At 35.0% G+C, this 72,089-nt stretch overlaps 6 protein-coding genes across 6 annotated transcripts; 4 read left to right on the forward strand and 2 right to left on the reverse strand.

Moving 5' to 3' along the window:
• The first annotated feature begins 13,400 nt into the window (after positions 1 to 13,400).
• LOC133337323 (uncharacterized) lies at positions 13,401 to 18,446 on the forward strand. Its single transcript, XM_061545557.1, has 4 exons — positions 13,401 to 13,753; positions 13,830 to 14,370; positions 17,427 to 18,059; positions 18,105 to 18,446. Exons 1-4 carry the CDS (start codon positions 13,401 to 13,403, stop codon positions 18,444 to 18,446), a joined length of 1,869 nt encoding a protein of 622 aa, XP_061401541.1.
• Positions 18,447 to 18,877: 431 nt separating this feature from the next.
• Positions 18,878 to 22,258, reverse strand: LOC133337328 (CIMIP2 protein GA14893). Its single transcript, XM_061545562.1, has 4 exons — positions 22,218 to 22,258; positions 21,746 to 22,160; positions 21,524 to 21,689; positions 18,878 to 19,205 (listed from the first exon to the last, which is right to left on the reverse strand). The coding sequence occupies exons 1-4, from the start codon at positions 22,256 to 22,258 to the stop codon at positions 18,898 to 18,900; spliced, it is 930 nt and encodes a 309-aa protein (XP_061401546.1). The 3' UTR covers positions 18,878 to 18,897.
• A 7,649-nt stretch (positions 22,259 to 29,907) lies between these two features.
• LOC133337324 (uncharacterized) lies at positions 29,908 to 30,878 on the forward strand. The gene is made up of 2 exons (XM_061545558.1): positions 29,908 to 30,272; positions 30,323 to 30,878. The coding sequence occupies exons 1-2, from the start codon at positions 29,908 to 29,910 to the stop codon at positions 30,876 to 30,878; spliced, it is 921 nt and encodes a 306-aa protein (XP_061401542.1).
• Positions 30,879 to 31,298: 420 nt separating this feature from the next.
• On the forward strand, positions 31,299 to 32,843 carry LOC133337325 (uncharacterized). Its single transcript, XM_061545559.1, has 3 exons — positions 31,299 to 31,319; positions 31,467 to 32,381; positions 32,802 to 32,843. The coding sequence occupies exons 1-3, from the start codon at positions 31,299 to 31,301 to the stop codon at positions 32,841 to 32,843; spliced, it is 978 nt and encodes a 325-aa protein (XP_061401543.1).
• Positions 32,844 to 38,620: 5,777 nt separating this feature from the next.
• LOC133337326 (uncharacterized) lies at positions 38,621 to 43,418 on the forward strand. Its single transcript, XM_061545560.1, has 2 exons — positions 38,621 to 38,800; positions 42,327 to 43,418. The coding sequence occupies exons 1-2, from the start codon at positions 38,621 to 38,623 to the stop codon at positions 43,416 to 43,418; spliced, it is 1,272 nt and encodes a 423-aa protein (XP_061401544.1).
• Positions 43,419 to 52,920: 9,502 nt separating this feature from the next.
• LOC133337327 (uncharacterized) lies at positions 52,921 to 59,556 on the reverse strand (the record flags this gene model as incomplete). The annotated part of the gene is made up of 4 exons (XM_061545561.1): positions 52,921 to 53,931; positions 58,276 to 58,813; positions 58,881 to 59,236; positions 59,289 to 59,556. Coding segments are annotated over 4 exons (2,173 nt in total), but the record flags the coding sequence as incomplete, so codon positions are not given.
• Positions 59,557 to 72,089: the final 12,533 nt, after the last annotated feature.

The raw sequence follows: 72,089 nt of genomic DNA on the forward strand, positions 1-72,089 counted from the left end.
TTCCATATTCACCAGGAATACCGAATGAAGCTAAAACCGTCTTATAATGAATTATGCCAAATGGAATGGAATGCCAAATTACATCAATTTCTGTGGGCAAATGCGGAAAATCTGCCCAAAGATCCGGAATGTGGGAGGCACCATTATACATAGACATACATACAGTGTCGTGCAGAAGCGAATGTATGTTTGAGCTTTGAGCACTTATTACGTCAGAAAAATAAAAGACTAATCACTGCTAAGTAGTTTAACTAACTATTAGTACAATGTTAACCAGCTATTGATATTTATCCTATGTATGTTTCTTGCGTAGGTGTATGCTACCAGCCCTAGTTATTACGATGTAGGCTATACAATAGTTACTCACTTTTAGTAAAGCTGTTTACTAAAACACACTTACTGTAATACAAAAGTGTTTAATCCTATTTATTTGGCAGATTATAACTTTAATAACAAATTAATGAAAATCCGTAACTATAATAATAACAACATACTGAACAAGTAAATGTTTCCTATACCCAAGGTATTGTATTCCAGAAAAAACAGTGTGCCTTGTTCTTCTTTGATATTTAACTTTAATTAGAAGTAAAACTTTATCTGTTCCGTGTCAATGTTTAGCCATTGGCTAATTTTAAAGCTTAAACTTTTAAAACAAACAATGCCCACGAATGACGAATGGAAATGTGAAACCAACGGCCTGATGCAAGTTTAAAAGAAAAGACCAAACTAAAAATATGAGAAGTATACTAAAACAAAAGCTTAACAAGTACAACTTTTTTAATTCGCTTCATGTTTCTGTGACTATGGTGGGGACAATGAACACTTGCCAAAGACACGAGTGTGAGGAAATCCCTTTTTATTAAACCTTGAAATCCTCAAACGGGTGAACGAACTGACAGGACAATGACAATAACACGACACTGTTTGAAATGGAATATTACAAAATTTTATATTTTTTTATATTTCTTCTAAAAAATATGGATTAAAATTTAATACACTGATCGTAAAAAGTATGCATAACAGCAATAAGTAACCAGTAAGGAAAGTCCATAATATATTACCAGTAAGGAAAGTTCAAAGTCGGACCTGGCCGACTATATGATTCCCTTCACCACTTTAGGTACATACAAGAGATGCTTTATGTACTATATATTTTTGTTAGGATGGACATAGCATTTTTGAAGGACCATTGAAATGGAATCGGACGAAATTAAATGCGTACATTGATATTTGAATTAAATTAAAACGTTGTGCACTAATTCGTCCTAAGCGGACAAACTTTAGTTACTTGGACCATCATTTTGATGAAATTTAATGAAAATATATATGGAAGCTATATCTAAACCTGAAACGTCTTCAATCCTATACGCTATGCAATATTTCATGTAAAGCGAATAGACATAGGTTCCTCCATTAGCCTAAAATCGGCCAAAAATATATGAGGGAGCTATATCTACTTCTTAACCAATTTCAACAACAAAAGATCATGCCATTAGAACAGGGTCTATGGTGCACCATTTACATAAAATGGGACTAAAGTACATATGTGAGCAATATTTAAATCAACTTGCAGTAATTTCAATACGGTTGTCGTACTGTAGTAACTTCGACAATCGGACGAATATGGGGGGTTTGGTGCACCATTTACTAAAAATCGGACGGAACTATATATGGAAGCTATATCTAAATCTGAACCGATTCCAACAAATCTTCGCATACATCAATCTGGACATAATTCAGTACTCTGTGCAAAATTTTGTCTTAATCGGACCAATATTGGCAGTATGGTGCTCTACTTACCTAAAGTCGGTCGATAATATATACGGGAGCTATATCTAACTCTGAACCGGTTTCAACAATACTTAGCATATATCAATCTAGACTTAATTCAGTACTATGTGTTAAATTTTGTCTCAATTGGACCAATATTGGAAGTTAAGTGCACCATTTACATAAAATAGGACAAAACTATATATGGGAGTTATATCTAAATGTTGCATACATTAAATGTATTGTATATTAAGAAAATACAAATCAAGTCTTCTATTTTTGTTTTTTTTAGAAAAAAAAAATATATATATATTTATGATGGAATCAGTATTCACTTCATATTTATGCATAGACATAAGATCTAATGGAGAACGACGTGGGCTTTGTATTTGATTTTTGGTTGTAGTTACCGGTATTGTTATAAAAATTTGTAACAATATATTTATATTTGGAAATAGATTTTCGTAACATACTATAACCGCATCAAGTGGATTAGATAGCCAGGGACTACATAATTATCAACAAATCCACTTCAGTTTCTACATCCTGCTTAGAACTTCCAATATCTTTTTTATAAATTTGTATGATTTTTTTTAAATCTTTATATAAGAATTATAAAATTCTTGATACCACTACATTTGATAATGTTTTAACTAGTTTTTCACTTTCCAGAAATCTGGTCGAAAAATTTTTAATTAGTTCGGAGTTCGAACTCATTACATTTGACATGTAGTTTTGCGTACCAACCTTTCTTGGCACTGAAACTTCTACCCCAAAAATTTCGGCAATAATTTAAGCTTCCAAGCATATTTTGTGAAAGTCCTCGTCACTATTTTGTCGTATAGCATTTGATTTAATAATGACCTGCACTCCATTATAATTGCCTGACATGTTAGACGCGTCGTCATATATTGACCTTGATCTTTCAAAAATGTTGGATTCAAGCCCAACCTGATTATTGTGTTTATTATGACGGTCGATTATTCTTTTCCTGTTAATTGTTCTTCTTCCACGTATCACAGGAAACTTTATTTTACTTTGTTTTATATACCTTATCAAAAAATCTGACATATATAATATTTATCTGGATGAATTCTCCAATTATTTCTTTTAACTCGTTCTGTATTCTGGGACTCATGTATGTTGCATTTTTGGGTGTACTTTCCAACATTTTATCAAATTTACTTCATTCGGATTATCTACGTGTTACGACAGTATTCCGGAGTCGTTACTTCACCTCAAGGCGATTTTGTCTCTTCCACACAATTAAGTTGTCGTTTTCGTGGTCGGATAAATCTCGTCTTTTAATATAGTTGCAGGACCGCTAATTTGGATCATAAATGTGACCTGTGCTTTGTTTACAATTTAACATGGACAGACGGAAGGACACACATAAATCGACTCAGAAAGCAAATCTATGCATATTCCCAAAAGGAACCATATGTCTATCTTGTATGTAAGCAATACCAATATGTTGAACAACATATATCTCATTGGCAATATCCAACGTCGTAGGAGTAATATTTGTATTACTCCTATGTACCAAATGTCTACCTTAAAGATTACAAGTTCCGTCGTAATTTCGTAATTTTAAAGACTTACATCCCCATCTTCTATGAAGACTCTAAGTTCCTTGAGTTTGCCCTTCAAGTTGTTGATAATGAATCTCCAATCTTTACCTCATCTTTAGAGAATTCGTGGCCGATCGAACAAAAACCCTTAAGTAATATGTATCCTGAATTCTTATCGCAATTGTATAAACATACGAATATGACAATGCAACTTACATAGTTAGGGAACTGTTCATCTACCTCAGCGTACGCAATTGACTGCTCATCATGTTTAGTTTGCTGTTCCTGCTCTTCTTGTTGTTGTCGTAACAACTGTTCATCAATGTGATGGCGTATACGTAATTTAGTTTCCTCGAAACGTTTTGTGCCAAAAACAGAAAAACGTATTCACAAAAAAGTAAATAAATAATGGAAAAATACTTTAAAGTGGCATTGACTTCTACCCAAATAAATACAAATTGTATAATAGACAAATAAAAGAAATATCATTCATATATACCTTTCTCTCAGAAACTGTTGCATATATTTAGCGTTTGAAGTAAATGGCGTGGGTGTATGTTCGAAGATTTCTTTAATTTTTGATCTTTCCTATTCCAGGAACTCTTTTAAACGTTGTTCACATGGACATCATTCCTCATCGTGAATCATACTAACAAAATACCACCAAACAAAATATTAAAACAAAGTAACAACAAAGTAACAAAGTAAAGTAAAGGTACATAATGGCAAAAGTGATGATGGTGGAGAATTTTCACATAAGAGAATGAGACAATAAGAACCAGTAAGGAAAGTAGTAAAGTCGGACGGGGCCGACTATATGATACCCTTCACCACTATGGGTATATTAAACAGGACTATTAACATGAAATTGGATGAAATAAAATATGTGATATTTATCTATATGTGAATCTACCTAGATCTATCCATAAAGTATGTAAATCGACTTCAAACATATATAAATAGGTCATCCGTTGGGCTATGTCTGTACTTCTAGAAAACACAACTGCGTAATTCTATGCTCAATTTTGTAAGTTGTGCAAAATTTGATGTCAATCTGACTACATGAGGAGTTAGATGCCCAATTTACTTGAAATCGGGCGAAAGTATATATGGAAGCTCTATCCAAATATTAAGCGATTTCAAACAAGCATGTCACAGGTTAGGTTATAGTCATTTCAGAACATTTTGTTCCTATCAGCCTATTGGTTCCTTGGTGCGTCAATTACATAAAATCAATCTATAATAAAAGGGATCTATATCTAAATCTAGACCGATATTCACGAAACAAGGCAGATATCACTCTAGGCTCAATTCAGTACGTTATGCCAAATTTCGGGCAAATCGAAAGATATATGTGGACTTTGGTGCACCATTTACATGAAATCGAACGAAACTATATATGGGAGCTATATCTAAATCTGGACCGATTTGCACGAAACTTGGCAGACATCAATCTAGACTCAATTCAGTACGTAATGCTAAATTTCGTGCAAATCGCAAGATATATGTGGACTTTGGTGCACCATTTACATGAAATCGGACGAAACTATATATGGAAGCTATATCTAAATCTGGACCGATTTTCTGGAAACGTAACCCACATCATTCTACACCTAATTCAGTACGTTGCGCCAAATTTCGTGCAAATCGAAAAATATGTAGGGACTTTGGGCACCATTTACGTGAAATCGGACGAAACAATATATGGGAGCTATATCTAAATCTGGACCGATTTTCATGAAACTTGGCAGACATAATTCTAGACCTAAATGATTAGGCTGTACTAAATTTCCCGCAAATCGAAAGATATATAGGGACCGTTTACATTAAATCGGTTAAATATATATATGGGAGCTATATCTAAATCTGAACCGATTTTTCCTAATTTCAATAGGGTTCGTCCTTGGTCCGATTAAGTGACTTATGCCAAATTTCATCCAATTCGGATCATAAATGCGACCTGTACTTTGTTTACAATTTAACATGCACAGACAGACAGACAGACGGACGGACATGCATAAATCGACTTAGAAAGTGATTCTATGCATATTCTCAAAAGGAACCATGTGCCTATCTCGTTTCCTTTTGCCTGTTACAAACATATGCACAAAGACATAATACCCTGTACCACAGTGTGGTGAAGGGTATAAAAATTCTAATCCTTTTGGCAATGAAGGGAAAAATTAATTAAATGAAATCAGATACATTTACTGTATCCGATTTTTAGTAATTGGTGCACCAAACTCCCAATATTTGTCCGATTTTATAGACTGATGAAATCGGTTAGATTTTAGTAAATTTTTTGTAAATTGAACATCATACTGCCAATATTGGTCCGATTGAGTCAAAATTTTGCACAGAGTACTGAATTAGGTCCAGATTGATGTATGTTGAAATCGGTTCAGATTTAGATATGGCTCCCATATATAGTTTCGTCCGATTTTATGTAAATGGCGCACCAAATTTAGGTCTAGATTGATATATGTCAAGTTTTAAGATTTAGATATAGCTTCCATATATACTTTCGTACGATTTTTTGTAAATAGTGCACCAAACTCCCAATTTTGGTTTGATTGAGACAAAATTGTGCACATAGTATTGAATTAGGTGCATTGATGTATGCGAAGTTTTGTTGAAATCTGTACAGAATTAGATATAGCTTTCATATATAGTTTCGTCCGATTTTATGTAAATGGAGCACTATAAGGTCAACGTTTTCCGATTGACACAAAATTCTGCATACCGTATTGAAATTACTACAGGTTCAGGTTCAAATATCTATCAAACATCTTCATGCAGTTATGTTGGTCCCATTCCATTTCAATGGTCCTCCAAAGATGTCATGCCTATTTTATATTCCATATCTCTTGTATGTACCCAAAGTGGTGAATGGTATTATATAGTCGCCCCGACCGACTTTTGAACTATTTTTACTGGTTTTTATTTGAATTTGGCATTTCTTCTAAACGGGGGAAGTCAACTAGCTCATCCGGGTGTAGCTATTTGGTGAGGTTTATAATCCGGCGTGGTAATTCATCATACCTTTCCATACCCAAAAGTAAAACATCGCTCTTGGTGAGGTTTATAATCCGGCGTGATAATCCGCATACCTTAAGTGGAAATATTTTTATAAATCCAATTGAAAATGCATGGACTATAACGAAAAGTCGGGTAAGAAATAAACCCAAAATAACTGGAGGAAAAATTAGTGAAATATGGAATTCTATCACACCAAATGACTTCAATAATTATAAACTCGATGTATAATAGAATAAATATATTAATTACTGGAAAATGTTATGTCATTAAATGTTAAATTAAGTTTATTAATGTCGTACAAATATTTTATGTTCATAAATAAATACATTTATTTTTACCTATCATTTTTAAATATAAGAAAGTTATCTTTAAAATATATATTAACTTTGGACAATTGCAATATTTAAACATGTGATACGAACCTTAAATGATTAGGGAAGTAAATCTATCAAATAAGGCATGGATCGATTTAAAGCAAACACTACACACGCCATTCTGTTTACAGCACGGTGCATTGTGAAATTGTGTGTCAATCGGACAATCTTTGGGTCTTTATAAATTATAAAGATTGGCACATATTATTCTAGAACTAATTTTGTATGATATGCAAAATTTCATTGCATTTGGACAAATGTTGGTGTAGCAATTGCTACAATCGGAGAGAATATATATTCCATTCCATTTCAATAGGATTCGTCCTTGGGCCAAATAAATGAATTGTGCCAGTTTTCATAAATGCGATCGATGGGGCTATACCTAGATGTGTATATAATATGTTTTTGTAGTAAGATTTGTCTCCCAAAATATATACTTACTTTTTTATTTACTTTAAATTCGGTCGAAAAATGTGTCCAAAATCCAGAAAATACCACATATCACAGTTATATGGGGGCTATGCCTACACTTGGAATAAAGTATCAATTACGATAGATAATAACCAATAATATGGTTATGATTGATAATGCAGTGTGCGAAGTGAATGCAGCCCGAAAATCTTTTTACTACAAACAACGACAGCGAGTTGATGATCGATCGAAGATATTTTCAAACGTAGTAGATGAACCACATCATAGACCAAATGTACAAAACGTCACAATCATTATTATAAAGATTTATACAGTTTAAATAATGCTGCTCCTTAAAGAGAAAATTATGTCTTATTTTTTCCAGTCCATCCAAAATGTGTTGACTCATTTTTCAAAATATGTCAAGTTATAAGAATTTTATGACTGTATATGAAAACAATATAATTTGTGTCTTCCTGTGAATAATTATAAGGCGTTTGTGGTTATGTGGGTGACGATAGAAAGGCACATACCAACATAATAAATTTTTGTTTGTATGTGAAAATCTTTGTTTGTTATATGAAAAGAAAAATATAAAATATTATTACATAAACCATTAAAAAAAGTTGTTATGCTTTATTATGTGGGATGTTATTAGGAAGATGTTGGCGGTTTAAGGGAGATATGTTATAGGAGTCTTTCTTTTATTTAAGAATTTTAAATATGTAAAAAACAAGTAAAAAGGAGTCAGTTGTTGTTACCGGAGGGTTTATAATTTGCTTTATAAGAGGTGTGGCTATTGGATTTAATTTTGATCAATTATTATTATTTTTCAATTCGTTTCAAAATAATTTACTAACTTATAAGATATTGATCCTTGGTTAGAGACGTACTAGAAGAAGAGTTTCGACGGATCCCATCCTCGGTCTGGTAAAGATAATACGTTGTGCAAGATTTGGTTATAATCTGACATTCGCCTGATATTGAAATTATAAATATTGACAATTTTGACCATTTGTGGACTTGATATAGTCTTCGCAATGATAATAAGTTGTGTTTGGTTCAAATCGGACATGTCATTCGTATGATATTTTAAAGTTAATCTTTTGTACAATTTCAACCATTTTGTAGGTGGGGTACAAGAAGGAGTGGACCGATAATCCCCATCTTCATACTTGAACTATACCAGACGGCCAGCCTGACGGACGGACATTTGTAAATCGACTCCAAATGATCTGAAACGGTTTTGGTCCAAACAAACATGGGGTCTAAAACTAATATTTCGATGAGTCACATTTTTGCCATATGTGTATATATCCTTATTAGCCATAAGGCTGAAGTTTTTTGTATCTTTAATGCTCATGCATATTTTTGATAGTTCCAAATTGTTTTTTATTAATTTCTATTTCGAGATGAGCTACATGATTGAATTTGCAATGAAAAGAAAAGCCAGAGAGATACTACATTCCCACCATTATGCCACGCGTTTCGCCGTTGGTTAAGCGGCTCATCAAGCATATTGGACAATGTGGCTTATAAATGTCGTTACTTAATAAGTTGTATTTATGTTGAATATTGTTGCGAAATTGCATCTACGAATTAAATTCAACCTTGTCAAGTTGCGGACATTTGGCATCACACCAGAACATTCCTTTTCAGACCAGATTTTTCTTGTAGTGTGTGGAGGACACTGTCACACAGAACAACTTCTCTTTCATATTTTATTCAAATACAAATTTTTATACATTTTGCATTTTTTGACTTAGGCGTTTTTGTTTTTATAACGACAGAGGTAATTCACAGATTTTGGTTTTTTTTTTCTTTCTTCTCCCGGCTGCTACTGCTCATGAAATTTCACCTTCTGCCATCCCAATTTTGCACACCTTTTCGTTTCACCACTTCCTCCGAACAAAAATAAAAATCTGCAAGAATTTTAATATTAGATCGTCACTTTTAATCCACTTTTTTTCCTATCTTACATTTTTTTCTTTGTAAATTTTTTTTCACTGGTTTGGCTGTTCTTTAGTAACTAAAACTGTAAAAGCATTTTTTGGTTTTGTTTTGATTATCATCAAATGTCATACGGCCCCAAAAAATTTCCTCTTTAGAGTTGCCCCGTACTAGACCTAAGTACTGTACAAAAAAGTTAACAAATTGTGGCACCCGTACCCCACACATTATACCAAATTTCTAATTTTGTTTTTTTTTTCTGGGAAAAAATTGCCAAAAATATATTAGCACACCCAATGGTTCGAAACTAAAAATGTTGGCAACACAACGACAAACATTTTAAAATTTATAACTAATTAAATCAAACTTCCTTTTTGGAGAAACAAATAAATATTTTCAACTTAAAAACATCCTCTAGAATTTAGAGTCAATATATATTTAAATTCAATCCCAATTTTGTGAAAAGAATTATAGTCCCCATATTAAATGGGTAAGCATTTTATAAGTGTACAAAATTTACAAATTTTAAGTGAATAATAACCTAAAATTGTCTATCTATATTTGGTGTATGATCATCCTAATACGTAGTCACCCACAGTGTAGACTCCCATTTCATCATATTCTTTGAAAATATTATCCAAAAATTGCCAAAAACGAATGAAGTCAAAAAACGACAAGATATCACTAACCTACACCTGCATATAAATAAATTAGAGGTACACCAGCAGTTTGCTTCTGACCAAAGAATCCCGTGTATATGCACAGACATCAGTATACCCTCAATTTTTGGAATATATATAAAGCAACACAGAAGTAGCCGTGCAGATCTCATCTCGAGGACTCTTTCACATAACCTAGACGTACACGTGTTTGAAAAACACTTCTCCCATCCGTTTTAATGCCTTTATGTGTGAAAATCCATACCACCATTTTTATCAAAGGATTCATCACCTCCTGGCCAAATCATTATTATCGACTATACTCAGTCATTAAAAACAAAAAAAAAACGAGAAATTATCCCATATTCAAATCGCAGTTGCATCTGTTTAACGCCATACCAGAATATCATTAAAATATATACACTACCTTACATGCACCATATTACATATGAAATCAACAGAAGATTGAAGAAATTAAAACCTACAAATCCACATTGTATAATACTCTTCAACATCCCGAAATATTTGTGAATAAGCCCGCATCATGGCTAAAAACCCATAATATATCGATAAGTATTTGTCTGTTATAATTGCCCAATTTGATACATTATATTATCTTAAAAATTAAACATAATTCTCTTCAATATAAATCTTTATTATACATTTAAAAATTTCATCAGGCATGAATTAAAGTCCTATATAATATTAAATTTTTATTTATATTCAATTTTAAATTTTCATATATAATGTATCAAAGACAGCATCATCATAATTAAATTACTGACTAACATTTTTTTTTTCTCGGTGTAAGATCAATACAAGAAATTATATATCAATAGCAACAAAAACTACACAAATCATCATCATTACAACAACGATTGAGCAGCATACACATCGAATGGAGGCCTTCAGTACGATCGGAGTATGTTGGTAAGCTTTTTAGTTTTGTTTTTTTACTTCCATTCATAAATTACTTGTGTTGATCAAAGAGAATATGAAGAGAGATCATTTGTTATAAACTGTTATACTTTTTAAATATTGTCACCCCTCTTCGAGTAATTCTCCCCTCTCTTTTTCATTCATATGAACAAATCATCTCTCTCATATAAAATGCTGTAACGTATAGTTTCTATTGATACTGTAAAAAAAATCGTAATTTGTGCGCTCAGATACAATTGCTACACATTAACCCTTTGCGGGTTGGTGATATGAATGTTATTACTATAATTAGTGCATAATTTATAGTCTATTGAAATTATTAATATAATTTGGTATACATTAAGGTTCTCCTATATGAATACGAATTTGAATTTCTATATACATTAAAATGTATTTGAGATATTAAATTACATAAAATATTGAATTCTTCCAATTTTGATGAATACTATAAAATATGATTTGAATAAAAAAATTCAAAGATTTTAAAATGAATGCTTAAGTACTTTTCGAGACGTTTCTTACATAATGGATTAGGTACCTAATATTGGAGTGATGTGATTTAACAGAGGGGCCTTAAAAATAATTAAATATGCCTTTAAGACATTGGTTGGCGTGGGTTATGAGGCATGATTCTCATAACATCAGAGAATCCAAATATTTACTTTTTTTTCTACGTTTTAATGAGGTTATTTTCGATTTCCACTGTAACTTAAAATTTATTTGAATATAGGGGTATTTTTGTTAACACCATATATTTTCTGGACCATAATTTTTGAATTGATAAATAAAAAGGGAGTCTATATTAATTTTAGTAATGAGAACATGGCTTGTGTGGAGAAGGACGCGAACCCCGACATCCCGACTGCTGCTAAGGCTTCAATGGCTCCCGAAGTCCTATCTTTACACTGGTTCTATGATGCGTTAAAAGTATTTAAAAGACATTTGCATCTACAACAAACTTATTGGTTGTGTTCATTACACACATTGACACGTACCACCTATTCCTCGAATATAAGGCCGCATTCGACAGCCCTATCCGTTCAGAAGTGTTTAAAGCCATGTCTGCGTTCGGCATTCCTGCAAAATTAATACGGCCATGCAGGATAACTTTAAGTGGCACATGATCAGCTGTTAAAGTCGGAGCCCTTCAATACCGAACGAGGATTCAGACAAGGTGACAGTTTTTCGTGTGATCTTTTTAACATCCTGCTGGGAAAGGTCATACGAGACGCAAAGGTGAACAGAAATGGCACTCTGGACACCAAACAACTCATGTTAATCGCCTACGCCGATGACATCGATACAATTCGTCCCGGCCGAAATTTTATACCCTCCGCCATTATAACATTATGAACCGCCCTTTCATTAAAAGGGCGGTTCATAATCGAGATAGACCCATGGCTCCTTTTGAGAATATGCATAGAATCACTTTCTGAGTCAATTTATGCATGTCCGTCTGTCCGTCCGTCCATGTATTTTTGTTAACAAAGTACATGTCGCATTTATGACCCGGTCTGGATGAAATATGGCACAGGTCACTTAATTGGCCCAAGGACGAACTCTATTGAAATTTGAGAAAATCGGTCAACGTTTAGGCATAGTTCGCATATAAGGGTACCCCCCAATTTTGGGTATTTTGAGGTTCTTTAGCACGTTTTTTAACTGAATTCGCTGAAATTTGGTACTTTGAGTTCTTATTGGGTAGCAAATCTCTCCACTAAAAATTATAAATATGGGTCCATATTTTCGGATAGCTCCCATATAAGGGTACCTCCAATTTTGCGGTATTTTGGGTTTTTGATCGCATTTTCGACCGAATTCGCTGAAATTTGGTACTTTGAGTTCTTATTGGGTAGCAAATCTACCTACTAAAAATTATAAATATAGGTCCAGTTTTTCTGGTAGTCCCCATATAACGGTACTCCCAAATTTTTGGTATTTTGGGGGTTCTGATCGTATTTTTCGACCGAATTGACTGTAATTTAGTACGTTCTTATTAGATAGCAAATCTCTCCACTATAAATAATAAATATAGGTCCATTTTTCGGGTAGCCCCATATAAGGGTACCCCCCCCCCCCAATTTTCGGTATTTTGGGGTTCTTGAACGCGTTTTTCAACCAAATTCTTTGTAATTTGGGTTTTTGTAGTCGTATATGGTAACAAAGCTCCCTCCCAAAAATTATTAATATTCTAGATAGTTATATGCCAAGGTTTGTTGAAATCGGTTTAAATTTAGATATAGCTCCCATATATAGTTTCGTCCGATTTAAAGTAAATTGTGCACCAAACTCCCAATTTTGGTCCGATTGAAGCAAAATTTTGCACAGAGTACTGAATTAGGTCCCGACTGATGTATGCGAAATTTCTGTATCTACAGGATATTGTAAATATTAACATGTCTTGCATGTACCCATAGTGGTGAAGGGCATCATACAGTCGGCCCCGTCCGACTTTTGAACTTTCCTTACTGGTTTTTTTGGCAAATGGTGGTAGATGTCCCCAAGGAATTGTGTTTCTATCCATGGCATATACATTTATTGACAACTGCAGTTTTTGCATAAACACTATTATTTTAAAAATTCGTTTAAAAAGTTCTACAAATTGTTTTGTAATACTACATCGAAAGGTTAGTCAATCAATAGAATTCGTAACAAATAGAACGTAGGCGAACGGTATTTATTGTGCCATGTCGCCATTGGAAAAACTTATATTGAACAGCACTCAGTTTTCACCTTCTGTGATACCATTAATTTTATCCACTGTGTGGATGGTGAAATTTCATTTCGTATCGTCGATAACAATTGACAGTTATGCTTCCACCACACATAATCGTAATATGCACAACGATTTTATTGATTACGTCCTTAAGGATACAATGAATCCCTATGGAACTATTACCTACTTTGTGGAGGGTCAAATGCGCCCTAATGAAAAGTTCATATATCCAGCTAATCACCAGGAAGCCATGGAGAGATTTTTCAAATATTATGCCAATCGTCAGAGGTCGATATGGTTTGTGGATTGTCTAGAGTCGTATATGTGAGTATAAAAATCTATGTTAAGAAATTTTTTTCTTACAAACAATATGTTTTTTTTCTTCTTCTTTAATCTGTAGAAAATTTGAAAAAAATCTACTGGATATTCAACGCGATTTCCATCGTAATGGATTTTTCTTTTTTGTTTATACGGGCTCTGAGCCAGACCGCATGGCCACAATTCGCATTATATTTCGACGCCTTTTTCAGATGTATGTCGTCAATGCCAATGTCATGATGATGGTCAACGGAGATGCTTATGTCTACACTTATCATCCATATACCACACGAAAATGTAATTCGCCACAACCGCAGTTATTATTCACATTTCGTGGCATTGATTCGGATCCAAATTATACAATGACGTTGCATGTATTCAGCAGTAAGGTGGAAAATATGCACGGTTGCCCTCTGAGTGTTATGACCTCGACATATCCTCCATATGTATTTGTCGATAAAGACCCCTATACGGGGAAATTGAAAGCGCTGCGAGGTATTGACGGTTCTCTTATAACTTTAATGTCCGCAATAATGAATTTTACCATTGATGTTAAGAAACCCCCTTCGAAAGAAATGGGTAAGATTTTCCCGAATGGCACCGCTACTGGAATAGCGAATATGGTAAGTATTTAAAAATATTTTTGAAAATTAATATATCAATATATAATCAATATGGTAGTGTTGGCGGGTTATTTGGGATATCAATTGTATTTTGTTTTTGCAAAATAGCCAGGCTTAATCCCAGTTTGTTGTTTTTATAAAAAAACAACTATTTATGTAATGTAGTTGTCTGTAAATGCCTTGTTGACCACGAAGTCAGGCGCCAACGAAACGAACTTCTCATTGGGGTCGTATCGCTGGTAACGTAGAACTTCGAATTGTCACAAGAGACATTTGGGTTTGAAAGGTTTTTTGTAAAGAAGCTATTAATAGCTTCTGGGGAGAATATCCCAACAAAAACCTAAGGGAACTGATGAGGATCAGTGGCGAGATCCGAAACTATAGTCTTCCCTGCCTTACCCCTCGGCGGACAATGCCATACATTCCCCACTAATAAATAGTTGTTTTTTATAAAAACAACAAACTGGGATTAAGCCTGACTATTTTGCAAAAACAAAATATAATCAATATATATATATATTTGGAGACTTCGTCATTACCTCACTTTTGACCTTAGCGGTAGATATTTTTATGGTATTTAAATAATATGTATTAACATCCAACGATAACAATCTTTCCAAGTTCCTCATTTTGTAGAATCTAACTTCTAACTTCTTCTAAATTATAAATTTTTACATAATAAATGGCCATTCACATACAAGTTTATCAGACGATCGATATGAATCTGATTTATCCCTAAGTTTAATTTGTTTTTGAAAGGAACTTCAATTTATATATTTTTGCAAATTGAAATGGTGTAATAGATAACTTATTGTCACAAATATTTCCAGTAAATCCCTAAGGACTTTATACATTAACATCACCAACCAAGGGCTGAACGTTATGTCCAATATATCAAATTTTATTTGTTTCACCACTCTTTGATATACATAAAAAAACACGTGGCAAAAGACAGACTTATTTCAGATTTTCGTGACTCTTGATGTTTAACCAATAATTCTAACTTCAATTCTTCTTAATCAACTTACCAACTCTTTAAAATAATCCACGCCTTGTCTTGGACCTTGAAAACATATTCCTTAAAATAAACAATGCCTTGTGTTTGTCCTTGAAAAAATATTTAAAAAAAATATTTTTTCAAGGACAAAAGGACCTTGAAAAAATATTTTTTTTAAATAAAGAACGCCTTGTGTTGGTCCTTGAAAAAATATCTTTTTTAAAATAAAAACACGCCTTGTGTTGGTTCTTGAAAAAATATTTTTTTTAAAATTATGTTGGTCCTTGAAAAAATATTTTTTTTAAATAAACAACGCCTTGTGTTGGTCCTTGAAAAAATATTTTTAAAAAATCCACGCCTTGTGTTGGTCCTTGAAAAAATATTTTTTTAAAAAATCCACGCCTTGTGTTGGTCCTTGAAAAAATATTTTTTAAAATAATCCACGCCTTGTATTGGTCCTTGAAAAAATATTTTTAAAATAATCCACGCCTTGTGATGGTCCTTGAAAAAATATTTTTTAAAATAATCCACGCCTTGTGTTGGTCCTTAAAAAAATATTTTTTTAAAATAATCCACGCCTTGTGTTGGTCCTTGAAAAATAGTCTTTATAGAATCCACGCCTTATGTTGGTCCTTGAAAAATAGTCTTTATAGAATCCACGCCTTATGTTGGTCCTTGAAAAATAGTCTTTATAGAATCCACGCCTTATGTTGGTCCTTGAAAAATAGTCTTTATAGAATCCACGCCTTATGTTGGTCCTTGAAAAATAGTCTTTATAGAATCCACGCCTTATGTTGGTCCTTGAAAAATAGTCTTTATAGAATCCACGCCTTATGTTGGTCCTTGAAAAATAGTCTTTATAGAATCCACGCCTTATGTTGGTCCTTGAAAAATAGTCTTTATAGAATCCACGCCTTATGTTGGTCCTTGAAAAATAGTCTTTATAGAATCCACGCCTTAAAATAGTCTTTATAGAATCCACGCCTTATGTTGGTCCTTGAAAAATAGTCTTTATAGAATCCACGCCTTATGTTGGTCCTTGAAAAATAGTCTTTATAGAATCCACGCCTTATGTTGGTCCTTGAAAAATAGTCTTTATAAAATCCACGCCTTATGTTGGTCCTTGAAAAAATATTCTTTAGAAAAATCGACACCACGCCTTATGTTGGTCCTTGAAAAAATATTCTTTAAAAAATCCACGCCTTATGTTGGTCCTTGAAAAATAGTATATATAGAATCAACGCCTTATGTTGAATCTTATGTTGGTCCTTGAAAAATAGTCTTTATTGAATCCACGCCTTATGTTGGTCCTTGAAAAATAGTGTTTATAGAATCCACGCCTTATGTTGGTCCTTGAAAAATAGTGTTTATAGAATCCACGCCTTATGTTGGTCCTTGAAAAATAGTTTTTATAGAATCCACGCCTTATGTTGGTCCTTGAAAAATAGTCTTTATAGAATCCACGCCTTATGTTGGTCCTTGAAAAATAGTGTTTATAGAATCCACGCCTTATATTGGTCCTTGAAAAATAGTCTTTATAGAATCCACGCCTTATGTTGGTCCTTGAATAATAGTCTTTATAGAATCCACGCCTTATGTTGGTCCTTGAAAAATAGTCTTTATAGAAACCACGCCTTATGTTGGTCCTTGAAAAATAGACTTTATAGAATCCACGCCATATGTTGGTCCTTAAAAATATTTATAAAAATAATCCACGCCTTGTGTTGGACTGTGAAAAAAATATTCTTTAAAATAATCCACGCCTTGTATTGGTCCTTGAAAAAATAGTCTTTATAGAATCCAGGCCTTTTCTTGGTCCTTGAAAAATATTTTTTAAAAATTTAACTTTATGGCTCTGATAGTCTATGAAAAAATATTGCTTTTGTGATTATGGTTCAGACAGTCTATGAAGGTCATTACAAAATAAATCTTATGGTCATGACAGATCATGTAAAATATATATACGTTTTAAATCCCCACTTATGCCTGTGATGGTTTAGGAACAACATTTTATAAATTATATTCCATTTTATAAATTAATGCCATTCTTTTATTTCAGTTAATAAAACAAGAGGCCAATATTACTATATTCGGATTCATCTACAGTCCTGAACGTTCTGAAAAATTGCTACCAAGTGACAGTTATTTAACTCTAACTTTTGTCCTGGCCATGCCACTGGGTAGACCTATGACACCATTTGAACGACTCACAAAACCATTTCGTTACATTGTTTGGTCTTGCTTCAGTTCAAGTTTTCTCTTCGGCATTCTTTTTATATATTATATCAAATTCCTGGGGAGATCACGACTAATGCTATTCCTATATGGTCAAGGTAATCGTATACCCTTTACCAATCTGCTGAGCACCTTATTTGGAGGTGCAATATTCCGTCAAATGCCACAGAGAAATTTCGCCCGCTACATCCTGTGCATTTGGTTACTGCACACGTTCGTCTTGAGATTAGCATATTCCGGAGAACTGTTTCAAATTCTTCAAGATGGTAGTGGTAAAAATAATTTACAAACCTTAGAAGAAATTGCGGCTCAAAATTATACCATCTACACGTCGCATGTTATGGAAACTGTCATCAAATTCGCCTTGGCTCATGCCACTAAGCGACAGTATGATGAAGTAAATACACGTGATCGTTTACTGGAGATAATAAGTAAACCGGATAGCAGAGAAAAAATTGCTAATTGCCTCTTCGATTTAACTGTTAAATATTACATTTAAAAGCATCCAACGCGGAGAGTTCGAATTTTGAAGCAACCTATTTTGGCAACTCCGATAACTTTCTATATGCCACGTCATAGCTATTTGCGTTCGCGTACAAGCGGTATCATCCTACGTTTGGTTCAATCAGGACTGATACAACATTTTGTCAAATTTAATGTCTATGCCACATCACAAGAGAATGTACGGACAAGTGAATATCTGCCACTATCGTTAAATGTTTTAATTGGCCTCTATTGGGTATGTGGATTTTTGGCTTTTGTTTGTATTTTAATTTTTAGCTTAGAAATGTTGGCGAAAAAATGTCGCATTCTTCGGAAGATAATGGATTTTTTAAATTTATAAATTTTTTATAATTAATTAAAAATAAATAAATAATGAAAATATAAAATAGCTAGTTATTTTTTTCTTTCTTGAACCGATTTCAACGAAAGAAAAAAAAACTTTTTGGTGACTTTAAACATTGGTGAAAAAAAATTTTAAAGAATACTTTTATAGGGCTTATCATGAGGCGTGTTTTTTAAAAGAACAATTCTTTGACGAAAAAAAAATCTTGAGATTAAAAATTTTTAAGTTAGTAAAAAATCGACGAATATGTGTTTACACTTTATTTTATTATCATTCAAAACAAACATTCAATTAACATTGAATTTTAAAAAAGAACACACACACAATGTGATTTACGCACTTCCATCTCCTCCTCAGTTTTTTTCACGCAACAATAATTAAATACCATTAGCAATATCGTTATCGTCACATCTTCCAATTCACAGCAACACACACGCACTCGCTTCCATCAATCCTTGTGCAATTCCAACCAAGACTTAGCATTAACTGTTGCATTACCATATGTCCGACCGACAGCATAAGCCTCACCTGGCACATGCCCGGCATATTTGGGTATCATTCCAATTGTCCGATGATAGATGACAAATTGTCCCGCATTGGGACAGGCGTTGGCAATGCCCGTCAACTCCATGGGACACCATTCGGCACTCTGTCGGTGATGATAATTATTTGTAAACTCACAGAGGGCACTGTTGGTCAGACGTTTGTTGCTTTGGCCATAATGTGTCATTGTCATTGGTATGTGACCGGCGTAACCTGTGTGGGCAAGCAGGATAGATACAAAAACAGCAATAAATGAAGATGATTTTTAGGAAAATCAAAAACAATTTCAATATTGTGGAATTTTGGTTTAAAAGTAATATTGAATAAAAATTATGTGTGGTAATATGAAAAATTTTAGATGTATACAGCAAAGTCAAATTTTGAAGTATAAACCAAATTTTAAGAGTTTCCTATGTCTGGATTTATACATGCAACAAGCAACTCTGCTGCTGCTCTCTTCGATTCTCTTTTGAATTTCTTCCCCTTTGTCACTTTTTATACCTCTCACTTCTAAGAACCCAGACTATGTTATAGAAATCGAAAACACTGAATAAATTATGATAGTCCCAATTTAGATTAGGCGAGTTTACTTGCGGCAAGTCTTTGTTTGCGGGAGAGAGTGGCAAAGGGAATAGAAATGGAACAAAAAATTGCTCGTATCAACATATTTCTGGCAATTCGTTTTGCGTTTTTTGTTTGTAGTGTCAATAATTTGAAATCCAATCCAGAACATTTTCAAACATAAAAAACATGCACAAAATGTAAAAAAAAAAATTTGAAACCGAATTGCCTTGTATAGACGCATGAAAATCAGGACTTAGGAAGTACTGAAGTTCGCCGCGTTCGCACTTTTTATACTCTCTACTTGGTAGAGAGTATAAGATCTAAATGTATCCACAAACACATCCCATCATACATAATTCATTTTACAGCTTTAGTATGCTGGGTTTAGGCGTATATATTAGAATTTTGTCAAATTTTTATTGAGGCAAAATACTTTTTAAAGGCACTATATATGGTATCTCCACGAATTGATATTATGGTGTAGGGTATAAGAAAACCAGTAAGGAATGTAGTAAAATCGGACGGGGCCTATATGATAACCTTTACCACTTTTGCTATATTCAAGAAATACATCCTTACAGACCTTGCATTTTTGAAGGACCATTGAAATTAAATATGTGATCTGTGATCTGGGTAGAGCTGTGGCTCGGTGTGGAGTTGCATTACAACTGGGTGCCTGACCCATAGAAAGGCAGGAGTTTTAGATGGGCTCCGCTCCTCATCCATTGATCGATTGGTACCTGCATTTCGGTGTGGGGGCGTTGGTTGACGCTTTGTATTAACTGGTGTTTACAGCACCGTGGGGTAAGACCGCAAGTACTCTAAGCACCCCTGTCTATATGTGAACCGACTTAACCCAACGATCAATAACCGTGTATATTTGTATAAAGTATATATATTCTTGATCAGCGTAAAATTCTATGACGATTTATGCAGGTCTGTTGTAATCACTTTAACGTCTAAACGAATTGAGATAAATTGCCAAAATTTTGCAAAAAATTGTCTTTTGTCTACAGGCCCGAAGATGAGCTTTATCGGTCCACGTACCAAATGTCTCCACTAAAAATTATTAATATGAGTCCAATTTTTCGGGTAGCCCCCATATAATGGTTAACCCAGACCAATTTGAATACGTTGTGCGTAATGTTGTGCCGAATCGGACACACTTTAAATCTTTGGTGGACCATTTGCGAAAAATCGGACGAACGATATATATGGGAGCTATATCAAAATCTGAACTGATCTCAATAAAAGTTGGCGCAAGTTAGTCTGTCCTAACTTCAGTACGTTGTGCAAAATTTTATGGCATTAGGCCTAAATTTGACTCTTTGGTGGACCATTAGCTACAAATCGGATGAACATATATATGGGAGCTATATCTAAATCTGAACAGATAAACTTGGCACACTTTTGTCTATTCTAACTTCAGTACGTTGTGCAAAACTTCGTGGCATTAGGCCTAAATTTTACTCTTTGGAGGACAATTTGCGAAAAATCGGACGAACGATATATATGGGAGCTATATCTCAATCTGGTCCGATTTCAATAAAACTTGACACACGTTTGTCTATCCTAACTTCAGTACGTTGTGCTAAATTTCGTGTCAATCCGCTTAAATTTGACTCTCTGATGCAGCATTTGCTAAAATCGGACGAAAATATATATGGGAGCTATATCTAAATCTGAACCGATTGTTCCTAATTTCAATAGGGTTTGTCCCTGGGCCAAATAAATGATCTGTGCCAAATTTCATCTTATTCGGATAATAAATGCGACCTGCACTTTGTTTACAATTTAACATTGACAGACGGACAGCCGGACATGCATAAATCGTCTCAAAGGGAACCATGGGTATATTTCGTTTCCTTTTGACTGTTACAAACATATGCACGAAGTCATATTACCCTGTACCACAGTGTGGTAAAGGGTATAAATATAAAAATTTTTAAATGAAATGGATATCTTACCATTAATAATATATTTCTCTTCATCGCCATCTTCCATAAAATGCGGCACAGTAAACTTAGAATATTGCAATTTGTCTATTTTCAAATCCTTGCAATCCGCCATATTAACAGCTTGACCTTTTTGTAGTACAGGGACCAAGGGGGCTCGATATTTTGTTATGGGCATCTATTATATATTATACACTAAATACATGTCCATCTCATGGCAAATTTGTATCTCACCATTCTTTCCCTTAATTTCGCCTCGAACAAACCATTACCGCTTTCCAGCAGATCACAATGCTCGAGAGAACGTCTTTCACAACGCAAACGTTCTGCAAGGTGTTCATGTTCAGCAATGGCCTTTGTGGCAGCTATTAAATAACGCTGACCCGTTTTATTTTGTAGATTTGGTATAAACCCCTCATATCCGGGTATTATGGGTGGTTTATAAATCGAATCAAGAAATGTTGAACGATTTTTTAATACTTCTATTTCATTTGCTGAGGGTTCTTGTGTGACTTCTTTGGGCTTTGTCTGAGTCGATAATATCAATTCGGGTGCATGTTTTGCACATGGATCCAACAGCAGCTGATGACTTAATTTCGCAAAGGTTTTACCTTGCCGAAAACGATATTGGGGACAATGGCCAGTATAGCTGAGGAGAGGGAAAATAATTCAGATTTTTTTTAGTAATTCTAAAATAGCTATTTACCCCGGCATATAATGAGGTTCAGGAGTAATAACGGAGTCCATATATATAATTTTTTAATTATTTCACTTAAAATTTTGAAATTAAATTAAATACAATTAATTTATTTATTTATAGTTTTAAAATTTTGTGGCATTATTTGTCAAAAAATGTCAAAGCAGAAACGTAAACTGTAGTGTTAACATTTTTTTTCTAAGAATTGAGAATAGGTCTATTCCCGTACTACAAGAATCTATTATTTATACCATACACAACTATGCTGCCAGGGTATTATAGCTTTGTGCAGCCCCAAGAGTTTGTAATGCCGCGAAATATTGACCCTAGATCCACCTTCATGTATACCGATCGTTATATCTCTCGATCTGTCCATTATAATTTGTAAACACGATACATGTCACAGTTATGGAACAATCGTCACGATATTTTGCATGTTGGATGGGTTCGGACCAAAGAACACCTCATTGTGTTTAGTAATGATCCTTTAATATTAGGTTGGGCAAAAAAGAAATCCATAAATATACCCTACACAACTATGTTGACAGGGTATTATAGCTTTGTGTAGCCCCAAGAGTTTGTAACGCCGCGAAATATTAGTCCTAGACCCCCCTTTAAGTATACCGATCGTCATATCTCGACTAGCTGAGTCGATCTAGACATGTGTGTCCGTCCGTCCGTCTGTCCATTATAATTTGTAAACACGATACAGGCCACAGTTATTGACCAATATTCACGAAATTTTGAATGTAGGATGGGTTCTGGCCAATGAAGACCCATATTGTTTTTGGTAAAGATCGGTTAATATTCAGGGGATGAAATAGACCAAATACTAAATTTTTGTCGGTTTTTCTGGTCGATCCAGAGGCCGCAACTATGGCCCGAAAATCGTGAAATTTTACATGGAGAAGGGGATTGGGTCAAAGAATAAGCATGCCTGTTTTTATAAAGATCGGCAAATAATTAGCGGGCCAAATGGACCCAGACTTTTGTGTGAAAAATTACAAAATTTACTCCTGAAGGAAATAGACCCGAGAGGTTGATATTATATCCGAGAGGAGCGGTTGACCTTTAAATTGATACCAATTATATTGTGGTGCGTACTCGGATGTGGGAGTTACACTTAAATATTTACAGGTGCTTACGTATTCAGATATTATTTAGTAACCCATTACCACATTAGAGGTCGGAAATATAGCGCTGATCGCTTTGAAATTTTTCATGAGGATCCAGGTATGGTCAAGGATAATGCCTATAATTTTCGGTGACCCGAAAACTTAATTTTTTTGTGTTTTTTTTTTCGAGTCGATCTATAGGCCACAAGCTGAACATCGCAACACAAGGGAAGGGAATCTGGACAAATACTTAGAAGAGCTTTACTGAATATTAGTAATATTTGTTGGTTGGCCACTAGTCGGTCAAGAGGGTGCAAATATCGCGAAATATTACCATACCTCAGAATGTAGTGCCGCAGAAAGTTAGATTTTCGTGAAGTTGGTCGGCCCCGTCCGACTATACTGCTCCGCTCACTGGTTTTTATATGTTTCCTTCTATCGTTGTCCGGAAACAAGGCCTTCTTGAAATTTGTGCACAGGTTTGGGCCTCACTTCTCTAGTGTTGTTTTCCGATGGATTTCATTCCTACTTTGTGTTATCCTCATGTGTTGACACCTGGGTTGGTTATTTGAATGCAAGTGGTCTTCGGATGCATGTCATCTGCCGAGAATTGGTAGCCTTTTTACAAATTTTCGAAAATCACAATGAAAGTAGTTTCCTCCTCTAGCATCCGAATTCGGACACATCGCTTTGTAGTCGCGCACACTACGCCACCCCCGTTACAATGATACAATACCCTGTACCACAGCGTACTGTAGGATATAAAAATTGTCCCCAATGACTTGAAGTGTTCTTCGAACTCTTTTTCTTACAACCTTTGACATGACCCGTTCAAGTCTTTACAAAATAGTTAACAGTTTGCTCCTATTTTTCTTTAACATTCTTTACCTGCAGAGTTACAAGAATAAACCTACATGTATTTTTATATGCAATTTATAATATACACACCCCCTAACAAATGTTTTGATTAATTTCTTTAAGGGTAAGATAGCCGTAACATAGGTCAGGGTTAAACCAGTCAGTTTATTGAAGATAATTGTTTATAATTTAAAATTTCGTGACACTCTTGAAATAGAAATGAAAGTGTATTTTTTGTGTATGAAAGTGTATTTAAATTTCGCATTTCATATTTAGTCGTAAAATGAACCTCCGATGGAGCGGAACAAGCAAGACAAAATGTTTGAACAGCTGACAATTTTCGCAGAATAAATTGTATTGGACAATGACCCAATTCAGCTGTAGCCATGATTAAACGCAATAATATGAATATTGCTCATTTGTGGAGTAAATCAGTAAGGAGGACAATATTATTATATGTATGTTATACAATGTAATTACCAATTTATTTAGAAAAAATAAATCCTTTTTTGCATGGTATGCAGGTAGTAACTAACGCAGAAAACATCTAAATTTTTGACAGTATTCACGTTATTGGTGTAAAGGACATAAGTATAGCTTTCAAAAACTTAATAACGGGAGATCTTTTATACCAACCGTGTTTTAAATACCTATCGGACATTTCGTGTTTAGTATTAAAGCCAAACATCTTCAGTTTGTTCCACAAACACTGTGCAAAAAAATCAAGGGAGGGAGCCTACCAAAGTGACGAGAAGACGTCCAGTAGACTCGGACCAACTATGAAACATGAAAACTACAGCTTTGAGGTAGAAAGCGATTTTATATATCTTGGTACCACCATAAACAAAACTAATGACATCAGTTTTGAAATTCGGAGAAGAATAGTCTTGGGTAACAGATGCTACTATGATCTGAGTAAGTAATTCAAGAACAAGGCCACCTCTCGCCAGACCAAGCTTACATTCTACAAGCTCACACTTAAGCATGGCAGCACTTGAAATGTTTGAGTGAAAAATTCTTCGTTAGATCTACCGGCCGATTTGCATCGACATAGTCAGATGTATTGAAATGCAGGGAGCTATATCTAAATCTGAACCGATTTCAACGAAACTTTATTTATACAAAATTGCGTGCCAATCGAACAAACTTTGGGTCTTTTGTGCACAATTTACATAAAATCGGAAGAAAATATATAATCGGAACGAAATTCCTCGAAAGTTAACACACATTATTCTAAACTTAATTCAGCACGCTATGCCAAATTTCGTGCAAATCGAAGGATATGTAGGGACTTTGATGTACCATATAAATTAAATCGGACGAATATATATATATGGAAGCTATATCTAAATCTGAACCGATATTCACGAGACTTAACACACATCATTCCAGACTTAATTCAGTACGCTATGCTGAATTTCGTGCAAATCGAAAGATATATATTGACTTTACATTAAATCGGAGGAAAATATATGGGAGCTATATATAAATCTGAACCGATTTTCAGGAAACTTACCACACATCACTCTAGATTTTATTCAGCACGCTATGCCAAATTTCGTGCAAATCGTAAGATATATAGGAACTGCGCTGCATCATTTATATTAAGGGAACTTTTTACCAAAACCATGTTAAAAAATAAGGAAGATCTTCACCGATTGGCTTTATCTTAGTTCATACGAGAGCTATACACTCCCAGAGAAACGTTGCAAATTTTGGAACCGATTGGATTATTAGTTTTTGAGTTATCGTGCTCGTCATTCACAAAAACATGTTTAGAGAAAAACGCGTTTAAAGTTTGAGAAGCCCTTCAGCCGTCACTTGATGCTGACACAATAAATCGGATATATCTTCAACAGTTCTTGAGATTTTCACTTGAAATTTTGTAGAGACATTCTTTAATCAGCGTAGATTCGAATTATATCAACAAAAATTTTGACCCCGAGAATCATTTATATTAAATCGGGAAAAATATATATGGGAGCCTTGTCTAAATCTGAACCGATTTTCCAATTTCAATAGGGTTCATCCTTGGGCCAATTAAATAAGTATTGCCAAATTTCATCTAATGCGGATCATAAATGCGACCTGTACTTTGTTTACAATTTAACATGGACAGACAGACGGACTGACGGACGGACATGCATAAATCGACTTACAAAGTGATTCTACGCACATTCTCAAAAGGAACCTATATGCATATCTCGTTTCCTGTTGCCTGTTACTAACATATGTACCACAGTGTATTGACCACATATACCCCAGTGTGGTGAAGGGTACAAAAATAAAAATACAATTGGACACCGAGATTTTATACCTTGGCACTACTTCCTGTAAGGTCAAGGGAAAGATAAGGTCTACAATAACCGACCAGCATAGATATGACCTCAAAGATAGAATTGAGGTGGTGCGTGTTCATGGTGGTTATTGGGCTGATACCGTCTAGAAATATGCGTAATATCTGGACCAGATTACATTGTATGTACTCATAAAAATATATAAAATCCAAGGACCGAAAATAACAGTTATTTTTTTTAAAATGCGAACAAAAAAATCTTCATGTTAGAGACATGGGACACCTATAGTGTCATATACCATTAGATTCGTATTGGGGAGCCCATTAAGGATATTGAGTGATCTTGAGAAAACACCCTCAGTTCTCATGTTAGGGGTTATTATTCAACGGAAAAAAATTTTTAACTGTTAAAAATGATTGTTATTTTTTCCGTTAAAAATAAAACTCTTTTAGGGATTTTTATTTTTTTTTATAAAACTCTTTTTGGGATTTTTATTTTTTCCGTCAGAGGATTTTTTTATTTAGGCCACAAAATAACAGTTATTTTTTACCTGATTTGATATAACTTATAACCGTTACGGTCCCTGATAAAATCTCAACATTTCGACACACTTTTTGAACCAAACTCGTATTTCCTCGTTGTCTGGCAATACGTATTTTCCCTGAAATCCAGATACGCATACTATCGGTACCGCCCTCCCTTTTATTGCACTGTATTGCATCACGTGATAGCCATGTTGTCTAGTGTGTTATTACAATCGTAATTATTTACTTCTCATTCTGTCCTAACCTTATACATACATACATATTTTTTTGCAAATTCTGGTAGTTGTCCCCAAGGAATTGAATTTTTTATTCATGGCATATAATTATTGACACCTGTAGTTTTTTGAGTATGAAATCGAAGGTAAGAATTTTTTTCCAAATAATATCTTTTTTTCTTCTGCAATCCCTAGAAAATTTGAAAAAAATCTGCTGGATATTCAACGTGATTTTCATCGTAATGGATTTTTCTTTTTTGTTTATACGGGCTCTGAGCCAGACCGCATGGCCACAATTCGCATTATATTTCGACGCCTTTTTCAGTTGTATGTCGCCAATGCCAATGTCATGATGATGGTCGACGGAGATGCTCATGTCTATACATATCATCCATATACCACACGAAAATGTAATTCGCCACAACCGCAGTTATTATTCACATTTCGTGGCATCGATACGGATCCAAATTTTACATTGACTTTGCATGTATTCACCAGTAAGGTGGAAAATATGCAAGGTTGCCCTCTAAGTGTTATGACCTGGACATATCCTCCATATGTAATTGTCGACAAAGACCCATATACGGGGAAATTGAAAGCGCTTCGAGGTGTTGAGGGTTCGCTTATAAGTTTAATGTCCGAAGTAATGAATTTTACCATTGATGTTAAGGAACCCCCTTCGAAAGAAATTGGCGAGATTTTCCCGAATGGCACCGCTACTGGAATGACGAATATGGTATGTATTGTTGTCGAACGTCTGTAAGATTAGATTTAAAAAAATTGTTGTAATACAAGGAGAGGGGAAAGCGAGACTTAATATTTTTAATGTGATGTACACTAGGCCTGCAGTGTCGAAGTCGGATGAGGTAATACATGTGTATAAAAACCTGGAGTGGTCCCATCTTCGGTCTCGAAATAAGCTATTTAAAATATTACGATGCGCAAAGTTTGGATGAAATTTGAATATTCCGTTTGCTGCATATGAGATTTGGATGTTTTGAGAAGTTTTACCCTTTGTGGGGAGGTTCATGAAGTAGCGAATTGATAACTCCCATCTTTCAACATTAATGAGTAAAATATTAGTTTGGCTTGAGTCGGATGCCATGTTCGTATGATATTATAAAATGCGTTTTCAGCACAATTTTGTGGGGGAGGTACCAAATGGAGTGGACAGATATTCTCCATCTTCGAACTTAAACTAAGTTTGGATTAAATATTACTATGTTCAATGTTTGAACATTGGTTACTCCCTTCGAGAGTATTGAATAAATCCGCAATGAAAATTCAAATGTCTTGCTTTATTAAGTCAGAATACGGAATGAAAATATAAAAAAAATATTTTCTAGAAATTTACAAAAAACCAGAAAGTAAAGTTCAAAAGTCGGACGGGATCGACTATATGATTCCCTTTGCCACTTTGGGTATATACAAAATTTGATAATATGTACAATGCCCTGTAGATAGAACAGACATAGCATCTTTGGAACGCCATTAAAATTGAATCGGCCGAATCTATATAGATATTTGAGCCAATAAATAACCATACACATACCACTCTGATATCTATGAAAAATGGCATGTCAATCGGGCAGGTGTACAATTTGTATGAAACCGGGCAAAATTATATATGGAAACTATACTATACGGACGACACTATATATGAAATCTGAACCGACTTCAGCAAAACTTCACAGACATCAAACTGGACCTAATTCACTACGCTGTGCAAAATTTTGTCTCAATCGAACAAATATTGGGAGTTTGTTGCACAATTTAGGCAAAAGAAAACGAGATAGACCCATGGCTACTTTTGCGAATATGCATAGACTCACTTTCTGAGTCGGACTTCCGTCCGTCTGTCCGTCCATGTTAAAGTGTAAACGAAGTACAGGTCGCATTTATGATCCGAATTGAATGAAATTTGTCACAGCTCACTTATTTGGCTCCAGGTCGAACCATTTTAAAATTGGGAAACATCAGTTTAGATTTGGATATAGCTCCCATATATATTTTCGTTCGATTTAATGTAAATGGTGTACCAAAGTCTATATATATATATAGTCTACAATGATGTGTGTTAAGTTTCGTTAAAATACTGAATTGAGTTCGCAATGATGTCTGATAAGCTTCGAGAAAATTGGTTCGGATTTAGATATAGCTCCCATATATATTGCGTCAGTTACATGGACGTTGTTTCCGACCCGTCAGTCTATACTATTTGTTCGCTGGTATAGATAATATTTTTAAAGGAATACGAAGCTTTTTTACTCTCTACCACCATGCAATGTAGCAAAGTCCGCCCGTAAATCCCTAGGGACTTCATAAATTAACTTCACTAAACAATGGTTACACGTTATATTGACTTTACTTAGTCTCACGAGTTTGTGATATAAGTAAAAAAAACACGTGGCTAAAACAGACTTATTTCAGATTTTCGTGACAATTGATGTTTAACTCCTGCGATGTTTTCCCCCTCTTCCAAAATACTACTATTATTTCGATAATTTTCCACAAATGTTCGTGCAAGCCCCATTGTTTTTGCTCATCTTTGATTAATAGATGAATGCATTTGTTGTGTAATTTCAACATTTAAATATTAGTCAATAAACAAAAGTCATAACAAGCACAAGGATAATTTGTTTAAAAACTGCAAAATCTTCCATTTTGCTATGTCACCTCTGGAGAAACTGATACTAAATAGCAATCAATCTTCCCCTTCTGTATTACCCTTAGTTTTTGCTGCTGTTTGGATAGTAAGACATGATTTTGCCGTCTACACGGTGTCATCGGTGACAATTGGCCAATATTCCTCGAATTCCAAAAATCTGTATTTGCAAAATGATTTAATTAATCGATTGTTGAAGGATACAATGAATCCATATGGAATTATTAAATATTTAGTAGAAGGTGAAATTTATCCTTACGAAGAGTATGACGACACAGTGAGTCATAAAGATGCAATGGACAGGTTTTTTAAATATTATGCCAATCGTGAAAAGTCGATATGGTTTTTGGATAGCCTAAAGGCTTACCTGTAAGTATGCGACCCTTATAAAGAAGTTAGTTAACAACTTTTCCGCTTAGGAAATTCGAGGAAAATCTTTTGAAACCCAATCGTGGCTACCATCGTAATGGTTTCTTCATTATTATCTACACAGGGTTTGAGGCAGAACGTTTGGTAACAATACGTAATATATTTAGCCGCCTGTTCTATTTGTATGTCGTCAATGTGAATGTAATGATGATGGTTGGCAAATATGCCTATGTCTATACCTACTATCCATTTACGGCACGAAAATGCCATTCACCACAACCGGAATTGTTATTTTCATTTCGTGGCATTGAATCTAATCCAAATTTTACTCTTAAAAACGGTCTGTTCCCTAATAAAGTTACCAACATGCATGGCTGTCCCCTCAGTCTTGTCTCATGGACTTATGCTCCATATGTATATGTCGAAAAAGATCCGCATACGGGTACATTCATAAAAATACATGGTATAGAAGGTTCGATTATATCATTGCTATCGCAACAAATGAATTTTTCGATTTACATAAAAGAACCCGATCCATTGGATGTTGGAGAAATTTTCACCAATGGCACATCTACTGGAGCAGCAAAAATGTTAAGTGAAATGTAAGCAATGTTCTGCCAGGAAGACTTCTATGATTTGACCTGAAAATTAATGCTACTTTGGTAACAAAAAATAAATCCACTCCTTGTGTTGGTCCTTGAAAAAATATTCTTTAAAAAACCCACGCCTTGTATCGGTCCTTGAAAAATATTCTTTAAAAAACCCACGCCTTGTATCGGTCCTTGAAAAATATTCTTTAAAAAACCCACGCCTTGTAGTGGTCTTTGAAAAAATATTCTTTAAAAAATCCACGCCTTGTGTTGGTCATTGAAAAAATATTCTTTAAAAATTCCACGCCTTGTGTTGGTCCTTGAAAAAATATTCTTTAAAAAATACACAACTTGTGTTGGTCCTTGAAAATATATTCTTTAAAAATTAATTGTTATGGCTCTAATAGTCTACGAAAATATATTACTTTTGCTATTAATGATCCAACAGTCTATGAAGGTCATTACAACATAACACTTATGACCTTCATAGATCTTGAAAAATATATTTACTCTTTAAATCCACATTTATAGCTCTGATATTTTACGAAAAATATTGTATAATTTATATTCCGTTTTATAAATTTATGTCATTCTTTTATTTCAGATCATACAACAGGAGGCCAATATTACAGCCGCGGCGTTCATCTACAGTCCTGAACGTTCTGAAAAATTGCTACCAAGTGATAGTTATTTAACTCTAACTTTTGTCCTGGCCATGCCATTGGGTAGACCTCTGACACCATTTGAACGCCTCACAAAACCATTTCGTTACATTATTTGGTCATGCTTCAGTTCGAGTTTTCTCTTCGGCATTCTTTGTATATATTATATCAAATTTCTAGGGAGATCACGACTAATGCTATTCATATATGGTCAAGGTAATCGTATACCCTTTACCAATCTGCTGAGCACCTTATTCGGAGGTACGATGTTCGGTCAAATGCCACAGAGAAATTTCGCCCGCTACATCCTGTGCATTTGGTTAATGTACACGTTCGTCTTGAGATCAGCATATTCGGGAGCACTGTTTAAAATTCTTCAAGATGGTAGTGGTAAAAATAATTTACAAACCTTAGAAGAAGTTGTGGCTCAAAATTATACCATCTACACGTCACAGGTTATGACATCCGTTATCAAATTCGCCTTGCCACATGCCACTGTGCGGCAATATGATGAAGTAAATACACTGGATCGATTATTAAAGATAATTAGCGAACCGGATACTAGAGAAAAAATTGCTCTTTGCCTATTCGATTTAACTTTTAAATATTACAATCAAATGCACCCAACGAGGAGAGTTCAAATTTTGAAGCAACCCGTTATGGCAACTCCGATCATTTTCTATATGCCACGTCATAGCTATTTGCGTTTGCATACAAGCGGCATCATTCTGCGTTTGGTCCAAGCGGGACTGATAAGGCGTTTTGTCAAATTTAATGTCTATGCCACATCACGTGATAATGTACGGACAAGTGAATATCTGCCACTATCGTTAGATGTTTTAATTGGCCTCTATTGGGTTTGTGGATTTTTGGCTTTTGTTTGTATTTTAATTTTTAGCTTAGAAATGTTGGCGAAAAAATGTCGCATTCTTCGGAAGATAATGGATTTTTTAAATTTGTAAATTAATTAAAAATAAATAATGAAAAAAATAAAGAATACTTTTTTAGGGCTTATCGATTTCAAAAGTAAAGTTTTACTAACGGTATTCTAAAATATGGGTGGGTGTAAGGCCAATATTTCGGGTTTGTTCACTCTTCACAAAAAAATGCACTTATAATACCCACACCAACATTTCACAAAAATGTTCTGGCCACACAAAACTTCTTAAGATTTTAAAATGTTTAAGGGATTTGAAAAAAACCACGCATACTTGTTTACACTTTATTTCACTATCATTTAAAACAAACATTCGATTAACATTGAATTTAAATCACAGCGACATTTACGCACTTCCATTTATCCACGCAACAACAATTAAATGCCATTAGCACTATCATTATCGTCACATCTTCCAATTCACAGCAATACACACACGCACTCGCTTCCATCAATCCTTGTGCAATTCCAACCAAGACTTAGCATTAACTGTTGCATTACCATATGTCCGACCGACAGCATAGGCCTCACCTGGCACATGCCCGGCATAGTTGGGTATCATTCCAATTGTCCGATGATAGATGACAAAATGTCCAGCATTGAGACAGGCGTTGGTAATGCCCGTCAACTCCATGGGACACCATTCGGCACTCTGTCGGTGATGATAATTATTTGTAAACTCACAGAGGGCACTGTTGGTCAGACGTTTGTTGCTTTGGCCATAATGTGTAATTGTCATTGGTATGTGACCGCCGTAACCTATCAAAAACACCAATCAATGAAGGTGATTTTTACGAAAATCAAAATCAATTTTAAAATTGTGGAAAATAATATTTAATAAAATAAAATGAAGTTAAAACGTCCTGAAGTTCGGCCGGTTTACACATGCAATTTTTGTGAGCAACTCTGCTGAGTTATTAGAAGAGAGAGGTATAATCAGTGACAAGGGGTCATAGATTCAAACGAGAATCGTAGAAATCAACAGCACCATAAGATGGAATCCTGCAAAACCGAAAAATGGGTGGGGGCGTTATATAGGGACTTTAAATTCGGGGTTTCCTGTCAAAATCGTGTTTGGAATATGTTTTAAATATAGATTCGCCCACAAATGGGAGGGGAGAGGTACCAGAAGATGTGGACCGATATTCACCTCTTCGAAATTGGATAAAGTGCTTACTCTCTTCGAGAGTTATCGTTCTCTTCTTTATTTTTATTAAATATGTTTAAGGTCGGACGAAGGTGTGGAGTTTTATTATAGCTTTGTGCAGCCCCAAGAGTTTATAATGCCGCGAAATATACCGATCCATTATAATTTGTTAACACAATACTAGCCGCAGTTATGGACCCCAGAAGTTGATAGTATGTATATCCAAGAAGAGTGGCTGACATTTAAATTGATTCCAATTAAATTGTTGTATGTACTTCGATGTGGAAGTTACACTTAAATATAGTAACCCATTACGACAGAAGAGGGCGGAAATATAACGCTGATCGCTTTGAAATTGTCAATGAATTCCCAGTTATGGTCAAGGACCAAGTCTATAATTTTCGGTGATGAACAGATAATATTTTGGTATGAAATGGACGGAATAATATATATATATATATATATATTTTTTTTGTTGATCGATCTAGCACAGCCCAAGTTTAAAGGAATCTGGGCAAGTAATTTGAAGGACTATACTGAATTTTAATAATATTCGGAAAATATGTCAGTGTAAGGAAGATGTGCTATTGACCTTTAATCGGGCAAGAGGTTGCAAATGTTGCCATGGCCCAAAATAATAATGTAGGGTATAGTATGGTTGGCCCCGTCGGCTCATACCAAAATAAAATTTATTTATTTATTTTTTATTTTTATACCCTTCACAACACTGTGGTACAGGGTATTATGCCTTTGTGCATATGTTTGTAACAGATAGATACATGGTTCCTTTAAATTGCATACAAAGTACAGGTCGCATTTGTGATCCGAATACGATGAAATTTAGCATAGGCCACTTATTTGGCCCAAGGACGAACCCTATTGAAATTGGGAAAAATCGGTTCAGATTTAGATATAGCTCCCATATATAGTTTCGCCCGATGTTAGGTAAATGTTGCACCAAAGTCCCTGAAAATCATTAGATTTGCACGATTTTTGGCATAGCGTACTGAATAATGTCGAGAATGGTGTGTGTTAAGTTTCGTGAAAATCGGTTCATATTTAGATATAGCTCCCATATGTATTTTCGTCGGATTTATGGTAATTGGTGCACCAAAGTCCCTATATATGATATCGATTTGCATCGATATGTATTCGATTTGCACGAAATTTGGTATAGCCTACAGAATTACGTCTAGAGTGATGTCTGCCAAGCTTCGTGAAAATCAGTTCAGATTTAGATATAGCTCCCATATATAGTTTCGCCCGATTTTAGGTAAATGGTGCACCAAAGTCCCTGAAAAATTATTCGATTGACACGAAATTCGTTATAGCCGAATTTTGGTATAGGGTACTGAAATAAGTCTAGAATGATGTGTGCTAAGTTTCGTGAAAATCAGTTCAGATTTAGATATAGCTCCCATATATAGTTTCGCCCGATTTTAGGTAAATGGTGCACGAAAGTCCCTGAAAATCGTTCGATTGGCACGAAATTCGTTATAGCCTTTGAATTAAGTCTAGAATGATGTGTGCTAAGTTTCGTGGAAATCAGTTCAGATTTCGATATAGCTCCCATATATATTTTCGTCCGATTTATGGTAATTGGTGCACCAATGTCCTTATATATCATTCGATTTGCACGAATTTTGGTATAGGGTACTGAAATAAGTCTAGAATTATGTGTGCTAAGCTTCGTGAAAATCGGTTCAGATTTACATACACCTCCTATACATATTTTCGTCCGGTTTTGGCCGATTGATACAAAGTACTGAAGTTAATATAAATTAATATCTGACAAGTTTCCTTGAAATCGGTTCGGATATAGATATAGCTTCCATATATAATTTCGATGTATTCATGGTAATTGTAAACCAAGTAATCAATGGATGTCTGATTGAGATTAAATTTTAAACCGTGAAGCAAACCAAATAGCGTGTGATATAGATACAGATCACATATTTCAGTTCGTTCAATTTCATGTCAATGGTCCTTCAACAAGACGACGTCTGTAAGGATACATATATGTAGAATACACCCACAGTGGTGACGGGTATCATAGAGTCGGCCTAGTCCGACTTTACTACATTACTTACCTTTTTTTTTTTTTTTTGAGTCGATCTAGCACAACCCAAGGTGAAATGAATCTGGACAAGTAATTTGTAGGGTTGTAATGAATTTTAGTGTACTTTTGACCTCTAACGATAACGAATTTCCCTCTATGTTATCGATGCAAATAGTAAAATCTAGTAGATTCTTGCATTACGTGAACAGACCAATAGTGTTAAATATTTTTTCGTGGAATAACGTAAGAAGGTTGAATTTGTTAACAATGTTTTTTTTTCGCGGCCTGACATGGCGTGTTTTTTATACCCTTCACCATAGTATGGAGGGTATATTGATTTTGTCATTCCGTTTGTAACTCATCGAAATATTCATTTCCGACCCTATAAAGTATATATATTCTTGATCAGGGTAAAATTCTAAGACTATCTAGCAATGTCAATCCGTCCGTCTGTCCGTCCGTCCGTCTGTTGTAATCACGCTATCTTCTGAAGGAATTGAGATATGGTGCTGAAATTTTGCATAGGATTGTCTTTTGTCTGCAGGCAGGTGAAGTTCGAAGATGGGATATATCGGTCCACATTTAAGCATAGCTCCTATATAAGGGTACCCGCCAAATTTCGGTATTTTGGGGTTCTTAAGAGCGTTTTTCAGCCGAATTCACTGAAATTTGGTACATTAGGTTCTAATTGGGTACTAAATGTCTCCACAAAAAATTATAAGTATAGGTCCACTGTTTCTGGTAGCCCCCATATAACGGCACCTCCTAATTTTCAGTATTTTGGGGTTTTTATCGTATTTTTCTGCCGAATTTGGTGTAATTTAGTATTTTGAGTTTTAATAGGTACCAAATCTCTCCACAAGAAATTATGTATATAGGTCCATTTTTCGGGTAGCCTCCATATAAGGGTACACCCAATTTTCGGTATTTTGGGGTTCTTGAGTGCGTTTTTCAGCCGAATTCGCTGAAATTTGCTAAATTGGGTTCTTATTGGGTCCTAAATGTGTCCACAAAAAATAATAAATATAGGTCCACTTTTTCTGGTAGCCCCCGTATAACGGTACCTCCCAATTTTCAGTATTTTGGAGGTTTCATCGTATTTTTCCGCCGAATTAGCTGTAATTTAGTATTTTGAGTTCTTAGTTGGTACCAAATATAGGTCAATTTTTTCTCATAGCTTCCATATAAAGGTACGCCCAATTTTCGGTATTTTGGGGTTCTTGAGCGCGTTTTTCAACCGAATTTGCTGCAATTTGGTATTTTGTAGTCGTATATGGTAACAAATCTCTCTACCAAAAATTATTAATATTCGCCCCCGTTTTGTGGTAGTCTCCATATAACCCCCTTTTTTATATTAAAATAGTTATCTGATTTTGGTTCTAAGTTTGGTTCTAAGACTCTATTGTAATCATTTCACATGCGGAGGATAGCGAGATCAAAAATTAGAACGTAAGGTTCGATAATGAACTATAGCCGCATTTAGACCTAGCCTCTGTGTGGAGGTTTCAGAAGGAGTGGACCGATATTCCCCATCATCGAATTTGAATTATCAATTAAAAATTTCTGAAATTTGTATTATGTTTTACATAATCCGTTTTTAGACATGTCGGTATAGGTTCACTTTTTGGTATGTTCTTTATATAGTCATTTCTAATACCTGTCAGTATATCTATGGTGGAGGTTATCCAAAGTTCGGCCCAGCCGAAATTAACGCTTTTTCACTTGTTATATTTTCTACGGTCTAACAGAAGGCAATTCGATATATATCCTCAAAAATACCATCTTCTTGTATGTTACAAACAGACATACACAATGCACGTATACATGAACAGTGTGCAAAGGTTATATAAATGTAATAAGGGCTGACATGCTGACAATAAACTATCACATAAACGAGTGAATATTCTGAAGTTATCAATGTCATCTACTAATCATAAACCAACATTCAAGTGGTGTTATTACACATGTCAAATCGATTACGACTTAATCACAACATTATCATCAATTGGTGTAAATTACACACATTTGGCTATGTAATCCCTTTAATAAGAATTAAAATGTTAGTGTCATAAAATAAATGTCTATAGGCAATTAATCATGTTCGCTATTGGAATTTCGGTTATTACCAAAAAGATACGACTGATATACAAATAGTTATAAAATTTGTTTATGCGCTTCAAAATACTCTTGTGTCATCCTTTCGACGGAACTTATAACATCGTCGTGATGCATTTGAAATTGTATATCTGCATTGGACTCTTGTCAAGTCTTATTGTGGCTGATCGATTTAATAGAACGGAATGTGAAAATCTAATAAATGCCATCGCGATAATAATTAAAGATACTAAAATTTCCTATAATTTATTGCTATATGCCAACTACAATAGAACATCGCAGTTGGAGAAATATTATTTTGATGATTTAGTTGATGGAATCGTTCACAATTTAAAAGATAGTACTGTAAATGTCTTTGCGCACTATCAAAAACGATTTCGACGTTTTAAAAGTATTGAGGTTTTGCTGTTCGATGATATTCCATCAATTGAGTAAGTCGGATATTTTTATTTTTCTAGTAGAACATTAAAATAGTTAACAAACTTTTTTTCGTAGCTACTTCTATGCAAATGTCAAAAACAGTGGCTCATCAAATTTATCGCATACCATTATGTATATATCGTATATAACATCGCTGGATGTCAATGCCATATCGTATGTTTTCAAACTGATTTTTCAAATGAGTCTAATAAATGTTGTTCTACTGTTGCCAATATCTCCGGATAATATAATTATGGTTACATATTTCCCATTTACACCAACAACATGTTATAGTGTTCATCCGATTCCCATTAATAGCTATGATCCGAAACGACATCGATGGCAACACAAAAACTATTTTCCTCAAAAATTACGGAATTTTCACAAATGCCCTGTGACCTGTGCCACTTACGAAGAAATGCCCTATTTGGCTTTAAAAGTCAACGAAAGCAACAATGTTGTCACATATTATGAAGGATTTGAAGGTGAACTACTCAAATACACGGCGGATAGTTTAAACTTCACAACGCAAATTCATTGGATGGATCTGGAGGAGATCAATGAGTCATTTAACGATACGGGACTGATATTTAAGGAGGTTAGTGGAAATTTATACATATATATAGGAAAGGCGTAAATTATATTTTTAAGGGTCTAGGAGAGGCGTAGATTTTTTAAATAAAATTTTTAAGAGTCTAGGAGAGGCGTAGATATTTTAAATAATATTTTTAAGGGTCTAGGAGAGGCGTAGATTTTTTAAATAATATTTTTAAGGGTCTAGGAGAGGCGTAGATTTTTTAAATAATATTTTTAAGGGTCTAGGAGAGGCGTAGATTTTTTAAATAATATTTTTAAGGATCTAGGAGAGGCGTAGATTTTTTAAATTATATTTTTATGGGTCTAGGAGAGGCGTAGATTTTTTATATTATATTTTTAAGGGTCTAGGAGCGGCGTAGATTTTTTAAATAATATTGTTAAGGGTCTAGGAGAGGCGTAGATTTTTTAAATAATATTTTTAAGGGTCTAGGAGAGGCGTAGATTTTTTATATTATATTTTTAAGGGTCTAGGAGCGGCGTAGATTTTTTAAATAATATTTTTAAGGGTCCATCCTGGCTATAAACGTCGATTTTTTGTAGAATATTTTCAGAGATATATCCAGGCTATAGACGTGGATTTTTTAAATAATATTTTTAAGGGTCTAGGAGAGGCGTAGATTTTTTAAAAAATATTTTTAAGGGTCTAGGAGAGGCGTAGATTTTTTAAATAATATTTTTAATTCCTAGAAGTGGCGCAGATTTTTTAAATAATATGTTTTTAAGGCCTAGAATTTGCGTAGATTTTTTAAATAATATTTTTAGAGGCGTAGATTTTTTAAATAATATTTTTAAGGGTCTAGGAGAGGCGTAGATTTTTTAAATAATATTTTTAAGGGTCTAGGAGAGGCGTAGATTTTTTAAATAATATTTTTAAGGGTCTAGGAGAGGCGTAGATTTTTTAAATAATATTTTTAAGGGTCTAGGAGAGGCGTAGATTTTTTAAATAATATTTTTAAGGGTCTAGGAGAGGCGTAGATTTTTTAAATAATATTTTTAAGGGTCTAGGAGAGGCGTAGATTTTTTAAATAATATTTTTAAGGGTCTAGGAGAGGCGTAGATTTTTTAAATAATATTTTTAAGGGTCTAGGAGAGGCGTAGATTTTTTAAATAATATTTTTAAGGGTCTAGGAGAGGCGTAGATTTTTTAAATAATATTTTTAAGGGTCTAGGAGAGGCGTAGATTTTTTAAATAATATTTTTAAGGGTCTAGGAGAGGCGTAGATTTTTTAAATAATATTTTTAAGGGTCTAGGAGAGGCGTAGATTTTTTAAATAATATTTTTAAGGGTCTAGGAGAGGCGTAGATTTTTTAAATAATATTTTTAAGGGTCTAGGAGAGGCGTAGATTTTTTAAATAATATTTTTAAGGGTCTAGGAGAGGCGTAGATTTTTTAAATAATATTTTTAAGGGTCTAGGAGAGGCGTAGATTTTTTAAATAATATTTTTAAGGGTCTAGGAGAGGCGTAGATTTTTTAAATAATGTTTTTAAGGGTCTAGGAGGCGTAGATTTTTTAAATAATATTTTTAAGCCTATCCTTAGGCGTGGATTTTTAAATAATATTTTTAAGGGTCTAGGAGAGGCGTAGATTTTTTAAATAATATTTTTAAGGGTCTAGGAGAGGCGTAGATTTTTTAAATAATATTTTTAAGGGTCTAGGAGAGGCGTAGATTTTTTAAATAATATTTTTAAGGGTCTAGGAGAGGCGTAGATTTTTTAAATAATATTTTTAAGGGTCTAGGAGAGGCGTAGATTTTTTAAATAATATTTTTAAGGGTCTAGGAGAGGCGTAGATTTTTTAAATAATATTTTTAAGGGTCTAGGAGAGGCGTAGATTTTTTAAATAATATTTTTAAGGGTCTAGGAGAGGCGTAGATTTTTTAAATAATATTTTTAAGGGTCTAGGAGAGGCGTAGATTTTTTAAATAATATTTTTAAGGGTCTAGGAGAGGCGTAGATTTTTTAAATAATATTTTTAAGGGTCTAGGAGAGGCGTAGATTTTTTAAATAATATTTTTAAGGGTCTAGGAGAGGCGTAGATTTTTTAAATAATATTTTTAAGGGTCTAGGAGAGGCGTAGATTTTTTAAATAATATTTTTAAGGGTCTAGGAGAGGCGTAGATTTTTTAAATAATATTTTTAAGGGTCTAGGAGAGGCGTAGATTTTTTAAATAATATTTTTAAGGGTCTAGGAGAGGCGTAGATTTTTTAAATAATATTTTTTATAAGGCGTGGATTTTTTAAATAATATTTTTAAGGTCTATTAGAGGCGTAGATTTTTTAAATAATATTTTTAAGGGTCTAGGAGAGGCGTAGATTTTTTAAATAATATTTTTAAGGGTCTAGGAGAGGCGTAGATTTTTTAAATAATATTTCTAGACATGTGTGTCTGTCTGTCCCTTTGCCCATTATAATTTTTAAACACGATACCGGCCACAATTATTGACCAATCTTCACGAAATTTTGAATGTAGGATGGGTTCTGCCAATGAAGACCCCTATTGTTTTTGGTAAATATCGTATAATATTTTGGGGATGAAATGGACCAAAACCTTATTTTTATCGTTTTTTCTGGTCGCTCCACAGACCGCAATTATGGCCCGAACATCGCGAAACATCGGGCCAAAGAATAAACATGCCAGTTTTGATAAAGATCGGTCATTATTTAGCGGGTCAAATAGACCCTGACTTTTGTGTGAAAAGTGACAAAATTTGTATTCTATGGCGTATATATTTACTCCTGAAGGACATAGACCTAAGAAGTTTACAGTACATACAAGAGGAGTGGTTGGCCTTTTAGTTGATTCCAATTATATTGTCGTATGTATTCGGATGTGGGAGTTACACATAAATATTTACAGGTACTTACGTATTCAGATATTATTGAGTAACCCATTACCACACTGGAAGGCGGAAATATAGCGCTGATCGCTTTGTTATGGCTAAGGGCAACACTTAAAATTTTCCGTGATGATCAGATAAAATTTTTGGGATGAACGGGACCGAACATTATTTTGTTTTTTTTTTTTTTTTGGGGTTTTTTTTCGAGTTGAACTTTATGCCATAATTGAAAGCCGAACATCACAACACAAATCACGGTGAAGGGAATATGGACCGGTAATTAGAAGGACGGTACTGAACATTAGTAATATTCGGAAAATGTGTCAGTGTAAGGAAGAGATGCTGTTGACCTCTAATCGAGCTAGAGGGTACAACTGTCACGAAATATTGCCCAGGCTCGGAATAAAAATCCGCAGAAAGTTAGAGTTCGTAGTAGTTGTGTAGAGTATCGTATGGTCAGCCCATCCGACTTTACTGCTCCGCTCACTGGTATTTAATATTTTTTTTTTTTTTTTTTTTGGAATAAAATTATAACGAGGTTTCTCTAACCAGTCAAGATCCACACAAGCAACAACATTTGTTAAAACTTTTCAGGAGGTATTAAAAGCCAGAATTGTTAATAAGGAAACATGAATTTTATAATTTACTTAAAAATCGTTAATTATAATTTCTTCCTTCGTTCATTTCAGATCTTTTCCAAATCCGCCGACTTTGCCATTGGCGCTTTCTACTATAAACCGAATTTAAATGAAACATCACCATATTCACAAACAACCTACTATTATCTCTCTTACACCTATTTGGTAGCGAATGTCTTCAATACCTACAGTCCATATGAAAAAATTGCCTATCCATTCCATTTGCAGCTATGGTATTTGATTGGATTAATTCTAACTCTAAGCTCACTGCTCATACTCGGCTGCGAGGCTAGTCAGCGTTGGCGGAAGCTACGCAACTTCATAATTGGTGAGAATAACCACATGCCTCAATATCATCTCTACACATTGGCCCTGGGTGCCACTGTTTCGTCCGCTCAATTGCCACGTTATAATTTTGCACGTTTCCTGCTCGCCTGCTGGCTGCTGACCACCATAGTTATACGCAGTGCCTATCAATCGGGCATGTACGAAATGTTACGCAACAACAAGCATCGCAATCCACCCCAAACCATTGCCGATGTCATCAAGCAGGACTACGTTATTCTGCTGAAAGGTTACCACAAGAGTCTGTTAAGCATTTTGCCCGACATGAAGAAGGTCCGTGAAGTGAACGAAAGCCTGGTCGACGCATTTCCTCAATTGGCCGAGGCCAATGAACGAACGGCCGCCTTTACGCAGTATGAATATTTTGGCTATTTGGGCAAAACTAATTTGGCTACCTGGCGCAAGTTGCATTTGGTCAACGAGCGTATCTACACTCAGCAGCTGACCATGTATGTGCGTTCGCAATCGTATTTGGTGACTGAATTAAATGCACGAATTTCTAATGCCCAGTACTTTGGTTTCATCAACCATTGGGTGAATAAATACTTTGGTCGTCCGACAAATGCCGTGGGCAAGTTCCATCAGAGCAATTCGACTCAGACGAATATTCTGTCGATTAATGAATTGGGAGCTGTGTTCATGATTTTGTTGTGGTTACATTTAGCGGCTGTGGGTGTATTTGTAATGGAATTGCTATGGCATCGATATGAGGCAATGGTTCAACGGTGGGCCATTAAAAATCGCTTTTTTGCATCATTGGCTGTTGTCGTTTCAAATTTTACGGAACATCATAATTAAATAGTGTATCGAAAACTACCAAATTTTCAATAGGTAGTTTTCTATGGAATAATTATGTGTTGCTATTTTGAATAGTTATGCATTTTTTAATCTATATTCGTTTATATTGGAAATCATGTTATCTGCATCTGTATGTATGTTTTGTTTAGTAATAATAAATGCCGATTTAAAGCCAAATGCTTATCCTGTATGCTTATCCAGATGGCTGTACTGATAGATTTCTAGTAAAGTATAGATCAAACAATTTCAGATTTATGCTCGTTGGAAGGTTGACATTTCGCAGTAACAAAATTATTTTGCTGAAAAAATTGACCTATATTTATAATTTTTAGTAGGTAGATTTGCTACCCAATAAGAACTCAAAGTACCAAATTTCAGCGAATTCAGTTAAAAAAACACGCTCAAGAACCTCAAAATACCGAAAATTGGGGGGTACACTTATATGGGAGCTATGCCTAAACGGGGACCGATATATCCCATCTTCGAACTTGACCTGCCTGCAAACAAAATACAACTTTATGCAAAATTTCAGCACCCTATCTCAATTCCTTCAGAAAATAGCGTGATTACAACAGACGGACGGACATGGCTAGATCGTCTTAGAATTTTACCCTGATCAAGATATATACTTTATAGGGTCGGAAATGAATATTTCGATGTATTACACGGAATGACAAAATTAATATACCCTCCATACTATGGTGGAGGGTATAAAAAATGTGTAGATGTTAAATCGCACGATCTAGGCGACCAATTCTGGTCTCCAAAACTCGAAATAACACGACAGGGAAATTAGTGATGCTGCAATTGAATTGTTTCTCTGGCTATATGACATATGGCGCTTTCTTGTTGAAAGTACATGACCACCACATTAATTTCATCAATAATGGGCATTTCATTTCACGATACCGAACAACATGTAATGTTTGCGCTTGACCTGTCTCATTTTCATTGCCTAAAACGTAGAACACACAGTGACACTCTGAGGATGCATTTACTTTCTTTCGGATTATTGACGAAACCATCATGATGGAAATGGACCTCGTCACCGATGATCAGCATTTTCATGCTGTTTCTCCAATACCCAATTAACGATTCAATTCATTTGTGTAGCGCTCCGGACGGGGTCTACCACCACACCAACACAACGCTCAGTTTCTGCCGATCTATATTCCTAGCCTGGATAATATTTCGCTATATTTTCACTCTGTTGACCCATAAGATGTAAACACCTCCTCTGCCGCATCATTTGACCCGCTAAATATCGACCTTTATTATCACGACAACCATTCGAATGGTAATACCAAATAATATTAGAATACATAGACCCGGTAAAATATAAGTGTAACTCTCGCATCCGGGTACGTACACCAATATAATGGGTATCAGTTTAAAGCTCAACCACTCCTCTTGGATATATTGTCAACTTCTCTGCGTCCATTTGATCCGCTATATATTGACCGATTATCATGAAAAGAGCCATACTTATTCTTTGGTCAGATTCACTTTCGTGATGTTGGGGTCGTAATTGTGGCGTCCAGAAAAACAGACCAAAAAATAATGATTTTGGTCCGTTACATTCCCTAAGTATTAACCGATTATTACCAAAAATAATTTGGGTATTCATTGGACAGAACCCGTCCTAAATGCAAAATTTCGGGACGTGTTTACAAATTATAATCGGCAGACGGGCGGACACACATGGCTAGATCGTCTCAGGGTGGCCCAACTAGAACCAAATGTTTACACCCACACAACTATGTTGTCTGGGTATTATAGCTTTGTGCAGTCCCAAAATTTTGTAACGCAGCTAAATATTGGTCCCACCTTTCAATATACCGATCGTCATATCTCGACTAGCTGAGTCGATATAGACATGTGTGTCCGTCCGTCCGTCTGTCCATTATAATTTGTACACACGATACAGGCGACAGTTATGGGCCAATCTTCACGAAATTTTGCAATTAGGATGGGACAACATTGCGAATTTTTTTTCAGGGAGAAGGGAATTGGGCCAAAGAATATCCATGACTGTTTTGAAAAAGATCGCTCACTATTTAGCGGGTTAAAGAAGAACCTGACTTTTGTATGAAAAATTACAAAATATGTATTCTGGGGCTTAACCATTTACTCCTGACGGACATAGACCCGAAAAGTTTATAGTATATCCAAGAGGAGTGGTTGACTTTTAAATTAATACCAATTATTTTGACGTATGTGCTCGGATATGGGAGTTACACTTAAATATTTACAGCTGCCTACGTACTCAACTATTATTTACTGACCCATTACACACTAGAGGGCGGAAATATAGCGCTGATCGCTTTGAAATTTTCCATGAGGCTCCAGTTATGACCAAGGACAACGCCTATGATGATTATGATGAGCATATAATAAATTTGGGATGAAGTAAACCGAACACTTAAATTTATTTATTTATTTATTTTTTTTTTTTTTTTTTTTTGAGGCTATCTATAGGCACCACAGACCCCGTATATCCTTCAATTTGCATGCAATTTGGCACGGTGTACTGAATAGAGTAACAAATTTGTGCACGGTGTGCATAATTTGGACAAGTAATTAGAAGGGCTTTAATGAATATTTGTAATATTTGGTAAATATGTCTGTGTAAGGAAAAGGTGCTGCTGACCTCTATTCGGTCAAGAGGGTGCAAATATCTCAGGCCCGGAATATACGTCCGCAGAAAGTAAGTGTTTAGTGGTAATTGTGTAGGGTATCGTATGGTCGGCGCCGTACGACTATATTGCTCTGTTCAATGTTTATACCCTTCACCACACCATGGTACCGGGTATTATGTCTTTGTGCATATGTTTGTAACAGGCGAAAGGAAACTATATAGACACATGGTTCCTTTTGGGAATATGCATAGAATCACTTTCTCAGTCGATTTATGCTAGGTCGTATTTATGATCCGATTTGGATGACATTTGGCATAACTCACTTATTTGGGCCAAAGACGAACCCTATTGAAATTGGAAAAAATGGGTTCAGATTTAGATATAGCTTCCATATATACCTTCGTCCGATTTAAGGTAATTGGGGCACCTGAATAATGTGTGCTGAGTTTCGTGAAAATCGGTTTCGATTTAGATATAGCTCCCATATATAGTTTTGTCCGATTTTATGAAAATGGTGCCGCGAAATCCCTATATAACTTTCGATTTGCACCACCAAAGCCCCTATATATTTTCGATATGAGCGAAATTTTGCGTGGGGTTCTCAATTGAGTCTAGAAGGACGTGTGCCAAGTTTTGAGAAAATCGGTTCAGATTTATATATAGCTTACATATATATTTTCGCCCGATTTAAGGTAAATGGGGCACCAAAGTCCCTGTATATCCTTCGATTTGCACGAAATTTGGCATAGGGTACTGAATTGAGCCTAGATGATGATGTGTTTCAAGTTTTGTGAAAATCGGTCCAGATTTAGATATAGCTCCCATATATATTTTCGTCTAATTTAATGTAAATTGTGCACCAAAGATACACCATTAGCAGTTTGGCGTACTGAATTACCTAGAATGATGTGTGTTATATTTCGTCAAAATCGGTTCAGACACAATATTCCGATTTTAGGTAAATGGTACACCAAAGTCCCTATATATCCTTCGATTGAACGAAATTTGGCATATGTACTGAATTAAGTCCAGTATGATTTGTGTAGTTTCAGAGAAATTTTGTGTATTTTTCTGTATTTTTATTTACACTTGATGTTGATGTTGTTCTGCATGTTCAAGGGGATTTTCGTGTCTTTGAGATTGATATATGTTCCTTCCATAGCTCGTATGTTAAGTTTCGAGAAAATCGAGTTAGATTTAGATTTATGTTAGTTAAATTTCATGTCGAAAAGGCGACGTCTTTTAGGATACATATGTAGAATATATTCAAAGTGGTGAAGTGTATCATATAGTCGGCCCAGTCCGACTTTACTTCTTTCCTTACTGTTTTTTTATAATATGGCCAATTCCCATTTGAAAATACACATTTATTCCAAATTTAATTAACTGTTTATATCGTAATAGAATTTAGGTTTACTAACGGTATGACAAGCTCAATACACAATTTCCCTTCAACAAAGTATTGAAGAAAATTCTATAAAATTGATATATTTTAACCGGATCTTAAATACCTCCCCTTAAACGTTAATGGTTAGTGTTAATTATTCTCTATTGGCATTTGTGAAGACAAAAGAAATCGTGTTATCATTTAAATTTAAAATTCCAATGAACCACAACTACTGATTGCTTAACTTGACATCCGCACATCACGAACTGAATGCGGATATATGACTTCGGTAATAAATTTTAATTGAATACGTCAATGGAAAACATTTTTCAAATTCGTATTCTTATTAAATACATTTTAGACATTTAGCCCCATTTTTTGCTATAATTCCCAGTCTCCAATTCCAATTCTTTATAATTAGTTCTAGCAACCAAACATTAGCAATAGCATTACACACACTCACTCTCACAAAGGGCCCCTAGGTGGAATCTAAATCTATGGACACTCCAATTATATCTGACCCGTGGTACACAATTTCCCGTGAACAGACAAATGTGGACGCATTTCGAAACAAACATCCATGACTACAAATTTAAAAAAACAGGGAAGTAGGGAGGGCAACAGAGAGAGATGGAGTGAGTGAGCGTGCAAATGCTCTACAAATGTTAAACATCGTAATCCGGTATCACCACAAAACGTTTGTACGATTCGACATACACAAACACACACACACACATCCAATCATATATAGATGTCGTTACAGATGTGAAGTTTTCCAAATTCATGTTAGGTATGATGATACACCAGAGGTGGCTTTCACTGCCGATGTCGTTGTTGTTGTTAATGCTGCTGTTGCTGTTGTTGTTTTGCACAATACATTCAAGCGGAAATGAAGAATTGTGAATCTTAAAACGTTAGGCATATTGGCAACATTTCCGGTCAGTGAACATCATACAATCGTCCACATTGCTGCTACTGCTGTTGCTTCTATCCTGCCCCAACTGATAGCGGCGCATAATGAATAATTCGGGAATTTTGGAAACTGGAAATTAATTCCACAACCTGGTTGAATTGCTTGCTAGTCAGTGAACAGCGAATGTTTAGATATCTCTGTGTATGGCTCAAAATTTGTATCGGCTTTTAATTCGAATTTTGTTGCATGAATTAAATCAGCGGCTATATTGGCATTCTGCCCTGACTTGTTTCATGTTGCATGGGTGATGTTGGTTTTGCCGAATCGTTTGAATTTGTTGCAAATTCGTGGTCATAAAACTGACTTTTAATCACTTAACGATTTGTTGGGCCGCAGCAAAGTGAATGCTTTCAATGACTATGAAATTATCATTGCAATTTTGATGAAGGTTTGAAATGGGGTGGGGATCAGAAATGTTAACTGATTTATTCAAGGAGTATTTAGTTCGAACGGAATACCATTTTGATTTCATGGAAAAAAAGTATTCTTTGAAGACATTTATGCTCGCAGATTAACTACAATGGAGAAAGCGTTAAGTTTACACCACCAACAAATTTTAGCAATCTTTAATGGGGATATTTCTAAAGTCTCAAAACCCCAATACATGTCTATAAAATCCTCAAAATACTGAAATTTAGAAGGCAATGTTATGTGAGTTTATATCTAAATTGGGAACAATATTGATCACATCGGGTAGGAATTAGCTAATATTTGGAGTTTTCTGAGGGTCTACGCCTAATTAATCTCTTAGTTTTGTATCTCAATACCTTCCTTCACGCTAAATATTAAAAAAAAATACCGAAAATCGAAAGGTGCCATTTTATGGGGCTAGGCCAAAATCGGCCTATATGTTTCATTGTCGAACCTGACGTTCTAGTTTTTTTATCACGATATCCTCCGAAGGTATAAACTGACAACTCCGAGTACAGAATATACCCTATAGAATACGTCTATATGGGGACAACTCCAACACGCGGAAGAAATCGGTTAACTAATTATACCCTACACAACTATGTTATCAGGGTATAATAGCTTTGTGCAGCCCCAAAAGTTTGCAGCGCCGGAGGTTACTAGACCCACCTTTAAGTATACCGATCGTAATATCTCGACTAGCTGAGTCGATCTAGACATGTGTGTTCGTCCGTCCGCCTGTCCATTATAATTTGTAAACACGATTCAGGCCACAGTTATGGACCAATCTTCACGAAATTTTGCATGTAGGATGGGTTCTGCCCAATGCAGACCACTATTTTTTTGGTAAAGATCGGTTAATATTTAGGGACCAAATACTTAATTTTGTAGGTTTTTTTTTTTTGTTTGATCGCTCTAGAAGCCGCAATTATGGTCCGAACATTGCGAAAATTTACGCGGAGAAGGGGATCGGGCCAAAGAATAAGCATGCCTGTTTTAATAAAGATCTGTTATTATTTAGCGGGTCAAATGGACCCCGACTTAGACCCGAGAAGTTGATAGTATATCCAAGAGGAGTGGTTGACCTTCGTATGTACTTGGATGTGGGAGATACTCTTAAATATTTACAGGAGATTACGTATTGATATAGTATTCAGTAACCCATTACCACACTAGAGGGCAGCAATATAGCGCTGATCGCTTTTAAATTTTCCATGAGGATCCAGGTATGGTCAACTACTACGGCTATAATTTTCGGTGATGATCAGATACTAATTTTGGGATGAATTAGACCGAAAACTTAATTTTTGGTGTTTTTTTCTATATCTATAGGCCACAATTGAAAGCCGAACATCACAACCCAACCCACCGTGAATGGAATCTGTACTCAATATTAGTAATATTTGTTGACCTCTAGTCGGTCAAGAGGGTGCAAATATCGCGAAATATTGCCAAGATCAGAATATAAAACCCCAGAATGTTAGATTTTCGTGGAATTTGTGTAGGGTATCATATGATCGGTCCCGTCCGACTATACTGCTCCGCTCACTGGTTTAATATAGATAAGTGATGTTTTACTTGTTTATATTAAATCAGGTAGTTATACCCACCACAATGTGAAGTGCATTCAAAATTTCTTAAACTGGGGTTCTATCAAAACTTGACACTATATAAACACGGCACAAATTTGTATCGCTGTCAGTCTTTCAGATCTCAATTACAGCCTCATCGGTTGGAAAATTCGGCTAAAATCTACAAAATACCGAAAATGGGATGATAACATTTTAGGGTAGCTATACCGAACCGTAAACTCACATTGATAATTTTTGGTAGGTGTCAACCATAAGAATTTGATAAATCAAAATAGAGCGAATTCGATTGAAAAACATGTTCTAACCCCACAAGATTTCGAATAATGGCTGTAGGGGGGCTACCCGAAAGCTTGGGCCAATATTGACTATTTTGGTAAGGAGATCGTATACTCAATATATAATGACAACTAATTTGGCTGTAGGTCCTCAAAATTACCAAAATTAGGAATGTAGCGTAATATTATTCCCTAAAAAGTGAACCAATATTGATCATGTTTAATACCAAGATTTGACACCTCATGAGAACATGAAAATCAAATCTGAGCCAATTCGTTTAAAAACGTGCCCAAAACCTCCAAAAACCGACTTAATGGGGTAGGGAGAGGATCCCAAATAATTAATTGCTCCCAAATTAGTTGACACATGGGCTCAGGTAACGATAATAGGTTGTGCAAAGTTTGGTTCAAATCAGATAGCAAAACCTTCACTATTTTGTGGAGAGGTTCCCAATTTTCTAACTTCAACCAAGTTTTGAAAAAGTATTACAGTGGATGAAATCGGTGAAATGTCTTTGTGCATATGTTTGTAACAAGCAAATGGAAACGAGATAGACACATGGTTCCTTTTGAGAATATGCCCAGAATCACATTCTGATTCGATTTATTTATGTCCGTCTGCCCGTCCGTCCGTCTGTAGATGTTAAAGTGTAAACAAAATACAGGTTGCATTTATGATCCGATTTGAATGAAATTTGGCACAAGTCACTTATTTGGCCCAAGGACGAACCCTATTGAAATTGAGGGAAATCGGATCAAATTTAGATATAACTCCCGTATATAGTTTGGTCCGATTTTATGTAAATGGTGCACCAAAGTCCCTACATATCTTTCGATTTGCACGAAATTGTGCATAGTGTACTGAATTGAGTATTGAATAACTTATATTAAGTTTCGAGAAAATTGGTTCGGATTTAGATATAGCTCCCATATATAGTTTCGTCCGATTTTATGTATATGGTACACCAAAGTCCTTATATATCATTCGATTTGCAAGAAATTTGGCATAGGGTATTGAATTAGGTCCAGAATCAGGTCTGGAATAATGTGTATTAAGTTTCATGAAAATCGGTTCAGATTTAGATATAGCTCCCATATATATCTTCGTCCGATTTAAGGTAAATGGTGTAACAATGTCCCTATATATCTTTCGATTTGCACGAAATTTGGCGCAGCGTAGTGAATTATGTCTAGAATGATGTGTGCTAAGTTTCATGAAAATTGGTTCAGATATAGATATAGCTCCCATATATATTTTCGTCCGATTTAAGGTAAATGGTGCGCCAAAATCCCTATATATCTTTTGATTTGCACGAAATTTGGCATAGTATACTGAATTAGGTCTAGAATGACGTGTGTTAAGTTTGGTGAAAATCGGTTGAGATTTAGATTTGGCTCCCATATATATTTTCGTCCGATTTATGTTTCGATTGGCTCGAAATTTGGTACAGCATACTGAATAGAGTCTAGAATGATGTGTGCTAAGTTTCGTGAAAATCGGTTTAGATTTAGATATGGCTCCCATATATTTTCTTCCGATTGGTGGAGCACGAATACCCCTATATTTTCTTCCATTTGCACGGTTCAACGAGGAGCATCTGTTCTATATACACGTGATAAAATTGTGGACGGCACTTTGTGCTGCAGCAAATATGCCACCGTTGCTCAAATGGAACACCAAAGAATCAAAGTCTCCCCTATTGACATGGCATTTTCATAGATTTCAGAATGGTATCTTTATGGGGTTTTGTAATATGTTCAAATATCTGTGTACATCGCACATTTTATTCCGGCTGATTACATCTCAAATGCCATAAAAATATGATATGTTTGTTTTATCTACAGGATATACAATATCCTGTAATATATTAGCGCCTCTTGTATGTACCTATAGTGTTGAAGTTCCCCGTCCGACTTTTGAGTTTTCCTTACTGGTTTATTTTTATAAAAATTATGATTTATAAATTATTGTGGAAATATTTCCAATTAGTCGTTATACCCGTGGATTAAATATATTTGCAGATAATATTAAGGATAATTTTGGAGCTCATATATTTCATAAATATTATTTCAAGCAGTATTACTGCCTGTGTATTAAAAATCCTGGATTACGGAAAATTTTGAAGTGGTAAGATATTGTGGTAATTTATAAAAATAAAGTTAGAATATAATATTTGTAATTATTTGTATTTTCTGTTTATTTATATCTTAAAATTTCACTACAATATTTTTTTACAATAAAATAAAATTATTTCCAAACAAAATACAATCGATGCCACACACATAAGGGCTAGATATGTTACAAATACCCCCGTGACTTTTGAAAATTCCACCGCCACAAAATTGACATCAGTGGGTGCATCAAAATAACTTACATCTAAACTTTGTCTGGCCCAAAAATCTATTAGACCCATACTCCGCAAATTCATAAGCAAAAAATTAATACGATTTATCAGAAATGAATGTTTTGAAAAATACATTGTTATATGCTGGGTGAAAATCTTCTCGGGTAGAGCAAAAAATACTCCTCGTTTATTTTCCTCTGTGGCATGATAAGTTAAAAAATCCATTGGTGATATGCCCGACAAACAATTCCCCTCCCTCGTATTCTCTTCCATATAGAAAAATGTACTCTGCTCTGAGGTGTTTTTGATTTTAATCACTTCGATGAGGCCCTCTTGTATTCTCGGTACCGTGGCAATGGAATCATAAGTACCCTCTGTGGTTACCAACTTACAACCCTTGGCTATTAAATCTGACAGACTTTGTGGTGGATCATGATATAAATTTCCCTTCAACAGTTGAAATAACAGCGACTGATAAGCGGTACGCATCAATAGCCCATAGACATCCCATAGTATTAGAACAAATCGTGTAAAATTTGTTCTCGGCTGTTCGGCTATACTCTGTCCAAAAAATACCTTAACAATATTTGTCACAGGAGTCGTGGGTCTTGGATGACCGAGTATTACTTGTACAAATTGAGATTTCTGATATTTAAATTGTAACAGGTAGCCGATTGTCATCACCAGTTGTATACTTAAAATTAAGCAAAGCCATGTCTTGTCATCGAAGGCGAATACTAAAATTTCGAGAGATGTATATGGTTGTGCCGTTCGTAGAAATCCATATATTTGCCATGTCTGGTAGTAGGGTAATGCCGCCGTCATCATTTGTGATCTCTCCAGGGTGTAGCGAAATGAACCCAAACTGAAATCTGCAATGCGTTCTTGTAACTGTAAGAAAAGAAAAATATACAACAAATTAAAAGCAATAGTCCAGGAGTCCAAAGATTTCTTAAATAATATATCTAAATCTGAATTGATTTCAACAGAACTTAACACATGCCATTCTTTGGCAAATTATATTTACTAGTTTATAAAATATTGACCTTCGTGGGGAGGTGCCAGACTTTATAAAGATAATAAGTTGTGCAAAGTTTGTTTCCTTCCATTCGCCTGATATTTGTAAATATATAAAACTCTTACCATTTTTGGGGGTTCCAGAAGGAGAGCACCAATGTTCCCTTCTTCGGACTTGATTTAGACTTAGTAAAAAATAATGGGCTGTACAAAGTTTGGCCCAAATCGGATATTTCGTTCACATTTCTAAACCTTCAAAACATTTTTTAATTCACGTGTTCTGCTACCCCATCAATATTTTAAACAAAACATATTTTAAACAATCTTCAAGTTTGTCTACACCATTACAATACAGTCAATAAGCCAAAAATGCTGTACACCTTCAAAAATTTTTTTAAAAATTCGAAAAACTAATTACACCTTCAAAATATTTTTAAACTGGGCCGACCATACGATACCCTACACAACTACCACTGAGCTCTAAGATTCTGTGGTTTTACGTTCCGAAGGTAATATTTCGCATTCTATTCAACTATTTTCTGCGACGTCTTTTCTGAATTATCATAAAAAAACAGTGAGCATAGCAGTAAAATCGGACGAGCCGAACATATGATACCCTACACAACAACCAAGGAGCGCTCAGTTTCTGCCGATCTATGTTCCAAGCCTGGGTAATATTTCCCAATATTTCCACTTTCTTTATCCATTACATGTCAATAGCTCGTCTGTAGCATCATTGGACCCGCTAATTATTATGGGCAGGTGGACGGACATACATGTCTAGATCGACATCAGCTAGTCGAAATATGATGATCGGCATATTAAAAAGTTGGTGTAGCACCAATATTTCGCGGCTTTACAAAATTTTGGGGTCACACAAAGCTATAATACCTTTACAGCATGTTGTGTATGATATGAAAACGAACGAGGCCGGCTTCACCTTCAGGAAATACTTTTTTAAAATCCACAACACCTCATCAACAAAAAAAATCTTAAAAACCCACGAGTCCTCCTCGAGGTGTTTTTTTTATTCAAAAACTTTAGTTCGGAAATCCACGAGACCTTCTACACCATCTTACAACATTTTAAAAATTCATAATCATTGCTAAATCCTCAAAAACCAATTTTAACCAGTAAGGAAAGTAGTAAAGTCGGACTGGGTCGACTATATGATACCCTTCACCACTTTGGGTATATTGTACATATGCATTTAATTTGATTCGGTCAGATTTAGAGTCGTCTGCGCACCATGGGACAAATTTATGGAAAACGATTTATAAAAAAATTGATACACGCTATTCGGTACACCGCGCTGTTAAAAATTTTATTTCAATCAGACACCCGTTCGAAATACATATGGAAGCTATGGCTGCATCTGCGCCAATAAAAAAAAAAACACAATAAAGTCATTCAAGTCTCAATTTGATACGTTGTGCAAAATTTCGTGTTAATCGGACAAACATTAGGAGTTTGGCGCAGCATTTATGTAAATTCGGACGAATATATTTGTATATGTCGGCGCTATATCCAAATCTGAATCGATTTTTCCGAAACTTACCGCACATCATTCTAGACTCAATTCAGTACGCTATACCAGATTTCGTGCAAATCAAGAATATGTAAGATTTTTGCACCGTGCAAATCGAAAATATATATAGGGAAACTTACCACACATCTTTGGCAGACTGAATTTACGCTATGCCAAATCGGCAAATCGAAATATATATATGGGAGCTATATCTAAATCTGAATCGATTTTCATGAAATTTAACACACATCGTTCTAGACTTAATTCTGTACGCTATGCCAAATTTCGTGCTCATTGAAAGACATATAGTGGCTTTGCTGCACCATTTACAAAAAATCGGACGAAAATATATATGGGAGCTATATCTAAACTCACCACACATTCTAGACTCAATTCAGTACGCTATACAAAATTTCGTGCAAATCGAAATATATATTGGGACTTTGGTCCACTATTTACCTAAAATAGGGCAAAGCTATATATGGGAGCTATATCTAAATCTGAACCGATTTTCTCAAAACATTTCACACATCATTCTAGACTTAATTCAGTACGCTATGCCAAAATCCGTGCAAATCAAAAGATTTCCAGGGACTTTAGTGGACTATTTACCTAAAATCGGGCGAAGCTATATATGGGAGCTATATCTAAATCTGAACCGATTTTCACGAAACTTAATACGCATCACTCTAGACATCATTCAGTACGCTATGCCAAATTTCGTGTAAATCGAAATATATATTGGGACTTTGGTGCACAATTTACATAAAATCGGACGAAAATATATATGGGAACTATATCTAAAGCTGAATCGATTTTCACGAAACTTGACAGACATCATTCTACCTTATTCATTACGCTGTTCCACATTTCATGCAAGTCGAAAATTTCCAGGGACTTTAGTGGACTATTTACCTAAAATCGGGCGAAGCTATATATGGGAGATATATTTAAATCTGAAGGAAACTAAACACACATCATTCTAGGCTCAATTCAGTACGCTGTGTCAAATTTCGTGCAAATCGAAAGATATTTAGGGACTTTGGTACACAATTAACCTTAAATCGGACCAAAATATACATGAGAGCTATATCTAAATCTGAACCGAGTTTTCCCAATTTCAATAAAGTTCGTCCTTGGGCCAAACAAATGAGCTGTGCCAAATTTCATCGAATTCGAATCAAAAATGCGACCTGTACTTTGTTTACAATTTAACATGGACAGACGGACGGACATGCATAAATCGACTCAGAAAGTGATTCTATGCATATTCTCAAAAGGAACCATGGGTCTATCTCGATTATTTTTGCCTGTTACAAAAATATGCACAAAGACATTATACCTTGTACCACAGTGTGGTGAAGGGTATAAAAATCAAAGAGTCCTGCTATTAAATATATTAAAATACCTCCAAGCTCAGATAGTTCAAATACTATTTTTCAAAATTCGTGAGTCCAGGTACACTTTCAAAACACACGAGTCCTTCTACAACTACAAAAACTATTTCGTAAAAATTAAATAGTCCTGTTACAACTTTAAATGACATAGTTTTATCCAGTGAGCGGAGCAGTATAGTCGGACTAGGCCGATCATATGATTGGCATGGATCATATGATCATGGATATCTAATTTTCTGTGCTTGGGCAATATTTCGCGATATTTGCGCCATCTTGGCCGACTAGAGGTCAAAAAATATTACTAATATTCAGTACAGATTCCCTTCACCGTGGTTTGTGTTGTGATGCTCGGCTTTCACGAACATCTATTGTGTCCTATAGATCGACTCGAAAAAAACACAAAACTAGTTTTCGGTCGAATTCATCCCAATACCGAAATGTATATACGTTGTCCTTGACAATACCTGGATCCTCATGGAAAATTTCAAAGCGATCAGCGCTATATATCAGCGCTCTATATGTGAATACGTAAGCACCTGTAAATATGTATGTTTAACTCCCACATTCGAGAGAATACGACAATATTCTTTTTGGATATACTATCAACTTCTCGGGTCTTTGTCCTTCAGGGGTAAATATATACGCCACAGAATACAAATTTTGTAATTTTTCACACAAAAGTCCGGGTCCATTTGAACCGCTAAATATTGACCGATCTCTATCAAAACAAGCATGCTTATTCCTTGGCCCGATCTCCTTCTCCATGTAAAAATTCGCGATGTTTGGACCATAATTGCGGTCTTTGGAGCGACCAGAAAATTAGACAAAATAAAGTTTTTGGTCCATTTCATCCCCCAAATATTGACTGATCTCTACCAAAAACAATAGGGGTCCTCATTGGCCAGAACCCATCCTGCATGCAAAATTTCGTGCAGATTGTATCGTGTTTACAAATTATAATGGACAGACGGACAGACACACATGTTTAGATTCAGCTAGGCGAGATATGATCGGTATACTTAAAGGTGGGTCTAGGACTAATATTTCGCGGCGTTACAAATTCTTGGGGCTGCACAAAGCTATAATACCCTGACAACCTAGTTGGGTAGGGCATGAAAATTACATAATAAAATAAATAATATAAAATTACAAATGCATAAAAATAAAATTTAAGCATCCTACTACTGCTTCAAAGAATATTTTTAAGAGATATGTTTCTTCCTGAATAAATTTAACGAGCTCTGCTACTTCTTGAAATAATTACATCTTTTGTTTTCTAGTTAATCTACTTACCATTCTCAGTGCGCCCGTTGTTGTACCATTCTCCAATACCTTTCCACGTTGTTCATTATTTGGTGGCTCCTTCATATCTAATGTGAAATTCAACTTTCCAACCAAAACCCATAATAGGTCAGCTTCAAAATAGCCAATTTCATAAAATCCAATTGAATTGCGATGATAACTCAGGTAGGGTGGGGTATCCCAAACGGCCACAGTGATGGGGCATTGATGTAAATTTCCCATTTTCTCAGGGAAAATATTCTTTTGCAATGGCTTCAACCATGCCCCCAGAAAACTATTAATATGTTTTACATGAACCAATTTGCAGGATACGTTATCGTAAAACGGATAATAAGTTAAGGCTTCAACACTACCCGTGCGGGTATTTACTATGACCACCGTGACATTTATAATATAATTTTGCCAAAAGTAAGCGAAAATATCTTGTAACTGCTCCTCGAGATTTGGAAACCGTGAGGCATTCATCAGATAGACCAAATAAAATTCCTGAATATCATAATCGCGGGTATTATGGCCAGGATCTAAACGCCTGAAAAAAATTGTAACAGATTTTTTAACAAAACCCTTAAACAGAATTGAAAATAACTCAACGATACCTTAAAGCCTCCACACTATCCACCACAATTAGATTGTATTTGCGATTAAATGAGGGACCCCGTTGCCCATGCAAATTCTCCACTTCCACCTTAATCGAATTCAGACACAGCAACACATTATTGATGAAGTCTCGAATGTGCGGCTGCAGAATTTTCTCCTCGATATTGGTGCTCAGCATGAAACTGTTCGATTGCTGGGCAAAATAATCAGCAACAATGCTGCAGCATGCGGCAATGGCATGTTGCAAAAGTACAGGTAATTCCGGGTCAGGGAAATTTTGCATAATTGATAAATTATGATGATGGGGATGCTGTTGTTGTGCCAGCTGTTTGTCGTCTTGTTGTTCGTGGCTCCCCTGATGTTGTTGTTCTTGTATTCGTTCCTGTTGCTGTTATCCTTGTTGGCGCTCTTGTTCTTGTCTTACACAAATGACCATCGCCATCATACTCAATGTCACGGAAAATATTGCTAAACGCATTATCATCAACATCGACGTCGTAGTCGTCCTCGGCATCACCATCGCCATCAGTGAAATGTGTGTTGGCCCCAACCACCAAACGTTTACAAAAGTTTACCAAGTCTAAACGACTTCCGCCACGCTGCTCGGTTAGTTGTTCGCCAACAAAACTCAAAGTGAAAACTGATTTGAACTCGGTATTGCTTTGGTTTCCTTTTCTAGTTTGCACATTGTTCGCATTGTTTGCAACACTTTAGTGACTGCAATTCAATGTGTGCTGGGGTGTGTGTGTGTGCGTATGTCCGTGTACTCGGGGCGTATTTATGACTTTTGATGGTATTGACTTTTGCATGTGCCTGTCAGTTAATAGGGATAACTTCAGGGCACACAATTTCAGTGGGGTAGATGTGGGGATTTATATTCCTTTTTATACCCTTCAGCACACTGTGGTAGAGGGTATTATGACTTTGTGCATATGTTTGTAACAGGCAAAAGGAATCGAGATAGACCCATGGTTCCTTTTGAGAATATGCATAAAATCACTTTCTGAGTCGATTTATGCATGTCCATCCATCTAGTACAGGACGCATTTATGATCCGATTTCGATGGAATTTCGCACAGTTCACTTATCTGGCCCAAGGACGAACCCTAAGTCTATATATTTCGATTTGCACGAAATTTCGCACAACGTACTGAATAAAACATGGAATGATGTATGCACAACACAACTATGTTGTCAGGGTATTATAACTTTATGCAGCCCCAAGAGTTTATAACGCCGCAAAATATTGGCCCTAGACCCACCTTCAAGCCATATCTCAAATATCTGAGTCCATAAATGTTTATCCGTTCGTTCCTCTGTCCATTATAATTTCTAAACACGTATATAGCGTTATTTTACGTGAAGAAGGGGATCGGGCCTTTAAATTGATACCAATTATATTGTCGTACATACTCGAATGTGGGAGTTACACAATCGAAACGATATGTAGACCACAATAAGAAGCCGAACATTACAACACAACCCACGTTGATGGGAATCTGTAAAAGTAATTAGAATGGCTGTACTGAAGAAGCGCTGTTGACCTCTAATCAGGCAAAATGATGCATATATCACGAAATATAGCCCATGCTCGATATAAAAACCCGCAGAAAATTAGAGTTCCGTGGTAGTTGTGTAGTGTGTATATGGTCAGCCCCGTCGGACTATACTTTTCCGCTCACTTGTTTCAAAATAGATTTTTTTAAGAAATAACACATCTCGTGGATTTTTGAAAACATAAGTTAACAAATTGGAAAATTTGGAATTTTTAGCATATTTTATAATTTTTTCATATTTATTAACAGTGTCGCAGATCTATTTAAGAGGCATTTTTTAAAATTATTTTCTAATTTGTACAGTATGTAAGCATATCCGTCCATCTGTCTTTCTGTCCGTTTATTTGTTTTTATACCCTACACAACTATGTTGTCAGGGTATTATAGCTTTGTGCAGCCCCAAAAGTTTGTAACGCCGCTAAATATTGGTCCTAGACCCACCTTTAAGTATACCGATCGTCATATCTCGACTAGCTGAGTCGATCTAGACATGTGTGTCCGTCCGTCCATTATAATTTGTAAACACGATACAGGCCACAGTTATGGATCAATCTTCACGAAATTTTGCATGTAGGGTTCTAGGTTCTGGCCAATGAAGACCCCTATTGTTTTTGGTTAATATTTAGGTGATGAAATGGACCAAAAACTTTATTTTTGTCGGTTTTTCTGGTCGCTCCAGAGACTGCAATTATGGCCCAAACACGGCGAATTTTTGTATGGAGACATTTAAATTGATGCCAATTATATGGTCGTATGTCCTCAGATGTGGGAGTTACACTTAAATATTTACAGGTGCTTACGTATTCAGACATTATTTAGTAACCCATTACACTAGAGGGTGACAATTTAGCGCTGATCCATGAGATTTCAATTATGGTCAAGGACAACGCCTACAATTTTCGGTGATGATCAGATAATAATTTTGGGAGGAAGTGGACCGAAAAAGTATCTTTTTGTGTTTTTTTTTTTTTTTTTTTTTGTTAACTTGCTTGAAAATCGGTTCAGATTTAGATATAGCTCCCATATATATTTTCGACCGATTTAATGTAAATGGTGCACCAAAGTCCCTTAACAACTTTCAGTTTGCGCGAAATTTGGCACAGCGTAATTAATTAGGTCCAGATTTATATATAGCTTCTATATCTGACTAAATGAAAAATTTAGTATCAGTTGCAGAATGACATGTTTATGGATCCAATTTAATTTTACTGGTCCTTTAAAAATGCGATGTCTGTTAGGATTCATTTGTTGAATATACCGAAAGTGGTGAAGGGTATCACATAGTCGGCCCCGTCCGACTTTACTACATTCCTTACGGGTTTTAATTTTAAACTTCTGTAATTTTAAAAATATATGAAGATTCGGAATTTCATATTTTCTAGCATTTCATATTTTTACGAAGCTTTAAAATATGTATTCAGTAAATGAAAGACCTTTTCATAAATATATATTAAGCTCCCCCATAGTTTTACGCCCCTGCGATTTGATTGTAAAATCCATTTAGTTTATAACATTTGTTAAAAATTTGCATATCGTATGAAATCGTCATAACTTGCGTGATTTGCTCATGGTGTGTAACGTGTACATTGCATAATTAAACTAATGATTTAATTCGTTGTTACATTTATTTAGACCAGCCATTTGTTCACGCTACTTAAATTATCACGAATCCGCAGTGACAAGTCAAGCCAATTGTTAATTACACTGAAAGGAATTTTTGTAAACGAAAACATCAAACGTTCAGTTCTATATAGCGAAGCTATAATACATTTACATTGTACTAGATTTAGTAAATTCAGTGGGTTGAAATAGTCAACCTCATTGCGAATGTGTCAAATAAATCCACACACATGGTGTTTTATACCCCATTCTTAAATCCAGTATTGTAGTGCAATTACACATTTTTGCCTATGAATGAGTGTTATGTTTTCGCTTCAAAATTATAGCTTGAAATCTTGTTTTAAGTTAATCCCGTTTAAATGTATTTTGTTTATAGATTCGTTATTCGCGTTCTACACATTCACACAACTGTAAATCATTGGCAATTTTATTAAATTGTCTTCTCTCGCGTGTTGCAATGAAACTACACCATTCATCCATATGCATGTGAATATGAATAATGTGTTGGCAAATTATCCTCACCGAATGTGATAAATGTTCAACAAAGTTATTCTTTTTATACCCTACACAACTATGTTGTCAGGGTATTATAGCTTTGTGCAGCCCCAAAAGTTTGTAACGCCGCGAAATATTGGTCCTATACCCACCTTTAAGTATACCGATCGTCATATCTCGACTAGCTAAGTCGATCTAGACATGTGTGTCCGTCCGTCCGTCTGTCCGTCCGTCTGTCCATTATAATTTGTAAACACGATACAGGCCACAGTTATGGACCAATCTTCACGAAATTTTGCATGTAGGATGGGTTCTGGCCAATGAAGACCCCTATTGTTTTTGGAAAAGATCGATTAATATTTAGGACCAAAAACTTTATTTTTGTCGGTTTTTCTGGTCGCTCCAGAAGCCGCAATAATGGCCCAAACATCGTGAAATTTTCCATGGAGAAGGGGATTAGGCCAAAGAATAAGCATGCCTGTTTTCATAAAGATCGGTCAATATTTAGTGGGTCAAATGGACCCTGACTTTTGTGTGAAAAATTACAAAATTTGTATTCTATAGCGTATATATTTACCCATGAAGGACATAGACCCGATAACTTTATATTATATCCAAGAGGAGTGGTTGACCTATAAATTAATACCAATTATATTGCTGTATATACTCGGATGTGGGAGTTACACCTAAATATTTACAGGTATCTCCGTATTCGTATATCATTTAGTAACCCATTATAACTCTAGAGAGCGGAACTATAGCGCTGATCGCTTTGAAATGTTCCATGAGGTTCCAGTTATGGTCAAGGAGTCGAGTCGATCTATAGACCACAAATGAAAGCCGAACATCAAAACACAATCCACGGTGAAGGGAATCTGGACAATAGCTGTACTGAATACTCGTAATATTCGAAAAATATGTCAGTTTGAGGAAGAGTTGCTGTTTACTACTAATCGGGCAATAGGGTGCAAATATCACGATTTATTGCCAGGCTCGGAATATACATCCGCAGAAAATTTGAGTTCCGTTGTAGTTGTGTAGGGTATCGTATGGTCGGCCCCGTCCGACTATACTGCTCCGCTCACTGGTTTGGATATACATTTATTCATGTATTTATTTTGAATTTTCTTACGCATACTAGTTACAAATAGTTAATATTAAACCAGTAAGGAAAGTAGTAAAGTCGGACGGGGCAGACTATATGATACCCTTCACCACTTTGGGTATATTCAACAGATGAATGCTAACAGACGTCGCATTTTTGAAGGATCAGTAAAATGAAATTGCACCCATAAGCATGCCTTTCTGCAACCTATACTAAATTTAAATCAATTTAAAGCAAATATCAATCGGACATCCGTTTATTATGTGCACAAATATCTGATGAACATGAAGAGTTTGGTGCACCATAAACTTAAAATCGGACAAATATATATATAAAAGCTATATCGAAACCTAAACCAATTTCATCGAAACTTGTCACAGGTTAGGTTAAATTAATTCCAGTGTGTTTTGTGCATATCGGCCACATTTTGAGTTCTTGGTGCATCATCTACATAAAATCGGGAGAAAATATATGGTAGCTCTATCCAAATTTGAACCGATTTCAACAAAACTTTCCACATGCTTGGTTATATTAACTTCAGTGCGTTGTGCAAAATTTTGTGTCAATCGTCCATTTAACCATTTAACTAAAATCGGACGAAACTATATATGGGAGCTATATCCAAATCAGAACCAATTCCTACAAAACTTGGCAAACGTTATGTTATAGTATCTTTCGTACGTTGTGCTAAATTTTGTGTCAATCGGACCCACCTGGAGAGTTTGGTGCAGAATTTATATCTACCTTATTGGTTATACTAACTTCATTCAGTACGTTGTGAAAAATTGTATGTAAAATCGGACGAAAGTATTTGTGTAGAAGCTATATCTAAAACTGGACCGATTTTAGCGAGACTTGCAAAGACTAATTAATATTACCTACAGTTCATTGTACAAAATTGTGTGACAATCGGCAAACTTTAGGTCTTTACTGCACAATTTACATAAAATCGGAAGAAAACATATATAAGAGCTATATCTAAATCTGAACTGATTTTCACGAAACTTAACATTCATCGTTCTAGACTTTATTCAGTACGCTATGCCAAATTTCGTGCAAATCGAAAGATATATAGGTACTTTAGTCGACCATTTACAAGGTTGCCCATATTCAACCACGCATGTTTTTACAAAAAAAAAAAAATAAATAAAAAAATGCGGGTTGGCAATGTTAATCATTTAATTTGTTCCATGTAGATTTGTTTACATCAATTTTTGAATATGATATCTCTCAAATGGCCGTCTCTGGCGTTGATGACGTATTGTGCCCTTTTTGCTACATTTTCCATCGTTTTTGCCAACATTTCGGCCGGAATAGCGGCTATTTCTTCACGAATGTTGTCCTTGAGCTCTTCTACGGTCCTTGGCTTGTTAACGTAAACCTTTGACTTTAAATATCCCCACAAGAAGAAGTCAGAAAATCGATTGTTATGCGACTTGTGTGCGGTGGAGCGCCGTCTTGTTGAAACCAGAACTGCCCCATACGCTTTCGACGAATAATTGGCATCGCAAAATTGGTCATCATGTCGCGATAACGCTCCTGATTGATGGCAACAGCATGGCCATTTTCATTTTGGAAGTAAAACGGCCCAATGACCGTTTTCGCACTAATGCCGCACCAAACTGTGACTTTTTCGTCATGAAGATGCACTTCTTGAATCTCCTGAGGATTTCCAAATTTCATCCAATTCGGATCATAAATGCGACCTGTACTTTGTTTACAATTTAACATGGACAGACAGACGGACATGCATAAATCGACTTAAACAGTGATTCTCTCAAAAGGAACCATGTGCCTATCTCGTTTCCTTTTGCCTGTTACAAACATATGCACAAAGACATAATACCGTGTACCACAGAGTGGTGAAGGGTATACAAATTGATCACGAAGTATTTCATCCCCTGATAACCCTAAATATGAAATTGCAGATATTTAGTTTGGTAAAGTCTAAACGTTCAGCATACCAATGACATGTGGTCAAAATATATATTCCACAAGAAGGAGCGATTGCAGACATTTTTGTAGAATAAATATTTAAACGTATAAAATACGTTTATATATTTATTCTACAAAAACGTAGATATTTTTTCTTTTGGGAACTCGAAATATATTTTCCAACCGAATTTGTTATAATTTTCTTCGTTTTAAAACTGCGAAAGAATTATATATGGAAACAAGTATACCCTCCACCATGTTGTGCGCATTTGAAATTTCTTAGAAAGATCGTGACTACATTGAGGATATGTTATTGTAAACTGTCTGATAGTAGGTTGTTTATTTGGGCAAATGAAAAATAAAAATACGGACAATTAGGTTGAAAACGTATCGAAAATTAAGCGGAGCCTATATTGTAAACATTCTGCAAAAAAGTTGTATATTGAACAGCAATACCAAATTACAGACACTTCAGAGTGCAGCCACCTTCAAAGTACCAAAAATGGGTAACGTCCATCATAATATAAGTTCATGTCAAGATCTGTTCCTACAACTACAATTTTTTGACAAACATATTCTTGAAATTACAGTCACTTCGGTGGCAAATGAGACGGAACCTTTATATTGGGATATGTACAACATAGACCCATGTATATATAATATATAAATATATATTTTTGTTGCATACATATGTTATAACATACAAGAAACCATTATGGCAAACGTAAGAGCCACTTCAAGGGGAGAATGCGCCTAAAAGCTTCAAAATACCGAAAGTACGGCCGTACATTTATATAGGGTGTTTGTCCAAACATTGTAACTTTTCTGCAAAATCCCGCAATGCTAAATTTAACCCGCATAAATGGGGTGGTACCGTTATATTGGAACTAAACTAAAACGTGGAACGGTATATATTTTTTAGTGGGAAGATTTGGTACCCATGAGATCTGTTGTCAATTCGGTTGAAATGCCAACTAATGGGGAACACGTATACCGACTAATGGGGAACACCGCTCTATAAGGGTTACTCTGAAACATGAGCTAATATTCATAATTTTTTGTAGAGAGATTTTCTACCTAATAATAATACCAAATATCAATTTGAAGCCAATTCGGTTGGAAAATGTTTTAAAAAACCCCCAAAATATTGAATAGCCTCCATTATATGGAGGCTATGCTAAAAATTGGCCCAATATATTTGTAAGACGATTTGCTACCCAATATGTATTTAATGTACTAAATTACATCCAATTGGAGTAAACAACGTGGCAAAACTCCCTAAAATACCGAATATAGGGGTTACCCCTCTATAACGGCATATACATTAGAACTTTTTACCGGGTTGACCTATTTTATGAGGATTTATTTGACATATATTCGAAGAAATTGACAATTGAAACCCACTGGGTTAACGAACTAATATTGATAGTCTTTGATAGGGAGATTTTCTAACTAATGAAAATTCAAAATATCAGATTGTAGCTAATTCGGTTTAAAAACGTCACCATATACCAAAATTAGGGATGTACCGTTATATGGGGGCTATCACTAAGAGTTGACCAATATTCATATTTTTCAATGTAACCTGTACCAAATTACAGCAAATTCTATTAAAAACATGTCAAAAATCTCTACAATACGGTAAACCTATATATCCTATTTTCGATAACAAACATCCAATATATTTATTTTTATTTTATTATGTATTGACATTTTCGTAGTATGCTGAGTTCTAACATTAAAATGATTCAGATTACAATAAATGTTCCATTACTATTTACTAAAATCTAATCTTTATATGAATAATTCCCACATTCGCTGACGAATTATTTAAAAACCAATACCGACCATAATTAAAATTTTAGTACCATTCCAAAACTACCTCTATATTTTAACACACCAATTCTGACTGCAACAGAAATTTATCTCTATACTCTAATACTTATTTAAAATAACAAATATAGGTTCACCAAACCCAAATTTAGTACCAGTTAGTTTCCATAACTACCTACCTTAACAATCGTAAGTACAAAATTCTAAAACTCCCCACATACCCCAATCTTAGTGCAAAATATCAGGATTCCAGCTCTAATTAGTACCCATAAGGATTCCTGACCTGACCTGATCGGTTTACCCTAATCCGATTTTGTACTAAACTTAGTACCATTTAATACAGATAAGTAAGATTTTTAAAAATTATTTACATACACTCCAACAGTAATATGAATTCCAAATATTTAGTATTCAAGCTCAATCGGTTCACCTAAATCCAAATTGTACCAGATATAGTAATTTTCGTATACATAAGTACAAATTTCCAAAACTACATACATATCCCAATTCAATTCTCAACAGGTATCCTAACTCCAAATTTAATAAATCCTAACTCTAAATTTTAGCTCTATCGGTTGTCCCAAAATTCAAATTGTACCAAATTTAGTAGCATTTAGTACTAATGTGTATGAATTCACAAAACTATCTACATAATTTAATTCTGCACTCCAAAATTTTTACTATTCCAGCTCTAAATCCAAATTGTATCGAATTTAGTATCTACCATTTAGTACCCATAAGTACATATTCCCAAAACTTCGCCATACCCCAATCCTACGCTCAAGCCATAATCTTATTTACAGTGTTCTACCTCTAACGGTTTACCTTAATCCAAAGTTGGTACTATTTAGTACACAATATCCAACAATCCTACCACCCAACAATGACCCTAACTCCAAATTTCAGGATCTCACCTCTATCGATCCAGTAAAAATTCAAAATGTACCAAATTTAGTACCCATAAGTATGAATTTCCAAAACTACATTCATACCCCAATCCTACACCCCAACAGTAACCCTATCTCCAAAATTCAGTATTCCAGATTTATTGGTTCACCCAAAACCAAATTCTATACCATTTAGTACACAATAGTACGAATTTCCAAAACTTTCAACATATCTACCAATCGTAACCCCCCCCCCCCCCACAATGCTCCTAACTCCAAATTTCAGGCTCCCACCTCTAACGGTCCACTAAAAATTTAAATTGTACCAAATTTAGTACCATAACTATGAAATTTCAAAACTACACCCATACACCAATCCTACACTCCAAAACTAACATTGTTTCCAAATTTCAGTGTTCCAGTTCTATTGTACTAAATATAGTACTTGTACTTGAAAATTGTACTAAATATAGTACTTGTCGTACACATATCTACATCTACATATCGCTATCCTACACTCCGATGGTAATGTTAATTTCAAATTTCAGGATTCCAGCTCCATCCGTTTCTCCAAATTAAACTGTACCAAATTTAGTACTGTTTAGTACTTTTGGAATACATGAGTACACTCGAAACCACCTCCGATCCGACTCCTCAACCTTAATTCGCATTCCAAATTTAAAGTTTTTAGCTCTATTAATTCATGCTACGAAATTGTACAAAATTTAGTATTTAGTACTTTTCGGGTACTTCTAGTACGAATTTCCAAAAACCCAGACTTATCTGACACCTTTGGACCAAGTGTGACACTCACCCCAAATTTCAAGATTCCAACTTCAGCTGTTTCGTCTGGGCGTTGATGAATCGCTGAGTCAGTCAGTCATCACTTTTCTCTTGTATTAGTATCGATTGTTAGACATTGATACATATTTACAAGTTTTTTTAACATTTAAAGACAAAACATTATTTTTTGATATTTCAGCCTATTTCACAAACTATTTCGACCTATTTCCTTTTCAACCTACATTTAAACAGAATTTCTTTAGTATCGGAATATGCATAATTCTTGCGAAAAAAAAACTTTACTTAAATCGTTTGAAAAGTTTTTGCATCAAACATTTAAACAATAATCGTTCAATATATTTTCACTGTCGTTTTCCTTTTTCTTCTTCTCCGTTATTTTACCAATATCGCTTGGCCATATTCTTGTTCTTTTTTCATTGTCGCTTGTTTATGACTATTTGCAAGACTTTTTCGTCGTGTCGTCTTCTTCTTCTTCTAGAATTCTGGGAACAATTTTTATTATCATTTTTTTTTTTGCATTCTGACGATATTCATGGCATGTAATGGGTGAAGCGATAAGCTTAAGTAATAGCTGAAGAAAATAGCGAAGCCCCCAAAAAAGAATAAAAAAAATAACAACAACATTTCCTCCATTACCAGTTCCCTTTTCAGTAGAACGACAAAAAAATCCAACAAAAAAATAGAACGAGGAAAAATAAAGTCAAAATCTGTTCAATGTTTCCTTGAGAGTTTTAATGCTTGTTATAAAAATACACACACACACACACAAACGCGCACAATTGACAGCTAGACGCTGCGAATATTTCTTCATCATATTTTGTTTAAAGGGAAAAGTTTTCGGATTTTTATGATGCCCAAGATTTTTGTACTCAGTCTTCCCCCCTCGATCCCTTTAAGTGATAGACATACATATCGAATCAATAGCAGTGTGCCTTTAACGATAGTATTAGTGGTAATGGTGTTGTTGTAGTTGTTGTTAGTGGGTTGTTATGGTGGTAACGACCAAAAATAATTGAGATTTGTATCCCTCTTCGTAAGATAATATTTCGCCAAACAAAAAAATTAAACCATTACCAAATTAAAATGAGCCATGAAGCAAAACATTTAAGATTTCCGCAAAATTGTTGATAAAACGATAACGGATAGGATAAGATGCCAATGGCCAAGAATAATATATATGGTTTGGTATGTATAAAGTTTATAAATAGTTGTAAATTTAGGAAAATACACATCTCGAATGGATTAGTTTTGATAATTAAAATTGTCGTTGGAGATTTGATTGTAACTTTTAGCGATTGTCAGTTGGCTGTAATTGTCAAGGGAAGGGTAAACAAAAATACAATTATGTTCATGTTTTTCTTCATATCCTCGGCATGTAATCAGCACGCTCTGGGACATCTGAAGCTGTAGTTTTTTATACATTTGAAGGGTCACTTTGAGCAAAACGGGATGGACGGGGCCGACTATATGATACCCTTCACCACTTTGGGTATATTCAACAGCATACTCCTAGAAGACGTTCCATTTTTGAAGGACCATTATCATGAAAATGGATCCATAAACATGTCATTCTGCAACCTACACTAAATCTTTCATTTGTCAGATATAGAGTTGCTTCTTACAATGGTATAAAATTATGTAAATCAACTTCAAGCAAAGATCAATCGGACACCCGTTGATTATTTGGATAAATATCTGATAAACATGAGGAGTTTGGTGCATCATTTACTTAAAATCGGACGTAAATATATATAAAAGCTATATCGAAACCTGAACCGATTTAATCGAAACTTGTCACAGGTTAGGTTATACTAATTTACGTATGTTTGTGAATATCGGCTACATACGATATGATTTCTTGGTGCATCAGTTATTTAAAATCGGGAGAAAATATATATAGGAGCTCTATCCAAATCTGAATCGATTTCAACAAAACTTTCCACACGCTGCCAATATTTTGTAAAACGAAAATATGTATGTGGAAGCTATATCTAAATATGAACCGATTTCATTGATTCATTGTACAAAATTGTGTGGCAGTCGCACAAACTTTAGGTATCTAGTGTACAATTTACATAAAATCGGAAGAAAATATATATAGGAGCTATATCTAAATCTGAACCGATTTTCACGAAATTTAGCACACAACATTCCAGACTTATTCCAGTACGCTATGCCAAATTTCGTGCAAATCGAAATGTATATAGGGACTTTGGTGCCGCATTTAAATTAAATCGGACGAAGTATATATGGGAGCTATATCAAAATCTGAACCGATTTTCACGAAACTTAGCACACATAATTCTAGACTTAATTCAGTACGCTATGCAAAATTTCGTGCAAATCGAAAGATCTATAGGGACTATATATATATAAATCTGAACTAATTTTTCCCAATTTCAATAGGGTTCATCCTTGGGTCAAATAAGTGACCTATGCCAAATTTCATCCAATTCGGATCATAAATGCGACCTGTACTTTGTTTACAATTTAACATGGACAGACGGACGGACGGACATGCATAAATCGACTCAGAAAGTGATTCTATGCATATTCTCAAAAGGAACCATGTGTCTATCTCGATTATTTTTGCCTGTTACAAACATATGCACAAAGACATAATACCCTGTACCACAGTGTGGTGAAGGGTATAAACAGCAAAATAATTTTGTTTGCTACTAAATGTCACCCTTCTAACGAGCATAAATCTGAAATTGTTTGACCGATACTTTACGAGAAATCTATCAGTACAGCCATCTACCGAAAAAATAATGGATTTCTTTTTCCCCAACCCATTATTTGATTTTGAAGTTGTTTGCAACATTCCCAAACTGTGTCGCCATAAGCCCATATTTAGGTAAAACTCTCATATTATGTTAGCCTGATTTTCGGTATTTTTAGAAGTTAGTAAAACTTTAATTTACAATTTCTGAGTTTCATAGTTTCAAGGCAAACCCCATTTTTACTATAGTA

Source organism: Musca vetustissima, unplaced genomic scaffold, assembly GCF_032173495.1.
Source record: "Musca vetustissima isolate MV318-11 ecotype Yass unplaced genomic scaffold, APGP_CSIRO_Mvet_v1 utg31069, whole genome shotgun sequence".
Lineage (NCBI taxonomy): Eukaryota > Metazoa > Arthropoda > Insecta > Diptera > Muscidae > Musca > Musca vetustissima.

Coding starts and splice junctions, on each gene's coding strand:
- LOC133337323 (XM_061545557.1), top strand. CDS start 13,401: ATGTCGCCATTGGAAAAACTTATATTGAACAGCACTCAGTTTTCACCT. Junction 13,754..13,829: donor GATTGTCTAGAGTCGTATAT/GTGAGTATAAAA, acceptor TTTAATCTGTAG/AAAATTTGAAAAAAATCTAC. Junction 14,371..17,426: donor CTACTGGAATAGCGAATATG/GTAAGTATTTAA, acceptor CTTTTATTTCAG/TTAATAAAACAAGAGGCCAA.
- LOC133337328 (XM_061545562.1), bottom strand. CDS start 22,258: ATGGACTCCGTTATTACTCCTGAACCTCATTATATGCCGGG. Junction 22,161..22,217: donor GAACCTCATTATATGCCGGG/GTAAATAGCTAT, acceptor CCCTCTCCTCAG/CTATACTGGCCATTGTCCCC. Junction 19,206..21,523: donor AGAGAAATATATTATTAATG/GTAAGATATCCA, acceptor TTGCCCACACAG/GTTACGCCGGTCACATACCA.
- LOC133337324 (XM_061545558.1), top strand. CDS start 29,908: ATGTCACCTCTGGAGAAACTGATACTAAATAGCAATCAATCTTCCCCT. Junction 30,273..30,322: donor GATAGCCTAAAGGCTTACCT/GTAAGTATGCGA, acceptor TTTTCCGCTTAG/GAAATTCGAGGAAAATCTTT.
- LOC133337325 (XM_061545559.1), top strand. CDS start 31,299: ATGATCCAACAGTCTATGAAG. Junction 31,320..31,466: donor TGATCCAACAGTCTATGAAG/GTCATTACAACA, acceptor CTTTTATTTCAG/ATCATACAACAGGAGGCCAA. Junction 32,382..32,801: donor TTTTAATTGGCCTCTATTGG/GTTTGTGGATTT, acceptor TTTAAATCACAG/CGACATTTACGCACTTCCAT.
- LOC133337326 (XM_061545560.1), top strand. CDS start 38,621: ATGCCCTATTTGGCTTTAAAAGTCAACGAAAGCAACAATGTTGTCACA. Junction 38,801..42,326: donor CGGGACTGATATTTAAGGAG/GTTAGTGGAAAT, acceptor CGTTCATTTCAG/ATCTTTTCCAAATCCGCCGA.